The 72,089-nt window shown below is 41.5% G+C and overlaps 2 protein-coding genes across 4 annotated transcripts in view; both read right to left on the minus strand.

Annotated features, from left to right (window-relative positions):
- Positions 1 to 16,797: 16,797 nt before the first annotated feature.
- bahd1 (bromo adjacent homology domain containing 1) lies at positions 16,798 to 56,210 on the minus strand. Of its 3 annotated transcripts, none has more exons than XM_031829233.1 (7): positions 56,136 to 56,210; positions 26,953 to 28,502; positions 21,688 to 22,046; positions 21,105 to 21,264; positions 20,653 to 20,732; positions 19,264 to 19,355; positions 16,798 to 19,101 (listed from the first exon to the last, which is right to left on the minus strand). In XM_031829233.1, the coding sequence occupies exons 2-7, from the start codon at positions 28,493 to 28,495 to the stop codon at positions 18,912 to 18,914; spliced, it is 2,424 nt and encodes an 807-aa protein (XP_031685093.1). In that variant the 5' UTR covers positions 28,496 to 28,502; positions 56,136 to 56,210; the 3' UTR covers positions 16,798 to 18,911. The 3 variants fall into 3 exon arrangements, with proteins under 3 accessions (XP_031685093.1, XP_020343987.1, XP_020343988.1); XM_020488398.1 differs by having other exon boundaries at positions 21,688 to 22,049; XM_020488399.2 differs by lacking the exon at positions 56,136 to 56,210 and adding an exon at positions 36,160 to 36,604 and having other exon boundaries at positions 21,688 to 22,049.
- Positions 56,211 to 68,398: 12,188 nt separating this feature from the next.
- ivd (isovaleryl-CoA dehydrogenase) overlaps positions 68,399 to 72,089 on the minus strand; it is a 10,254-nt gene continuing 6,563 nt past the window's right edge. Inside the window, exons 8-12 of the mRNA XM_020488401.2 lie at positions 71,898 to 71,991; positions 70,343 to 70,424; positions 70,021 to 70,125; positions 69,776 to 69,848; positions 68,399 to 69,589 (exon numbers count right to left, since the gene is read on the minus strand). Of these exons, the coding sequence (XP_020343990.1) occupies positions 69,456 to 69,589; positions 69,776 to 69,848; positions 70,021 to 70,125; positions 70,343 to 70,424; positions 71,898 to 71,991 (488 nt within the window). The 3' untranslated portion in view covers positions 68,399 to 69,455. The remainder of the gene's footprint in view (positions 69,590 to 69,775; positions 69,849 to 70,020; positions 70,126 to 70,342; positions 70,425 to 71,897; positions 71,992 to 72,089) is intronic.

Here is a 72,089-nt window from a genome sequence, read left to right on the forward strand (position 1 = left end):
ACTCTATTCCACAGTACTACATAGAGCCATGACTACAAGGAACTCTATTCCACAGTACTACATAGAGCCATGACAACATGGAACTCTATTCCACAGTACTACATAGAGCCATGACAACATGGAACTCTATTCCACAGTACTACATAGAGCCGTGACAACAAGGAACTCTATTCCACAGTACTACATAGAGCCATGACAACAAGGAACTCTATTCCACAGTACTACATAGAGCCATGACAACAAGGAACTCTATTCCACAGTACTACATAGAGCCATGACAACATGGAACTCTATTCCACAGTACTACATAGAGCCATGACAACAAGGAACTCTATTCCACAGTACTACATAGAGCCATGACTACATGGAACTCTATTCCACAGTACTACATAGAGCCATGACAACATGGAACTCTATTCCACAGTACTACATAGAGCCATGACAACATGGAACTCTATTCCACAGTACTACATAGAGCCATGACTACATGGAACTCTATTCCACAGTACTACATAGAGCCGTGACAACAAGGAACTCTATTCCACAGTACTACATAGAGCCATGACTACATGGAACTCTATTCCACAGTACTACATAGAGCCATGACAACAAGGAACTCTATTCCACAGTACTACATAGAGCCATGACAACATGGAACTCTATTCCACAGTACTACATAGAGCCATGACAACAAGGAACTCTATTCCACAGTACTACATAGAGCCATGACAACAAGGAACTCTATTCCACAGTACTACATAGAGCCATGACAACAAGGAACTCTATTCCACAGTACTACATAGAGCCATGACAACATGGAACTCTATTCCACAGTACTACATAGAGCCATGACAACAAGGAACTCTATTCCACAGTACTACATAGAGCCGTGACAACAAGGAACTCTATTCCACAGTACTACATAGAGCCGTGACAACAAGGAACTCTATTCCACAGTACTACATAGAGCCATGACAACATGGAACTCTATTCCACAGTACTACATAGAGCCATGACAACATGGAACTCTATTCCACAGTACTACATAGAGCCATGACAACATGGAACTCTATTCCACAGTACTACATAGAGCCATGACAACAAGGAACTCTATTCCACAGTACTACATAGAGCCATGACAACAAGGAACTCTATTCCACTGTACTACATAGAGCCATGACAACATGGAACTCTATTCCACAGTACTACATAGAGCCATGACAACAAGGAACTCTATTCCACAGTACTACATAGAGCCATGACAACATGGAACTCTATTCCACAGTACTACATAGAGCCATGACAACATGGAACTCTATTCCACAGTACTACATAGAGCCATGACAACATGGAACTCTATTCCACAGTACTACATAGAGCCATGACAACATGGAACTCTATTCCACAGTACTACATGTAGCCATGACAACAAGGAACTCTATTCCACAGTACTACATAGAGCCATGACAACATGGAACTCTATTCCACAGTACTACATAGAGCCATGACTACATGGAACTCTATTCCACAGTACTACATAGAGCCATGACTACATGGAACTCTATTCCACAGTACTACATAGAGCCATGATAACATGGAACTCTATTCCACAGTACTACATAGAGCCATGACAACAAGGAACTCTATTCCACAGTACTACATAGAGCCATGACAACAAGGAACTCTATTCCACAGTACTACATAGAGCCATGACAACAAGGATCTCTATTCCACAGTACTACATAGAGCCATGACAACAAGGAACTCTATTCCACAGTACTACATAGAGCCATGACTACATGGAACTCTATTCCACAGTACTACATAGAGCCATGACAACAAGGAACTCTATTCCACAGTACTACATAGAGCCATGACAACAAGCAGTAAAATTTGATTTAATAAACAGATAAAAAACACCTTATGGAACAGAGGGGACTGTGAAGCAACACAAACATTGGCACACACACACACACGATAGCATACGCACTATACATACGCATGGATTTAGTACTGTAGGTATGTGGAGTAGGGGCCCGAGGGCACACAGTTTGTTTTGGAAATCTGTGAATGTATTGGATTGTATAAACTGCCTTCATTTTGCTGGACCCCAGGAAGAGTAATGGGGATCCATAAAAATGACAAATACAAATACAAAACATATCGAATACTTTCTTACACGTAATACAGTACAATTGTAAATGACCTCCGTTGTCATTGAGTTTCAACTCTTCAAATGAATTCAAACATCAGTACATACTTCATCACCACTGTCCGTATTGCCACAGGGTCACCGTGACGATAGGCCCTTAACTCTACCTTGGGAGCACCATTCACATAACTCCCGCCGTGAGCATGGCCTATGGACATGCTGCACCATTAACTTTATGTTTTAACCTTGGTGCTATGGATTATCATAGTCCTTATCAGACATGTAATCAGACATAGGAAATAAATCAGGTAAATAGGGCTCTGAGGCGTCTCCTTCAGGGGTCAGTAATGGCATGGCAAGGATAGTCTCAACGGCTTTGCTGCACAATTTCTTAACAGCATTATTAATCAGCATTATTGTAAAAAAATATATAACTAAGCCAGTAAATCAACCAATGAAATATTACAGCTCCCATAACACCAAATAATGACTGAACCCATCCAAACAGATTCCAATCACCACTGAGCTCTTTCAGATGTTCCACTACAATAGTAAAGTTACCCTCACCCAGGGGTATGAATGTACAGCAATGGTCACCTATCATTTGGCACACTCTTATGCAAAATATTCTGTCCCCGTATCTACTTAGCCTCTGGCTACAAATACATGTTGCACAATAAATCAATCTATCTAATCCATAGCACGTTACTCGCTACTGCTAGTCCACTTACATAGTTATAAACATAGTTAAAACATGCTCAAGTCAATTGTACTGTATCATCCAGAAAGCCATGTGTATTGATGCTCTTTAACATTAGAATTATGATAACATAGTCAACTTAGCACACACTAATATAGTTAGATTGTACATTTACAAACGGGATCATATATAGATAGTTTGTACTACTTATTACCAGTATTAACTTTGTTTTACATTACAGACCCCCTGTATCCCTGTCTTTCACTGCCGTGAGCGGCATGTTAATGACAGATCGGTATCTCAATCCATTCTTAGTCTAAAATAATTATACATTTTGCAGGGTGCAGACCCCCACAATCAACCTGACACCCCAAATAAATAATTACAGGCACGGTTGACCTCCCCCCTCCTCCTCCCGGTGTCTTCATTGGTTCTTCTTCAGATAGCTTCATAGTTCAAAGTGGATGGCCAATGATAATGTCTCACCTGGGCCGCCACCACCTTCACCACCCATTATGTCTGGTCCATATGTCAACCAGTATACCAGCAACATAAGATATGTTTTGGAACAGATCTCTCTCCATGCTTACACTCCTGAGTGAAAAAGCATGAGAGAAAAATCAGTTGATTGCTTCGATTGGATGCTGTACACCGGTTTCTGGCTCGGACTCACGTCTCTTTCGGTAGCAGTGGGGGGGACAGGGCTGTATTGAACACCTTTGTCACTCTTCTTCAGCCGTTTAGAGGGGGTTTTGAGGTTCACACACGTTCTCGGGCAAATTATCCCTGCTATGCGTCAAGACACCATCTGACGTCACTTTTCACGATAACAGAACAACAGTTTAGCTCAGATCATTTCTGATTCAGGAAATCCAGACAAACATTGACTATACTACAAATGTGTACTTCTACAAATGATTCTAAATAGCAATGCCTAAACATATGTGAAAGAGAATAACACATTCTATTGAAACAATTTTTTCAAATTGGCTTATACTCCCCATCACACTGTCAACCTCATCGCAGAGTCTCAAGGTCAGGAAGTCAGAGGACTAATCCTTAGGGAGTAATCTCGATCATCCAGCAGACCCAATCTGGTGAGATTAGTATTGAAACAAAAACAAACGCAACAATACACTCCTTCATATATCACTTGATACACTCCTACATATCACTCAATACACTCCTACATATCACTCAATACACTCCTACATATCACTCAATACACTCCTACATATCACTCAATACACTCCTACATATCACTCAAGGTGTGAAAACATACATTCTAAACCTCAGAGGACCTTCAAATCAGTATTACAAGTTACCTTAACCCTTCTATTCTGTTCGTTTCATGTTAATTCATTCTGTGTTCCCGGTCCAAAATGACCGCCCCATTATAGCTGATTATAAATCCATAATAATACAAATATTATCACCTAATGTTGTGTTACATCTTTTTATCAACTTAAGTTGAAAATGACATGTTTTTAACTTTTATTTGCTGTTTATGGCCTTTAGGCCTCATTGACCTGAGCTCAAACAACTCGTTGAGTAATAAAAGCATAACGTATGGATTATTTTGACTATAACAAATACTCAGATAAAACATTATTGTGCTATTTATCACAGACTACTTTGTGTCAAAGTTTAACAACATCTCTCTCCTCCTCACCGGTGTTATGATCAAAGATATGATCAAGAGCCTCACATACAGTATATTCTTTGGTCATTGTGCTGCCACAGAATGAATTGTGAGAAAAGCCTCAAAGAAGCTTTATATACCAGAGCTGTGAGAAAAGTTCTATATATTATTGAAACAATGTTGTGATTGTTTGTGAGAATGCCAACAGGTGTGGTTCCCGTAGGGGAAAGGTTCCCGTGGGGATGCCAACAGGTGTGGTTCCCGTGGGGGAAAGGTTTTATTTGGGAAAGGTTCCTGTGGGGATTCCATGGAAGCCAAGAAGGGGAGTGAGGTGTGTGTGTGTGTGTGTGTGTGTGTGTGTGTGTGTGTGTGTGTGTGCGCGCAAAATGGCTAACACTCATTTAAGTTTACATCAACCCTCCTTATCAATGTCTTTGTCACTTTCACCCATCGTAAGGTTAAGAAAATGAAAGAATCCAAACCATGATTGTTCTCTCCTTACTAGAAGACAATGTTTTCATTGTAGTCTAACATAACAATATTACTCTATATTTTTAATACCAACCTCTGTTGGATATTTCCTTTCTGCTTCACACTCATTAAACGTCTATTATTATAAGATTAACATATAATGCACCAAATCCACAAAATATATCAGCCAATTCCTGAGGGAAAATATGCATTTCGATGTGAGTTAAAATAGTTCACAATACCTGAGCCTCTTTCTGCCCACAACTTAAATTCAGTCAGCAGTAACATGGACCCAATGCTATTGAAATTACTAGTAAATCCCGCAAACAACACAATTATAATGGTTTGTTGTCTTAACATCTGGCACATAATAACGACACAATTACCAGAAAATAGCCTAAAAGTTCATCCAAGTGTTTCAAATATTTCACATGCGCAAAGGGGATTTAGCAGTCAACAAGTTGAATCGACATTCATTGATCTGGAAACAGATCTGGCAACAGATTATATTTTTCGTTGCGACATAAACTATCAAAATAAAGAGAGTCGCACACTCCATATATAAACTCCCAGTAATTTATTGGGTATTTACCAACGTTTCGGCATCACTGTGCCTTCTTCAGGGTAATGTCATGAATACTTTAACCAGGTTATGTAGACAAACAGTGCAATTAGTGCAACCAATGACAATAGTGAGGGGTGTGTCATAATGATTAAGGCAATTAGAATAGATTAGTGAAACTGTTAAAAAAACAATAGTTTATGGCATATTAAATACACTGCTCAAAAAAAATAAAGGGAACACTTAAACAACACAATGTAACTCCAAGTCAATCACACTTCTGTGAAATCAAACTGTCCACTTAGGAAGCAACACTGATTGACAATAAATGTCACATGCTGTTGTGCAAATGGAATAGACAACAGGTGGATATTATAGGCAATTAGCAAGACACCCCCAATAAAGGAGTGGTTCTGCAGGGGGTGACCACAGACCATTTCTCAGTTCCTATGCTTCCTGGCTGATGTTTTGGTCACTTTTGAATGCTGCTTTCACTCTAGTGGTAGCATGAGACGGAGTCTACAACCCACACAAGTGGCTCAGGTAGTGCAGCTCATCCAGGATGGTACATCAATGCGAGCTGTGGCAAGAAGGTTTGCTGTGTCTGTCAGTGTAGTGTCCAGAGCATGGAGGCACTATCAGGAGACAGGCCAGTACATCAGGAGGAGCAGGAGGAGCACTGCCAGAGCCCTGCAAAATGACCTCCAGCAGGCCACAAGTGTGCATGTGTCTGCTCAAATAGTCAGAAACAGACTCCATGAGGGTGGTATGAGGGCCCGACGTCCACAGGTGGGGGTTGTGCTTACAGCCCAACACCGTGCAGGACGTTTGGCATTTGCCAGAGAACACCAAGATTGGCAAATTCACCACTGGCGCCCTGTGCTCTTCACAGATAAGATCCTCAGACCCCTTGTGAGATCATATGCTGGTGCGGTTGGCCCTGGGTTCCTCCTAATGCAAGACAATGCTAGACCTCATGTGGCTGGAGTGTGTCAGCAGTTCCTGCAAGAGGAAGGCATTGATGCTATGGACTGGCCCGCCCGTTCCCCAGACCTGAATCCAATTGAGCACATCTGGGACATCATGTCTCGCTCCATCCACCAACGCCACGTTGCACCACAGACTGTCCAGGAGTTGGCGGATGCTTTAGTCCAGGTCTGGGAGGAGATCCCTCAGGAGACCATCCGCCACCTCATCAGGAGCATGCCCAGGCGTTGTAGGAAGGTCATACAGGCACGTGGAGGCCACACACACTACTGAGCCTCATTTTGACTTGTTTTAAGGACATTACATCAAAGTTGGATAAGCCTGTAGTGTGGTTTTCCACTTTAATTTTGAGTGACTCCAAATCCAGACCTCCATGGGTTGATAAATTTGATTTCCATTGATAATTTTTGTGTGATTTTGTTGTCCACACATTCAACTACGTAAAGAAAAAATCTTTTAATAAGAATATTTCATTCATTCAGATCTAGGATGTATTATTTTAGTGTTCCCTTTATTTTTGGAAGCAGTGTATAATAGGCTATTGTTGTCATATAGAAACATAATTGAATATTGTGCATAATATTAGCATCCACATACATAATTGTTTAATTCAATTTCACATATTTCATTGTTTCGTATTTAATTTCACATTTTCACATTTGTTACATGTAATATTTTGGTTCAACCTTAATGCATCATCAACAGGAGGAACATTTTAGGTTTACGCTAATAATCTGTAGAAAGAATATATCAATGTATAAGACTTGTTCGTGAATGAAAGAATTGTTCATAAGAGGTCTGAGATCAAAGTCAATATTCAGACCACTAGGGGTCAATGTTTTTAGACAGGATATCCAGTAAGCCTCCCTTTGTAGTAGTAGGATCTCAATGTTACCTCCTCTCCTTGGTTGAGAAACATACTTAATGCCTGTGTATTTTGAGGGAGGAGATTCCTTCATTACGTCACATTTACTCTGCAATGATTTTTTTATTTGATGGAAACCCTAAATTATGGAACCCTAACACTAAGTTGTTACTAGTTATGTCTACATTCCGTGTTAATTCTCCCTAACTCACACTGCGGAAAAAATAAATGTTTCAAGCTGTTTAATGTATTAACCAGACCGAGAAAATCCCATTGTTTATAGTTTAATTGGTTAGGATAAGTGAATTCCCCATACTTTCCTATCACAAAGTGACAAAGTAACAAATATTGCCCCTACACTCACTTTTTATTTCACCTTTATTTAAGCAGGTAGGCCAGTTGAGTACAAGTTCTCATTTACAACTGGGACATGGCCAAGAGAAAGCAAAGCAGTGCGACAAAAGCAACAACACAGAGTTACACATGGGATTAACAAACGTACAGTCAATAACACAATATAAAAATATATGTGCAGTGAGTGCAAATGTAGTAAGATTAGGGAGGTAAAGGAAGGTGAGGGATCAGCCCAGAACTACACGGCAGGACCTGGTCAATGACCTGAAGAGAGCTGGGACAACAGTCTAAAAAAAAACCACAAGTAACACACTACGCCGTCATGGATTAAAATCCTGCAGCGCACGCAAGGTCCCCCTGCTCAAGCTAGCGCATGTCCAGGCCCATCTGAAGTTAGCCAATGACCATCTGGATGATCCAGAGGAGGAATGGGAGAAGGTCATGTGGTCTGATGAGACAAAAATAGAGCTTTTTGGTCTAAACTCCACTCGCCGTGTTTGGAGGAAGAAGAAGGATGAGTACAACCCCAAGAATACCATCCCAACCGTGAAGCATGGAGGTGGATGTATCTCTATAGTACCTCAGGATCTTATTCTGGGATTGCTTACATCAGGACTCTGTCCTTGTATCTCTATAGTACATCAGGATCTTATTCTGGAATTGCTTTCATCAGGACTCTGTCCTTGTATCTCTATAGCACCTCAGGATCTTATTCTGGAATTGCTTTCATCAGGACTCTGTCCTTGTATCTCTATACTACCTCAGGATCTTATTCTGGAATTGCTTTCATCAGGACTCTGTCCTGGTATCTATAACACGCATGACAGGAAAGGTACTGTTTGGTGTAGCACAGAATTTTTAACCAACCTTAGATTGGCAATGCTGTCTTTGTCCTCAACTCGTGGAAACAGGAGTCTCAAAATGTTTGTGTCCAGTTGCAGTGGGTCAGCATCGCCAAGCTAAGGTTGGTCTAAAATTCTGTGCTACACCAAACAGTACCTATCCTGTAACTCCCAGTAATGGTTGGTTGAATCACATTATCTGGTGTAACAGTCTGTAGCTAAGAGAACTAGTGATCAGCAGATGATGGGAGAGGTGGTCATGATGAAATTGCCAATCCAAAGAAACATACATTAAGTTCAGGGAACACTTGTTCAGCTGTGTGAGAAGTGTTATCATGCCAGTCAACTTCTCTTGGGTCATCTTCTGCTTGAAATCCAGCACAATGTCCAATCCATCGAGAGGGATACAGTTCACAGGATACAGTTCTGCTACAATGACACACGCAGGCAAAGGAATTATGTTTCTCTCCAAGAATCCACTCCAGGAAGAAGCACAGGCACCACATGGTATTGTCTGTAAAACATAAAAAGATAATACATTAAACTCCATTGCATAGTTTGAACAACAGTTTAACTGTGCTAGTATAACTAACAGATTAGTTGAACATGCATACATGTGCATAGACACAGAGATTACATTTATAAAACTATCTATCCCAATAGAAATAAATATGGCATAACCCTCAATCTTTGCACAGTGACCAGACTGTACAAATGTACCTAGGTAGGTAGGCAGACAGTATCTAGCTACAGCCATGTCTACAAGTACGCTTAGGCACATCTTTTTAAAATATATTTTATATAGTAAAGCCAGATGATCAGTTTTAGAGTTTTACAATAGTTAAATTATTGTATTATTGTTTCTCCTCACTGTTAGCTAGTAAATTTAGCTAGCTAGCTAGCTTGCTGGATGTGTCCTCTGCCCTCTTGGTGATGGTGTCACGACTTCCTCCGAAGTTGGCTCCCCTGCCTGTTCGGGTGGTGCTTGGTGGTCGTTGTTACCGTCCTACTTGCTGCCACCGATCCCTTTTTCATTTGTCTGTTTGTTTTGTCTTATTCGTTTCACCTGTGTTCTGTTGTATGGCTTAATGAGCTTCCCTATTTTAAGTACGTGTACCCGCCCTTGTTTTGTGCGGGATTGTCTTTATGTTACGTGTGTGTTTTTTAGGTAGAGGTGGTTATATTTTCTGGACTTGGCACCCTGTGTTTTTGGGTAGTCACTTTGTTGTCCTCGCCCTGTGTTGTTGGGCTTGTCATTTTTGTGTGCCGTATTAAAGAGCACTTTTCCCAGTGGAACTCTCTGCGCCTGATTCCTTCACCCACCTAGTCCCGTGTGACCGATGGCATCGGTTCTAGTTAAATCCAACTCTTTGTTTCTATATTCCAGTTGAAACATTTATGGTTGAATGATGCCAAGTAGTAAAAATAATTCTCCATCATCAAATTCATGTTGATGAGAGGAATCACTTAAAGCCATTGTGGTGTGGTCAGTTCTTTCAGTTTTGCCCAAAGGATTGTGTTGTTAGCTCCCTTTAAAAAAAGTCTGCCTTTTCGGGGAGATGGAACCAGAGCGCAAAGCACCACCCCACACCATTTGTAGTCTTTCAGAGACTGGAAAAAATGTGTCAGCTTGTATATTTAGCAATGCATCCGCTGATAGGAACATTGCGGAAAGACGTTCAATGGCTCTATCATACAAAGACAACCAGATCTACACACACAGAAAAGTATAGTGCGATCAGTATCACATAGAGCCTTCATGAAATGCCACAAAGCAGGACAACATTTATTTTCAGATCTCGCCCCCCGCCTTCTATACACTGGAAGCCATCATAGGGTGTATCATTCAGAGCGCGAAGCCCAAACCTGCCTTCCTCCTGGGCAGTTAGGTGTGAAACACATCTCTGACCTATGAATGCATCAGACATAATGAAAACAAGCCCAGATTCCCCCAGGGTGAAATTGCCCTTTAAGCTCGGACTTCGGTACACAGTCGGGCACTCCAATATTCTAGGTTGTGGTAATGCACCATAACAACCGCCAATAAATCCTGTTTTACTGCAGTTCTGTTTACTAAGGCGAGGGCAGGTGTTCGGCAGGCGGGAGCGAATGACACAGTGTAGCAGGGGAGACACCGGTAGCTAACTAGCTAGCTAGCTAGGTCCCCCAAAAACGGAGATAATACTTTTAATTCCCTTTTGACCAACATTTTAGTTGCATAGACAATCAGGGGAAATCAAGAACATCAGAAGTGTCACACAAGCATGTAATGTGAACTAACTCACTTTTGTCCACTTCGCCGGTCCGTACAATTGACCTTATGACCAAAAAAGGTCATACTTCCAGGTCAACTGTAATATCAATACCATTGTAAAACACAATTTCTCCCCTTTCAATCAAAATCAATGACGAGAACTTCATGATGCCCATCTCTGCATGATTCAAGAAGGCAATGAGTTCCATCGGGTCTTTTTAAAAATGGCGGGTGGGGAAGTGAAGCCTATTGAGTGATAGTGAGAAGGAGCGATGTCATGTGGGGAAGCAAAACCTATTGAGTGATAGTGAGAAGGAGCGATGTCGTGTGGGGAAGCGAAACCTATTGAGTGATAGTGAGAAGGAGCGATGTCGTGTGGGGAAGCGAAACCTATTGAGTGATAGTGAGAAGGAGCGATGTCGTGTGGGGAAGCGAAACCTATTGAGTGATAGTGAGAAGGAGCGATGTCGTGTGGGGAAACTGCTTTTTTCACTCGATCTGTCCAACTTTTCACCTTATCGCCTCTAAAATGTAAATAAAACGCTATAAAGAGTTTATATAATGTGTCATTACAGACCTATTAAAGAGTTTATATAATGTGTCATTACAGACCTATTGGAAGGTTTGTGTCGAATTTGAATCGGGTTTTTAGGGCGGTGCTAAAGTGATCTTCAGAAGTAAACAGCGGCTTTGAGAGTCATGATAGCTTGCAGTGATGACGCAAAAATTTACTAGGTACCCCCCCTTACCCTGTCACTGTCCCTTTCTTGTTTTTAAACGATGAGAAAAGTGCTACACCTGGTGGAGAGAGGCTGTAAGACAGAATTAGTTGCTTTATGTGTGCTGTACGTTACATCATGACACGTCACGATATAACGTACAGCTTCGGAGGGGTCCGTTTTTTCAATTTTTCTCCAATACTATAGAACCATTACCATGTCAATCAACGCTTGAATAGAAACGTAGTTCACACCCCAAATGTTGATGTCAACACAGTCACTACAGTCCCATTAGTTTTCTTTGCAGCCTCGTTTGAATGTCGCGGTTGTCCACATTTGGGCGTTCATGCGGTGGTGGAAAAAGTACCCAATTTTCATACTTAAAAGTAAAGATAAATTAATCAAAATGACTCAAGTAAAAGTGAAAGTCACCCGGTAAAATATTACTTGAGTAAACGTGTAAAAGAATTGGTTTGAAATATACTTAAGTATCAAAAGTTTTATGCAAAAATATGCTTAAATATCAAAAGTAAAAGTATAAATAATTTCAAATTGCTTATATTATATATTTAAATGTTTATTGTTATTTTTGGACAGCCAAGAGCACACTCACACATCATTTACAAAACAAGCATTTGTGTTTAGTAGGTCTGCCAGATCAGAGGCAGTAGGGATGACCGGGAATGTTCTCTTGATAAGTACGTGAATTGGACAATTTTTCTGTCCTGTGAAGCATTCTTTTGGGTGTCAGGATACATGTATGGAGTAAATTGTGACATTATTATATTTTTAAATGTACCCCCTTTTTCTCCCCAATTTCATGGTATCTAATTGGTCAGTCTTGTCTTACCACTGCAACTCCCATACGGACTAAAGAGAGGCAAAGGTCAAGAGCCATGCATCCTCCGAAACACAACCCAACCTAGCCGCACTGCTTCTTGACACAATGCACATCCAACCCGGAAGCCAGCTGCACCAATGCGTCAGAGGAAACACCGTACACGTGGCAACCTGGTCAGTGTGCACTGCGCCCGGCCCGCCACAGGAGTCACGAGTGAGCGATGAGACAAGGATATCCCTGCCGGCCAAACCCTCCCTAACCCAGATGACTCTGGGCCAATGGTTTCGTCATCCCATGGGCCTCCCGGGCGCGGACGGCTGCGACAGAGCCTAGGCTCGAACCCAGAATCTCTGGTGGGTTTGACCACTGTGCCACCCGGGAGGTCAATTATTACATTATTTTCTTCAGGAATGTAGTGAAGCAAAAGTAAAAGTTGTCAAAAATATAAATAGTAAAGTACATATATCCCAAAAAACTACTTAAGAAATACTTTAATGTATTTACTTAAGACCTTTACACCGCTACGCTCATGCAGGGACCAATAGGATGCTCGAGAGGAAGCAATGCCCACATTCATGGCCGAGGGAAGGGGGGGGTCTTGTAAACAGAAGTAAATAGAATGGCTCTCTAGGCGCAGCTGGCCACACGTTTAAAGGTAGATTTAGTAGGTACCAGTTTATGCTAACTACATTGTTTGTTTAAGTAGTATTTATACAAGGCAGAAACATTGTTTCCTTACTGAAAAAATATTTAGAATGCCAATTTCAGCGAGAAGCATAGCTACATCGAGGTAACATTGTAATGGGTCACCCCACTTTTCCAAAGTCAAACCTGCCCATTAGTCGCTGAGTCTGCTTTTAAGATGTCAAAATATAAAATATTTTAAGTAATTGTTTTCAGTATGTTGTTTTGTTTTGTGTTTTCTGATTGTTTCAGTGCATGCATTCAACGCGCTTTGGACAAAGAACTCGCACAGGGCCGGCATTTCCAATGTTCACTCAAAAAGGCAATAGTTCTGAACTGGGATTGATTAAGTTTTTGTTGTTTTAATTATTTATCTGTTTTTCATTCTCTTTTAAACTTCTATTGGTTGAAAGCTCATTGCTTAGTTATCACATGGCTCATGTAAATTCTGTGGTTGCCCCGTTAAACATAGTAAGGTTAAGATCCCTATAGTGTTCACATTTGTCTCATGTAAATGTTGTAGGAAGATAAAAATATATAATAAACAATTTATTTGGGAAATATCCAGTCTTTTCTCTTTTCTTCATTAGCATGCTGATGATTTTAAGGTGTATTGTGAGACTGTATAATGTTTTCATTGTGAGATGGATCAGAACATTGTATTGGATTTATTTTGATCTGTTAAGACATTGAATACATGTTGTTTAGAATATTTAGTAAATGCAGTATGTTAAGTTTCGTTTTCTCTGTGAGAGGCAAGTGGATTTAAAGTTATATGTAATTTGGTTTAAGTAGATAAGACATTTCAATGTTGTTATACACAAAGTTTAAAAAAATATTATCATATTCATGATGAGTTTGAAGCAAATTCGCAGCAAACAGTAGAATGTTAGCTAGAATTGTTTACCTGAAGTTCACAAGTCGCCGCAACAGTTTGCCACAAAACTATTTTGCATGTGAAAATATGAGCTTGCTGGAAAATTGGCCAAGGTTTTGCCAGAGCTGTTTGCCAGAAGCAAGGGTTCTCTCTCAGGACCATATTGAAAAGTTATGACATTCTGGATTAAGGGGACCGAATGCTAGCCAGAGCTAAAATAGACTGCTGTTCAATAGTCCTGGCTCACCGGAATCTGTGCCCTCCAGCGGCTTTAGAAGAGACTAATTCTTCAATGCTTTTCTGTACTGTTTAAAGGAACTTCTATAGCAGGTGGTTCAATCACTGGTCCTCATGATGCTCATCACAGACCTGGGACAATTTCCCATCCTGCTCTTATCACTTCCCGCCAAGACTGTATGGTTTGTGAAAAGAGACTCATGGAGACAGTTAATCTAGTCTGAAATGTTATGAAGGATCTCACACCAACCCTTTTATTATAGAGAGCTGTCATTATGAGACACATTCAAAGACTGGTAGCCTATACCACCTGCCCTAGGGTGGACAAATACATTTCTACAGGTCACATCATTTGACTTACTTTCCGATGCCTCTGTTTACACAGGCAGTCCAATTCTGATCTTTTTCACCAAATATTGGCAATACTGATTGGTCAAAAGACCAATTAGTGGAAAAAAGATGAGAATTGGGCTGGTTATGGTTATGTCAATATCCACATTTACTCCCGCCACATCTTAGAAGGAATGCCAATGACTTTCAAGCCAAAAACAAACATTATAAAGCTTAATAATTGCTTCCTCTGCGGTTACCATTCATAAATGATTGCTCAGAACATAATGTGCTGCCCTTTTGACTCCGCCAGCAACAAGAACTGAGCAATCTGCTCTGGTACCTTTGAGGTCAAGAGGAAATGGGAAATGGATGCCATCAGCCTTTGTTTACAGACCAAATTGACATAACAAGCGAGGTGGTAGAAAATTACATGTCTCAAAATACAGAAAAACAATACTACACCGAGACCTTGAATTAGAAGGAAGAACATCTTTAAACAACATGAGCTTGAAGTCACAAACAGATTCAATTGATGCACTAATGTTTTTTGTTAAGAAAAGCGAAGAACTCCAAATTGAAAATCTTATGGACAGCTGAAAATGGGATGAGTGACTTTGCAGGTGCAGTCCATTTAGGTGTATTCATCTACTGTTTTGCGTGTGTGTGTGTGTGTGTGTGTGTGTGTGTGTGTGTATTTGTGCATGTTCTTTTGATAAAAGCTTATGAAGGGTAACCTTCTTACAGTTCCTTCCCTTATTCATCTATTGCTTTGGGTGTAGTTGTATGCATGTGTTCTCTCACGTGTGTCAACGTGTATGTGTGTCCACGTGTGTGTGTGTGTGTGTCAACGTGTATGTGTGTCCACGTGTGTGTGTGTATGTGTGTCCACATGTGTGTGTGTCAACGTGTATGTGTCCACGTGTGTGTGTGTGTCAACGTGTATGTGTGTCCACGTGTGTGTGTCCACGTGTGTGTGTGTGTGTGTGTGTCAACGTGTGTGTGTCCACGTTTGTGTGTGTGTCAACTTGTATGTGTGTCCACGTGTGTGTGTGTGTGTGTCCACGTGTGTGTGTGTGTGTGTGTGTGTGTGTGTGTGTGTGTGTGTGTGTGTGTGTGTGTGTGTGTGTGTGTGTGTGTGTGTGTGTGTGTGTGTGTATTTCCACTCATACCTCCGCAAGCTGCTGTAGAGATACACTTGTACAAGTTCCCTAGTGCAAATGGACTTCTGTCCTCCGCATGTTTCAGTGTACAGATGTTGTACAGTTTGGGTCAATCACAGTTACAAGGGGATACAAGTAAGAAGTTTACCCTTCATAAGCTTTTATCAAACATCAAACACACATGCTGTTAGACATGCAAATGTACCATGGTATTCAAAACCCAGAAGCTGATTGAGTGGTAAGAGAGCCTCATGCATATGCATGACACCCCTAATTACTGTATTGGATGAAAGATGCCACACGTCTCTATCTCCTGGACACCCCCATCTCCTGATCCACTCAACAAGAAGACATGAATGGCCTCCATTAATTCACAAGGAGAGGTAGATCCATGTTTTCTAGTTAAGGATGGGTTTGGCGCAGACTTGGGAGTAGTGGGCCAAAAAACAGATGTCTTTGTTTGCTCTTCACACTCCTCATGGCGTCTCTACATCACGTCTGTATTTCCGGTACATTATCATGCCTTACTAAAGGGGCAATCCCACAGTTGAAACGATTACCGATTGCCTCCCTGCCACTGTTTCGGTAAAAAGCGGAGTAATGTGAGGAAACTGTGAAAGGTCAACAATTAAATATCTTTTCTCATATTGTTCCAATATTTATTGGATTGGAGGATCCATATGAAAGAACTTCTGGGTCTGTGGGTATCAAGTGTCTCCGGGTAGGAGTGCTGATCTAGGATCAGGTCTCACGGTCCATGTAATCAAAATGAATTGTGTTCTAAAAAAGACACAACTGATCCTACTCTGATATGCTTGATGCATACGGCCCATGGAGACATCAATATTGTATTTGTCACAAGACAGAGAGATGTTAAATAAAACACTGAGAGATGAACTAGTATGACACCTTGTGGTGAGTTGTTCTTAGTACACTTCTCAGCCTGTTCCTAGCAACAGCTCACCCACCTTACAGAACCAGAAGGAAATTACACACAAACGTATATATATATATATATATATTTTATTTTTAAGTGGGGGTGAGAAAAAGAGAAAGAAAAACATATGCAAAGATTTGCCCTATTGACTTTGCAACATCATCATATGAGACTCTTGGGTTAAAACAAATTATTTATTCCATTCAAATATTTGTATATTACATGTTAAATAATATAAACACTGTGCTATGAATATTCTTTCCCAGAATTCCCAGAACCTCTAAAACTCGGAATATAATGCACACAAGAACAAAGAAACATGGAATTGAGAGTTTTCTACACCGGGGAATGAGTTGAATGGGACATTTTATACCCATTCTATACCCTTGTTGGTACAAACATTTCTTAGCAATTAACAGAATTTCATTAAAAAAAGGCATTGAAAAAAAGACGTAAAAAATAACAATAATCTTGGCCTACTTTTCATGGATAGTTCTTGGACACTGAGTCCACTGAGACAGGCAGGCACAACAGTCAAGTAAGAAAAATCAATCACATCTTGATTGGAAATAAAAAGGACTTGAGCGTAAGGAAGGAAGGTACTCCTATGGCTTGTGCCCTATACATCGAGATACATCTTAGAAGCAGGTGTGTGTGTGTGTGTGTGTGTGTATCAGACAGGAAGCTTTTCCAGGAACTGTGATACCAAACTTTGATTCCCTCTGATCTAAGCAAACACACATGTACATAAATCCACAGTGTGACTTCCATGTTAACGAATCAGTAGCATGTTCAGTTTAAGGACACAGTCGATGATCTCATAATGGAACATGGATTAGTGCACAGTAACATGGGGAGGGGCTTGTACTGAACTGTAGCTCCACCCACTGGCAACCTTGGTTTAGATGGAAGGCAGGTTTTTTGGTGAGGTGTGAACTGAACGTATTGTAGCTTGCATCCTAGATGTCGACCAGCGGGATGTAAGGCAAGTTATTATGGCTAATGGCAGTGCGCGTGTGGTGTTCAAACCCCCGTTCATTGGTCAATTCAAGGCAGGGTAGTAGGGACAAACAATTATCGTGGGGGTTGGCCCGGTTGAGTCACTGGTCATTCTCATGCTGAATCCCAAACCAGTCCCTTCCCCTCTCCCCTCCATTTGTACTTTCACACTCACCTCCTTCATATGAACAAGTGTCCCAAAGCTGAGGGTGTGACAATGACCAAACCCTTCGATAGCCACTTCGACCAAGCCAGCAAAGCTGCCGGTTCCAAAGCGAAGAGCTATTACAACATGTAAACACAATATATTTTGTACAATTTCATACAAGAGAATGGAGCACTTGTTGTGTCCGATTTTATATCTTGTAAAATGACCAGGGGAATTTGTTCATTTGAATTTCATGCTCTTATTATTTAAATGTCATACATGAATTGCATAATTCAAGTCAAGAGTGTGTCTCGGTTTATTTAATCCCCTCGCCACTCTGGGAGTTTTGTCAGCAACACGTGACTACGTAGGGTCATGAATTGGTAGGGGTGAGGTATAGTTGGTAGGGGTGAGGTATAGTTGGTAGAGGTGAGGTATAGTTGGTAGGGGTGAAGTATAGGCGAGAGGCTGGTTTGGGATTCACTGGTACTTTACCTCTAAGACAATGCAGACAGAGAGTTAGTGTTTGGCGAACGCCTGGATCATTTCTACTTAGGAATGATAATTATCTCGTAGTCGCCTTCCTTGCTTTGAAAATACTAAATAATGCACTCTTAAATTACTTTTAAAAAATTAAATAAAAAAATTCTCCATATAGAAATAAACATTTCTCTGCACTTAAGCCAATTAAACCGTAAACTCAAGACTAAATCAATACAGATAAATATGTTAAGCCACCATCTAATTCATGAGTCATCCCATTAAATACAAAACAAGTCTTAACTGATACCATCTGCCAACACAACGTAACTAATAACCCACATAGATACAGGCAAAGTCATGGGACGATGCAAAAATAAAATAATAATTTGGCAAATCAGTTTTATTGAAGGGGATTTGTGCTTGGGATGATAAAACACAATTCCTCTTTGACCAAGTGTGACCCTTCGCAAATCCCTCAAGAGTGAGAGATAGAGACATTGGGCAAAAGCACTTCCAGACTTCGAGACTTCCTCTGCCTAAAACTGTCAACATCTTCCATTCCTATCAAAACAGAGTGGCTTTTGGTCGGTCTCCAATTCCTGTCTTTTCAGCTCTCTCTTTCACTGTTTAAGATTCCTCCGTTCCACCACCATCCACACAAGTGCTACTGCAGACTCTTCAGGATGCGTCCATAGCGGAAGTCGTAGACGTGGCGACACATGAACACCAGGTCGGGGTCGATGTCCGTTGGCACGCAGCAGTGGGCAGGGACGGCGTATTCGGCAGAAGGCGGCACCATTCTGGTGGCACTTTCAGGGAGATCCTCCCCCCGACGAGTCACCAAAGCACAATATCTGAAACACCAAGCCAAAGGACATGTCAAAAAGACTGCGCAAATAAGTGAACAAATGCAATGCAACAAATAAAATGTAATAGAATCCCACTCAACATCTTGTGTCTCCCACATACTATTCATTCTCACACCCCATCTCCCATCAGAGATGAACAGACCTTACCTACAGTACTGTGCTAACGTCAACACGTAGCACTTGTCTTCGATGCAGGCCACACTGTTTTCATCCTGATGCCGAGATGCAAAAATTTCATTCTGGAAATGAAGTTGGGTGACAAGAGGAGAGAAAACTGAATATCATAAACCAAAACAAATCAAATGTTGTTTGTCTCATGCGCCGAATACAACTGGTATAGACCTTACAGTGAAATACTGAATACAACAGTGAAATTCTTACTTATACAAGCCCTTAAAAACCAACAATGCAGTTTTAAGAAAAAAACAAGTGTTAAGTAAAAAATAGATAAAAGTAACAAATAATTAAAGAATAGCAGTAAAATAACAGTAGCGAGGCTATATACAGGGGATACCGGTACAGTCAATGTGCGGGGGCACTGGTTAGTCGAGGTAATTGAGGTAATATGTACACGTAGGTAGAGTTAAAGTGACTATGCACAGATAATCAACAGAGAGAAGCAGCAGCGTAAAGAGATAGTTCAGCATATTGAACATACTGTATTTAAATATATCAAAATACGTCATTTCTGAACGATCCCTTAACTACGTGTCTGACATCATTGTCATAAAGACCCACTTGGGAAGATCTATACAGACTTTTCTGATGTGCAAACTGACTAGCCAAACCCTCAACAAACCCTTAACCAATTCTAAAATATCAGTTTGCACACAGAAAACTCTGCATAGCCCTTTTCAACCAACGTCTTCATCAGGAAATCACCCTTGCATTGGGAATTCAAAAATGGTGCAGTCTAAGTTTTGATTTAATCCTAGCTGGTTATCATTTCAGAGACTTCCGTAAAGCAGAGCAGTAGCTTTGGTCTTCTCAAAGCCCAGGGTATTCAGCAGAGCACACTGTAGTAAAACATTCTACAACCCTAAATGAAAATCTTTTTTTTCATTGGACGAGTTCAGCTAGTGCCGCCCGGTTTCAAAACGTTTTCTCCCTAATGAACACGCCCCAACTCTCTCTCGCAGAGCATGGTGAATAAGGCTGCTGTTTAGTATTCATAGCCTGGGTGAACAAAGTGTGTTTGTTCCTGGGGGATATTGACACTGGGAAGCCTGTGCAGCCTATTTCTCCAGGAAATACATCATTAAATGGAAACAATGTGTTTGCCATCTCTTTCCCCAGGCTGAGTCTGCACAAACATTGTAGATGGCATCCACAGTGTGAACTGGGCTTTCTGGAGAACTCACCTTACAATGTGAACTGGGCTTTCAGGAGAACTCACCTCACAGTGTGAACTGGGCTTTCCAGAGAACGCACCTTACAGTGTGAACTGGGCTTTCCAGAGAACGCACCTTACAGTGTGAACTGGGCTTTCTGGAGAACTCCCCTCACAGTGTTAACTGTGCTTTCCGGAGAACTCACCTCACAGTGTGTGTTGGGATTTCGTCCTCCCTGTGTGTGTTCTGGGCGGTAGAACCAAAACAGGCTCATCATCATCTCTCCTGAGGACACACAAACAGTGCCATTTTCAGAGTGAGAAGAGGATTACCAAATTCGAATTAAACATTTGATGTGATGTGTAGGGAGCCCATTCATAATCATTTAAACTTTTTTTGTCACATTCTACAAAAGTTTGCGGCAGACAGAGCATTTGATTGCTGACTGGAATGCCAGATGGAGTAGTATGAAAAAGTACAAAACCTGGCCATCAGTTGCCTGGCACACTGTCTGTGCCAGGCAAGCTCACTTGAGTGCCGACCAAGTATTTAAAACAAAACCAACACTAATTGAAGCGTTTAAAAAAAAACAAGCCTATAGTTTTGTATCATCCATTTGTATCAGTTTAGCTACGTGTGAAAGAGGCAGAACTTCACCTGATTCGGGGTCCTTCCACAGGGCTGAGATTTTGGCTACGTAGGGCAGAGACTTCTTCCTGGTACCAGAGCGCAGCAGGACTGTGTCTCGAACCCGAATGACCTCCCCGTCCCGCTGTACTCCTTCGAAACATTTGCGCAACACTGTCGTCTCTTCCCCCTGGAAACATAGTCAATATGTCATTGTTGATGGCACATACTATTAGCATTGTTGTTAGCACATGGTAACCACCTGGTTATTAACAGTACTGTTAGCACATGCTAATCACCCGGTTATTAACAGTATTGTTAGCACATGGTAACCACCTGCTTATTAACAGTATTGTTAGCACATGCTAATCACCCGGTTATTAACAGTATTGTTAGCACATGCTAATCACCCGGTTATTGGAACTGTTATTAGCACATGCTAATCACCCGGTTATTAGCAATGTTTTTAGCACAGAAGTAAGAGTGGATGGTAATAATACCATACATGCATACAGACTAAGTTTTCCTTTAGAGGAAATTCTAATATTCTGTAGCCTCAGCTAGCTATCTTACAAGGCACAACCAGTATCTCTTAACACAGAGCGACACATACCACAGTGAAAACCTCCTTCTCGAAGGCCACGCCCACGGGCAGCCAGCCATTGGTTGCCCGGCGACGGGTGATCCTCTGCTGCTTGGCAGCTCCGCTGGCGGCAGGTCCCAGCTGATGTTCGTCTCGAATATGGGAGTCACCACATACCCCAGACCGAGAGCTGCTGGGTGGCTTTACACGCTGAGGACACTCCCGGGTCACTTGCAGCGTAATCCTCGGTTGGCTGGGGTCCGATAGAGGGTTCTGGAGGTGGGGCACTGATTGGCCAGCTGGGGGAGTGCTGGCGGTGGCAAGGCAGCCTTGTGTGGGGGAAACTGGGACAGAGGGGGGGCTGTGGTACTCCAAAGGCGGGGAGTAGTCTTCTGTGAGGAAAAGTGGAACAGTCAGACACTGGAGTAATCAGTCTCTTAAACTCACATCTTACTTCACATTCATCCTCTCCTTTCCTGCCATGGGGACACTCCGTTTCAGTGACACTGACGCTGTGTGCAGTAGAGATAAGAACACGATCTGTATCCTCTGTCTTAATTGTAGCTTTGAGCCACAGGGCTGGCCACAGGGCTGGCCACAGGGCTGGCCACGGGGCTGGCCACATCAGAGTAGCAGAGATGGCCATTTGTTGTGGCCTGATGGTCCCCCAGACAGGCAGTGTGGAATCAGATAGCTGGCTAAAGATATTGAGAGTGATCAGAGGGAGGGAACATACATCTATCTGTACAAGCAAAAAGCTCTCTGAGACATTTACAAAGAGCGCACAAGTAAAAAGGGGTAATAAAATAATCTTGGATGTTACACATCCACTGAACAGCCAATATGCAGCACTGCATTCAGGGCGCGAACCAACAGAGCTGCTACAAGTTTTGTACAAGCATCAGTACGGCTTTGAAATGAAAACGGATGGCTGTGACTTCCATTTTATCTTGTATATACCTTGTCAGCATTTGTATCCATTATGTGTTAATGTTGCTGTCTATATGTTCAAATGTTTCTGTTATCAGACTTGACACAACTGAACCTTCTGGAATAATGGAATAATTATGATACTGTAATAGTGATGCAGTGGAGAGATGTTTTTAGTGAATAGTGTTTAGCCACCTATTATGCAAATATTCTACTTATATATACAGTGCCTTGCGAAAGTATTCGGCCCCCTTGAACTTTGCGACCTTTTGCCACATTTCAGGCTTCAAACATAAAGATATAAAACTGTATTTTTTTGTGAAGAATCAACAACAAGTGGGACACAATCATGAAGTGGAACGACATTTATTGGATATTTCAAACTTTTTTAACAAATCAAAAACAGAAAATTGGGCGTGCAAAATTATTCAGCCCCTTTACTTTCAGTGCAGCAAACTCTCTCCAGAAGTTCAGTGAGGATCTCTGAATGATCCAATGTTGACCTAAATGACTAATGATGATAAATACAATCCACCTGTGTGTAATCAAGTCTCCGTATAAATGCACCTGCACTGTGATAGTCTCAGAGGTCCGTTAAAAGTGCAGAGAGCATCATGAAGAACAAGGAACACACCAGGCAGGTCAGAGATACTGTTGTGAAGAAGTTTAAAGCCGGATTTGGATACAAAAAGATTTCCCAAGATTTAAACATCCCAAGGAGCACTGTGCAAGCGATAATATTGAAATGGAAGGAGTATCAGACCACTGCAAATCTACCAAGACCTGGCCGTCCCTCTAAACTTTCAGCTCATACAAGGAGAAGACTGATCAGAGATGCAGCCAAGAGGCCCATGATCACTCTGGATGAACTGCAGAGAGCTACAGCTGAGGTGGGAGACTCTGTCCATAGGACAACAATCAGTCGTATATTGCACAAATCTGGCCTTTATGGAAGAGTGGCAAGAAGAAAGCCATTTCTTAAAGATATCCATAAAAAGTGTCGTTTAAAGTTTGCCACAAGCCACCTGGGAGACACACCAAACATGTAGAAGAAGGTGCTCTGGTCAGATGAAACCAAAATTGAACTTTTTGGCAACAATGCAAAACGTTATGTTTGGCGTAAAAGCAACACAGCTCATCACCCTGAACACACCATCCCCACTGTCAAACATGGTGGTGGCAGCATCATGGTTTGGGCCTGCTTTTCTTCAGCAGGGACAGGGAAGATGGTTAAAATTGATGGGAAGATGGATGGAGCCAAATACAGGACCATTCCGGAAGAAAACCTGATGGAGTCTGCAAAAGACCTGAGACTGGGATGGAGATTTGTCTTCCAACAAGACAATGATCCAAAACATAAAGCAAAATCTACAATGGAATGGTTCAAAAATAAACATATCCAGGTGTTAGAATGGCCAAGTCAAAGTCCAGACCTGAATCCAATCGAGGATCTGTGGAAAGAACTGAAAACTGCTGTTCACAAATGCTCTCCATCCAACCTCACTGAGCTCAAGCTGTTTTGCAAGGAGGAATGGGAAAACATTTCAGTCTATCGATGTGCAAAACTGATAGAGACATACCCCAAGCGACTTACAGCTGTAATCGCAGCAAAAGGTGGCGCTACAAAGTATTAACTTAAGGGGGCTGAATAATTTTGCACGCCCAATTTTTCAGTTATTGATTTGTTAAAAAAGTAAATGTCGTTCCACTTCATGATTGTGTCCCACTTGTTGTTGATTCTTCACAAAAAAATACAGTTTTATATATTTATGTTTGAAGCCTGAAATGTGGCAAAAGGTCGCAAAGTTCAAGGGGGCCGAATACTTTCGCAAGGCACTGTATATATATATATATATATATTATTATAGCATTTATGTTACTTGCCTCCCATCATCTCAGTCAGCACTCATTTACCACTACTGTTTGTTCCTGGGAATCTAGGATTCCATCAGCTGAGGCATGATTGGCTCTGTACACAATGGTAGTGGAGACGCTGTAATGTAATGTAGGAGTGTGTGTGGAGTCTTTGAAAACCCCAAAGGAATCAACCCACCACGCTAGTGTAGTGCAGGTTCACCTGAACATTAAGGCCAGCTAGGATGATACGGATAGCTTGTGGTAGTAGGAAATTAAAACAGAAGTCTCTGTCACTTCTCTGGGGAAAAGGGTCAATTTCTGTGTCACATCAAAGCAGGCAGCTCAACAGAGGCAACAAGACATTGTCAAATACCAATTTACCTCAGCTAATAGCGCCTCTGAGCGGGCTAGCCAACGACACGCCATATTGATCTGTAATCAGCATACTTAAATGAAGTCGTGCTGCTGTGGTCCCCGACAAATACGATCTGACCACAGACCAGCTGAGAACAAATTCCCTCAGTAAGAGTGGCCCTGTTCTGGTTGTCATCCACTGCTCCGGAGGCAGTGACTCAAGTACTGTAAAGGGGCTATGGGACTCCTGGCTGAAATGACATGTGGAATCATTTCAGTCTGTCTTGTGTGTGTGTGTATATATATATATATATATATATACACACAAGACAGGCTGAAATGATTCCACATGTACCCGCAAAACACCAGTCAACGCCAGCAGTGAAGAGCCGACTCCGGGATGCTGGCCTTCTAGGCAGAGTTGCAAAGAAAAAGCCATATCTCAGACTGGCCAATAAAAATAAAAGATTAAGATGGGCAAAAGAACACAGACACTGGACAGAGGAACTCTGCCTAGAAGGCCAGCATCCCAGAGTTGCCTCTTCACTGTTGACGTTGAGACTGGTGCTTTGCGAGTACTGTTTAATGAAGCTGCCAGTTGAGGATTTGTGAGGCGTCTGTTTCTCAAACTAGACACTCTAATGTACTTGTCCTCTTGCTCAGTAGTACACTGGGGCCTCCCACTTTCCTTTCTATTCTGGTTAGAGCCAGATTGCGCTGTTCTGTGAAGGGAGCCGTACACAGCGTTGTACGAGATCTTCAGTTTCTTGGCAATTTCTCGCATGGAATAGCCTTCATTTCTCAGAACAAGAATAGACTGACGAGTTTCAGAAGACAGTTAATTGGCCATTTTGAGCCTGTAATCGAACCCACAAATGCTGAAGCTCCAGATACTCAACTAGTCTAAAGAAGGCCAGTTGTATTGCTTCTTTAATCAGAACAACAGTTTTCAGCTCTGCAAATATAATTGCAAAAGGGTTTTCTAATGATCAATTAGCCATTTTAAAATGATAAACTTGGATTAGCTAACACAATGTGCCATTGGAACACAGGAGTGATGGTTGCTGATAATGGGCCTCTGTACACCTATGTAGATATTCCATTAAAACATATCTGCCGTTTCCAGCTACAATAGTCATTTACAACATTAACGATGTCTACACTGTATTTCTGATCAATTTTATGTTATTTTAATGGACAAAAAATGTGCTTCTCTTTCAAAAACAAGGACATTTCTAAGTGACCACAAACTTTTGAACGGTAGTGTATTTAAAAAATATATATATATTTTTACCTTTATTTAACCAGGCAAGTCAGTTAAGAACAAATTCATATTTTCAATGACGGCCTAGGAACAGTGGGTTAACTGCCTGTTCAGGGGCAGAACGACAGATTTGTACCTTGTCAGCTCGTGGGTTTGAACATGCAACCTTCTGGTTACTAGTCCAACGCTCTAACCACTAGGCTACCCTGCCACCCTGTATATATGAACACTGGGAGTAAATGCTGTTTGGTTGATCAGAGAGCACAGTTTGGCATCTCCAGACGAATAGGCCACAGCTTCAATAGTAAATACAGTACATTCTATTTACACAATCTGTGGTGATTACTCATTGGACCTACTCACGCAACTAATGGCTAGAGTGGCGAGCAGGGATAAGAAACATAGTTCAGCTCAGGACTGGGATTTAAACCCCACTGGGCTTTTAGATCCCACTGAATGAATCCCTAGAACACCTAATCCTAACCCTAGAACACCTAATCCTAACCCTAGAACACCTAATCCTAACCCTAGAACACCTAATCCTAACCCTAGAACTCATAATCCTAACCCTAGAACACCTAATCCTAACCCTAGAACACCTAATCCTAACCCTAGAACACCTAATCCTAACCCTAGAACACCTAATCCTAGAACACAACTGAACAACTTTCTTGAAAACTTTAGATTCTTGCCTCACCTGTAACATTTCTGATTCTCTGTATTCTAAAATAGGTAAAAACATGAGAATTTTCTCGGCAGATTGTAGCTGATTTGACTGACTAAAAAAGGTCACTGAGCCATCTCAAATATGCAGTTAACACTCTGCAATCATCATGACCCATTCACATCATTATTACTACATATCTATAGGCATTTCTGCCTTCTCTTACCCAACTTGGTGTTATGGCTGCAGCTGGAGCAACCTGCATTATAGCAGCACCCCCTGCTGGCGAGGGTTGTTACTGCTCTGTAGGGGTAGCGACTGATTCTGCAGGCTTCTCCATAGCAGTAGACCGGGTGGGAGATTCCTGAGGGGTGGGAGCCGGTCGGGGACAGCAGCTTGGGACTCTGGACCCCACCAGGGCACAACGTGATGGAGGCCACAGAAGAGGGCGGGTAGGGCATGGGGCTGGAGCTCATGGAGGTCATGAGGGTAGAGGAGGTCTTGTGGTGGGCAAAGTGGACATAATAGCCTGAGAAACATGGGTAAGGGTGGGGGCCTATGGTCAGGGCATGTGGGTGGGCAAGGGAACGGGGAGAGAGGAGGCGGCCCTTGGAGAGCGAATGCTCCTCAAGTTCGTCGTCACCGAAGCTCTTTTGGCCAAGGAACAGGGCCAGTCGGTGGCAGTACTCCCCCAAACTTTCCTGGGAGCAGCAGCAGAAAGAAGGAGTCACCTGGGTCTCGACTGGCACCTCCACAGACTTCATTGGGTAGCCAAGGAAGGATCCACACTGGAAGTCAGATCTGATGGAGCCATTCCCCCCTGTAGTCCCCTCCCACTGTGGTTCTGGGTGGAAGTATTCCCTTTTACAGAGATTACAGCATTTCTGAACCAGCTGTGGCTGGACCTGGGATTGCCTGTGATGGATTTCATGATGATGCCGTTTCTTTAACTTGATCCTCACTACCCCACTCAGCTGGTTGCAGTTGGCCTTGGCCCCCCGGTGTTTGGCTTTGAAGGAGGTGCTGGTGATCTTGAGCAAAGCAGCAGCATTGAGGCTGGCCTGACGCCGAGGGGTGGGACCGTACAGACTCAGCAGACTCACATCCTCCATCTTCATAGTCTTTTGGTATGTTTTGGAACTTCCAATTCCACAAATGTCTGATTTTGCCACCTTAGGACCACTTGGGGTGTTATGGCCCAAAATGATTGTATCCTTTGCCAGATTCCCATTGGAATGTAGCTTATTTACGAGTCTGGACCCTTGCGGATGTTCTCTGTATAAGAGCAGACTATTCACAGCCTCCGCGTTGAGAGAGGCCAGCCTCCGTTTGCGAGGTTCCACGACAGGTAATGTGCATAACACTTTTGATTGATTGTTTGGTTCCGGCGCTAGCCGACAGGCTTTGCAGGTCTTTTGTCTAGACTTGCAGGGCTTGGTCCTTCCACGCACTAGGCTATGGCTCCCTTCTTCTTTGGTCTCTATTGGAGCTTCCAAGCAGCTCTCCTTGTCCTCATCACTGCTCGACTCCAGACGAGTGAGAAGGACTCGACAGTCGAGGCTGTCCCCCTCGCACAGATCCCGCTTCCTGCCTTCCTCCTCTTCCCACAGTTCATTGCTCTCCTTCACACTGCCTCTCTTTACCTCCTTGGGCCTCCCTCTTTTTAGTTTTGGCCGGGCTCCCCCCACCATGGCCTCTGCATGTGGAAGACCTACCTGCTCCCAGGAGTCACTGGGGCGGTATCTGCATGGGTCATCACATCCCTTCATACAGACCCTGGGGAAGGAGACCAAGAAATCAATATATGGGGAGAGTTTTTTTGTTGCAAAAACCGACATGACAGTGGATGAATGCCCAAAAAGAAAGTTTGGCTCAATACAGTTTTTATTACACCCATTAAAAAACCGCTATATTTTATCTGCTGAAACACTGATGTGGTTGACCACATATTTTGCAACTGGTAACTGGCTTAAAGAGTAAGCCTGTAGTAGAAACAGTTAGTACAGAGGGGATATGGGTTTCAAAAAGTGACAAGGTCAGAAAGATACCACTGCTGACTGACATAGGATCATATCGATGTAGGAATTACCCAACACACACACACACACACACACACACACACACACACACACACACACACACACACACACACACACACACACACACACACACACACACACACACACAATCATATTTCCAGGAAAGCAAAATCTTGCCCTTATCCTATTGTGCAGATCCAAGTGACTCATCAAACAAGCTTCAGATTCTACTTTATCTACATCCTCACAGAATAAATTGCAATAAACGTTTAGCTCTCAGGAAATACAATCACACTCTAGTCATAATGTCTAAGAGTGGATTGTCATTCACAAATAGGAAAATCGCCACTTTCCACAGTGGCCATTCATATCAAAGACTCCCGGATAGAAGTCGTTTTTCCAATACAAAACCTAAAACCTGAAATGACCCAGTCTTCTGAAGCCTTATGATGACTTGCTTTCTCTTACGGCACTTAATCTTCTATCATACTATGAACTGGAGGTCGACCGATTAATCGGAATGGCCGATTAATTAGGGCCGATTTCAAGTTCACAACAATCGGAAATCGGTATTTAAATATATATTTTTTTACACCTTTATTTAACTAGGCAAGTCAGTTAAGAACACATTCTTATTTTCAATGATGGCCTAGGAACAGTGGGTTAACTGCCTTATTCAGGGCAGAACGACAGATCTTTACCTTGTCAGCTCCGGGATTCAATCTTGCAACCTTACAATTAACTAGTCCAACGTGCTAACCACTTGCCTCTCATTGCATTCCACAAGGAGCCTGCCTGTTATGCGAATGCAGTAAGAAGCCAAGGTAAGTTGCTAACTAGCATTAAACTTATCTTATAAAAAAAACTAATCAATCATAATCACTAGTTAACTACACATGGTCGATGATATTACTAGTTTATCTAGCATGTCCTGGGTTGCATATAATCGATGCAACGCAAGGGGAGGATTTAACAAAAGCGCTTTTGCGAAAAAAAGAACAATCGTTGCACGACTGTACCTAACCATAAACACCAATGCCTTTCTTAAAATCAATACACAGAAGTATATATTTTTAAACCTGCATATTTAGCTAAAAGAAATCCAGGTTAGCAGGCAATATTAACCAGGTGAAATTGTGTCACTTCTCTTGCGTTCATTGCACGCAGAGTCAGGGTATATGCAACAGCATGGGAAGCCTGGCTCTTTGTGAACTAATTTGCCAGAATTTTACGTAATTATGACATAACATTGAAGGTTGTGCAATGTAACAGGAATATTTAGACTTAGGGATGCCACCCGTTAGATAAAATACGGAAGGGTTTCGTATTTCACTGAAATAATAAACGTTTTGTTTTCGAGATGATAGTTTCCAGATTCGACCATATTAATGAACAAAGGCTCCTATTTCTGTGTGTTATTAATAATATAATTAAGTCTTTGATTTGATATTTGATAGAGCAGTCTGATTGAGCGATGGTAGGCACCAGCATGCTCGTAAGCATTCATTCAAACAGCACTTTAGTGCATTTTGCCAGCAGCTCTTCCTTGTGCTTCAAGCATTGCGCTGTTTATGACTTCAAGCCTATCAACTCCCGAGATTAGGCTGGTCGAACCGATGGGAAATGGCTAGCTAGTTAGCGGGGTGCGCGCTAATAGCATTTCAATTGTCATTCGCTCTGAGACTTGGAGTGGTTGTTCCCCTTGCTTTGCATGAACATCCAATAGTCAAAAGGTATATGAAATACAAATGGTATAAAAGAGAAATAGTCCTATAAATACTATATTAACTACAACCTAAAACCTCTTACCTTGGAATATTGAAGTCTCATGTTAAAAGGAACCATCATATGTTCTCATGTTCTGAACAAGGAACTTAAACGTTAGCTTTTTTACATTGCACATATTGCACTTTTACTTTATTCTCCAACACTTTGTTTTTGCATTATTTAAACCAAATTGAACATGTTTCATTATGTTTCATTATCTATGAGGCTAAATAGATTTTTATTGATGTATTAAGTTAAAATAAGTGTTCAATCAGTATTGTTGAAATTGTCATTATTACAAATAAATAAAAAATTAAATACAAAAGTCGTCCGATTAATCGTTATCGGCTTTTTGGGTCCTCCAATTATCAGTATCGGCGTTGAACATGTCATAAAATCAATCTGCAACCATTCAAATGTTGGTGTGACTACTACCCCCTGAAATCAATGCAGGAAAACACCCATAACTGTTGTCACCCCCCAATTCATTTGTTTGATAACATGAGGCAGTGGGAAATTCTTATGACATGAATGGAGGAGGTTTTATTCACACATCCAAGACCTAAACATCCCTACCTTACAGGAACCCAGTCTGCCTTCCTATTGATGTAGTTCTGTTATTCCCACAGATCAGTTAGAACAGAAGTACAGGAGAGACCTGTCTCTATGCCTCATTTTTATTTTTTTGTCATTTTATTTCATCTTTATCGGTCAAGAACACATTCTTCCACCTAACTGAGGATCTCAATTTAACCTTGCGCAATACCCTAGATGCAGTTGCACCCCTAAAAACTAAAAAAAAATCTCCCAAGAAACTAGCTCCCTGGTACACAGAAAATACCCGAGCTCTGAAGCAAGCTTCCAGAAAATTGGAACGGAAATGGCGCCACACCAAACTGGAAGTCTTCCGACTAGCTTGGAAGGATGGTACCGTGCAGTACCGTAGAGCCCTTACTGCTGCTCGATCATCCTATTTTTCTAACTTAATTGAGGAAAATAAGAACAATCCGAAATTCCTTTTTGATACTGTCGCAAAGCTAACTAAAAAGCAGCATTCCCCAAGAGAGGATGATTATTAGAAAGCAAATTACGGACTCCTCTTTAAACCTGCGTATTCCTCCAAACCTCAGTTGTCCTGAGTCTGCACAACTCTGCCAGGACCTAGGATCAAGAGAGACGCTCAAGTGTTTTAGTACTATATCTCTTGACACAATGATGAAAATAATCATGGCCTCTAAACCTTCAAGCTGCATACTGGACCCTATTCCAACTAAACTACTGAAAGAGCTGCTTCCTGTGCTTGGCCCTCCTATGTTGAACATAATAAACGGCTCTCTATCCACTGGATGTGTACCAAACTCACTAAAAGTGGCAGTAATAAAGCCTCTCTTGAAAAAGCCAAACCTTGACCCAGAAAATATAAAAAACTATCGGCCTATATCGAATCTTCCATTCCTCTCAAAAATTTTAGAGAAGGCTGTTGCGCAGCAACTCACTGCCTTCCTGAAGACAAACAATGTATACGAAATGCTTCAGTCTGGTTTTAGACCCCATCATAGCACTGAGACGGCACTTGTGAAGGTGGTAAATGACATTTTAATGGCATCGGACCGAGGCTCTGCATCTGTCCTCGTGCTCCTAGACCTTAGTGCTGCTTTTGATACCATCGATCACCACATTCTTTTGGAGAGATTGGAAACCCAAATTGGTCTACACGGACATGTTCTGGCCTGGTTTAGATCTTATCTGTCGGAAAGATATCAGTTTGTCTCTGTGAATGGTTTGTCCTCTGACAAATCAACTGTAAATTTCGGTGTTCCTCAAGGTTCCGTTTTAGGACCACTATTGTTTTCACTATATATTTTACCTCTTGGGGATGTTATTCGAAAACATAATGTAAACTTTCACTGCTATGCGGATGACACACAGCTGTACATTTCAATGAAACATGGTGAAGCCCCAAAATTGCCCTCGCTAGAAGCATGTGTTTCAGACATAAGGAAGTGGATGGCTGCAAACTTTCTACAATTAAACTCGGACAAAACAGAGATGCTTGTTCTAGGTCCCAAGAAACAAAGAGATCTTCTGTTGAATCTGACAATTAATCTTAATGGTTGTACAGTCGTCTCAAATAAAACTGTGAAGGACCTCGGCGTTACTCTGGACCCTGATCTCTCTTTTGAAGAACATATCAAGACCATTTCGAGGACAGCTTTTTTCCATCTACGTAACATTGCAAAAATCAGAAACTTTCTGTCCAAAAATGATGCAGAAAAATTAATCCATGCTTTTGTCACTTCTAGGTTAGACTACTGCAATGCTCTATTTTCCGGCTACCCGGATAAAGCACTAAATAAACTTCAGTTAGTGCTAAATACGGCTGCTAGAATCCTGACTAGAACCAAAAAATGTGATCATATTACTCCAGTGCTAGCCTCTCTACACTGGCTTCCTGTCAAAGCAAGGGCTGATTTCAAGGTTTTACTGCTAACCTACAAAGCATTACATGGGCTTGCTCCTACCTATCTCTCTGATTTGGTCCTGCCGTACATACCTACACGTACGCTACGGTCACAAGACGCAGGCCTCCTAATTGTCCCTAGAATTTCTAAGCAAACAGCTGGAGGCAGGGCTTTCTCCTATAGAGCTCCATTTTTATGGAACGGTCTGCCTACCCATGTCAGAGATGCAAACTCGGTCTCAACCTTTAAGTCTTTACTGAAGACTCATCTCTTCAGTGGGTCATATGATTGAGTTTAGTCTGGCCCAGGAGTGGGAAGGTGAACGGAAAGGCTCTGGAGCAACGAACCGCCCTTGCTGTCTCTGCCTGGCCGGTTCCCCTCTTTCCACTGGGATTCTCTGCCTCTAACCCTATTACAGGGGCTGAGTCACTGGCTTGCTGGGGCTCTCTCATGCCGTCCCTGGAGGGGGTGCGTCACCTGAGTGGGTTGATTCACTGTTGTGGTCATCCTGTCTGGGTTGGCGCCCCCCCTTGGGTTGTGCCGTGGCGGAGATCTTTGTGGGCTATACTCAGCCTTGTCTCAGGATGGTAAGTTGGTGGTTGAAGATATCCCTCTAGTGGTGTGGGGGCTGTGCTTTGGCAAAGTGGGTGGGGTTATATCCTTCCTGTTTGGCCCTGTCCGGGGGTGTCCTCGGATGGGGCCACAGTGTCTCCTGACCCCTCCTGTCTCAGCCTCCAGTATTTATGCTGCAGTAGTTTATGTGTCGGGGGGCTGGGGTCAGTTTGTTATATCTGGAGTACTTCTCCTGTCCTATTCGGTGTCCTGTGTGAATCTAAGTGTGCGTTCTCTAATTCTCTCCTTCTCTCTTTCTTTCTCTCTCTCGGAGGACCTGAGCCCTAGGACCATGCCCGAGGACTACCTGACATGATGACTCCTTGCTGTCCCCAGTCCACCTGGCCATGCTGCTGTTCCAGTTTCAACTGACCTGAGCCCTAGGACCATGCCCCAGGACTACCTGACATGATGACTCCTTGCTGTCCCCAGTCCACCTGGCCATGCTGATGCTCCAGTTTCAACTTCCACCTGACTGTGCTGCTGCTCCAGTTTCAACTGTTCTGCCTTATTATTATTCGACCATGCTGGTCATTTATGAACATTTGAACATCTTGGCCATGTTCTGTTATAATCTCCACCCGGCACAGCCAGAAGAGGCCTGGCCACCCCACATAGCCTGGTTCCTCTCTAGGTTTCTTCCTAGGTATTGGCCTTTCTAGGGAGTTTTTCCTAGCCACCGTGCTTCTACACCTGCATTGCTTGCTGTTTGGGGTTTTAGGCTGGGTTTCTGTACAGCACTTTGAGATATCAGCTGATGTACGAAGGGCTATATAAATAAATTTGATTTGATTTGATTCTTACCAGGGAACAGTGGGTTAACTACCTTGTTCAGGGGCAGAACGACAGATTTGTACCTTGTCAGCTCGGGGATTCGATCCAGCAACCTTTCGATTACCGGCCCAACGCTCTAGGCTACCTGCCACCCCATATGCATGATTACTACCCAACACAAGTGGCTTACAGATCTGGGTTCTCTCAAGTACGAGCTTTGGAGTGCCAGATAAGTGGGGTTTGCACTTTTGGAATTATTCCATTGAGTTGTGCCAAGCAAGCTCAATCAAGTACAGTATTTGAAAGAAACTGAACTGAACACAGGTCTGGTCCTTTTTATCTTCACAATATCCTTTCACTGGTTTCCTCCAATCTTTCAAAAACAAATAGCGACCTTTTCAAACCCACTACTGAGTCAAGATTAGAATTAGATAAGACATAAGACTAGAAGAAGAAGAAAAACTTAAAAACAGATGCCTGTACTTTTGGTAATATTGTTTTTTAAAGTTTATGATCATTTAATTTACAAATCAATACTAAGATGTGTTTAAGAGAATAATCCCCCACAAGTATTAAGAGCATAACCAAATCAAAATGTGATTGTTCTTCTAAAAAACAAACCAACTCTATACAAGATTGGTTGTTCTTTCTTCCGTATTTTCCTATTCTATAGCAGACATACGTTTTAAATGAGAACCACAATAACGGTAAGTCGACTTGATTCTAAAAAACATTTTTAGCCTTGCACTTCCAAACATCCCACAATTTGGTTGGACATTATTTCCTGTGGACCATGAAATCTAATACATGAGAAAGACTCATTTAATTTACAGATAACGAGAGAACAGAAGGAGACACACATTGAGTTTCTGTCTATGGATATCAAATCAAGTTGCTTCATTGGGATACGACAGAAGGCTATGCAACGGATCAAGTGTAACTGAAGCACATTGTTTTCTACAGACACGCTATATTGAGAAAGGGTCAAACTCTGAATAAGAAACATATTTCTATGCTAGGCCTATAGCATCTAAATAATATTTAATCTTTCTTTTTTTATTATTTTACTTTCGATCACACCAAAAGTTGGTGTTGGGGAAATATTTGCAGTTTGGCCACAATGAGTGACCAACACATTGCAAGTAGATTGTGACAAATAGCCTACTGCTGGATATGGAATAGCCTAATAATCTAAAGGTATCATCGTGTAACCCACAAAACCTGCCCTAAACTCAAATAATACTGAGAGAGAGAGAGGCAAAATACCATGGATATGTTGAGGGAAGCGACCTTGCGCTACAGTGCAGTTCCCATAGGGCGTTATATCAATGGAATCCATATCATCACGTTCCGTATTATCACCGTCCGGGTTTATCAGATGTATTTATCACCATGATGAGCACGAGGCTATACAACCACTAGATCGGAAACACACATTATGATTAACTAATAACTAATATGGGTGTTCATTACTACTATTCGAATATTTCATATTATAGGCGGTCATTATGGTCTGCCCAGAAAGCCAAATTATGAGATTGATAATGCTTTGCCAGAATCTGTTCTGAATGATTGAGTTCGGCCATCGACATGGGATATTCTAACATGATGACAGGCTGTGGTATAATATCAGAAGTAGGGGTTCAGGTGAATGCAGGCCAGGAATGACTATGGTCACTGACTAAGCGTAATAAAGCGGTTATAAGCATGTTATTACATCGTCACTCACTCAATTAGCATTTACATTAAATATGACGTATATGCGCTATGCAATTTTACCTTCGGTCCCGATGGAAGATCGGTTTGAGTCCACTCTTAATTCAGATTACACCTTTTATAAATTATGACCAGAGTCGAGGTGTAATTTAGAAAAAAAACGAGCGCCCAATAGAGACGTGGTAAAACGGTGACCTACTTCCGAAGTAGCATGTTGGAGATAATATCCATGCGCTGCATTAAGAGACTGCTGTTGCGCTGGGACATCGAGTAAAATATCGTTAATAAGAGCTACGATTTTCTCAAAAGATTCCTATTATCGAAGTTTACCGAGGTCAAAATGAACTGCCAGTAATTGCAATATCGCTCTGTTCTACCTTCAACGATCAAGTTTTCTCCGACAATTAAAACTTGCTGAATGAATCAAACCTGCTTCACGACACTGCGGCGTCCTGACCTATGAGAAAATCAATATCAAGCGGAAACTTTGTTACAAAGTCTTCATTGAATCAACCCCAATCGGAAAATCTCCAAACTAAATGTAAACCAATGACAACGACGGTATTGCGAGTCTTTGAAATCTAGGTTGTCCAATCAAAGTCTATTTCCTCCATGGGATGTAACAAATTCAGTTCAGGCTATCCAATGTCCACCTATCAAAACAATAAAACAGTGAAATACATTTCAAATCAATATCCAGGAATGAAAGTATAGGCCTAATTAAACCTATATGAAATTCATGCCTCTTTTGCTCCTATTGCTTTGAATAACATTTTGAACATCCACTAGGTTATTATAGCTTACTTCTCAACCATAGCCATTCTAAACATAAAAGGCTCTCTGATGTTTGCCTGAGGACTCGGAAGTGAATTATTTCACTGCTCCATCTTCGCTGCATGCTTCAGTCTGAGACTGCCATCATTGAAGTCGTTTGTGGTGAAGTCGTTTGTGGTGAAGTCAAAATGAAGGGGTGTTGTACAATACAAAGTAAATCAGCGATTGGATCATCTCTAACCAATCAGAGTATCAAAGACAATGATGACTTGTTCTGGATCTAGCCAAAACCATAGGTTTCTGGGATCAATCAGAACGGTTAGAATGCGTTTGCATTCTAGAAATAGTCGGGGAGGTACTCAGTTTCTTTCCCACATTAAATCGGGATCTGACGTCCGTGGGCGTGGCTGAGCGTTTGCCCGGAGTTAGGTGTTTGGGTTGCCACGCAACTCTGATATATTTTCGCACTTCAAGTAAATTGTATAATGTTGAGCTAATAATTAATCTGAGACAACTTTATGGTAATTTTAGTATAATGTTGGCATCATGTCAAAAATCACACTTATTGGGGTAAATCATAATTGGTCTCATCAATATTAAAGTTGTAGTGTATGATAAACAGCTGTAAAAAGGTCTCATGTCTGATTTAATAGAGTATGAAAACTGCTCAATACGAGTCAGAAACATTTATTCTAGTGTCAAAATTGACTACAAAGTGTAAATAGGATCATTTTGTTCATAAATTCAGCGAGTTCGTCAGGACTTACTTGAGGGTTAAAAGAGTCTAAAATAATTTGGTTTGAAATATACTTAATTATCAAAAGTAAAAGTCTAAATAATTTCACATTCCTTATATTACGCAAACCAGATGGCAGAATTTATTTTAATTTTACAGATAGCCAGGGGCACACTCCAACACTCAGACATAATTTACAAATGAAGCATTTGTGTTTAGTGAGTCCACCAGATCAGATGCAGTAGGGATGGTCTCTTTAAAAGTGTGAGAATTTGACAATTTTCCTGCTAAGCATTCGAAATGTAATGAGTACTTTTGGTTGTCAGGGGAAATTTATGGAGTAAAAAGTACATTATTTTCTTTTGGAATGCTGCGGACAAGTAAAAGATGTATAAAAAAAATATGAATAGTAAAGTAAAGTACATTTACACCCCAAAAACTATTTACTCTAAGTAGTATTTTAAAGTATTTTTTACTTAAGTACTTTACACCATTGAAAACCTCCTCGGCAAAAAATGTCCGAATGATTTTCAGATTTCTTGAGTTAACTTCGATTCATTCTGACTATTTTGAGGAAGTGATACTGGCTTTGTTACTATGGTGTCTAATGGGGGACAAACATCAGTAACTGCCACATCGAACCGCATCCCCAAGACTGAAATTAAGTTTTTCTTAATGAGCAACAGAGAAACACATGCGGAATAGGTACATTCAGTTGCTCTTTAAGCTCCACACGGAAGAAAATGGACTGAAACCACGAGGGACTACAATTCAACATGGATCTTTCCAATAATAATTTTCTGTTGAAAAACCTTTTCCATTGCGTGCATTAATGAATGCAAACCAGGTGCCACAGGATTTTTTTTTTAAATTTAGCATCCCTTTGAAACAGTGGTGTAAAGTACTTAAGTAAAAATACTTTAATGATGTCCTACTTAAGTAGTTTTTTGGGTTATCTGTACTTTCCTATTAATATGTTTGACTACTTTTACTTTTACTTCACTACATTCCTAAAGTGAATATTGTACTTTTTATTCCATACATTTTCCCCGACAACCAAAAGTACATTTTGAATGCTTAGCAGGACAGGAAAATGAACCAATTCACACACTTATCAGGAGAACATCACTTATCATCCCTACTGCCTTTGATCTGGCGGACTCACTAAATACAAATGCTTTTGTTTGTAAACGAAGTCTGAATTTTGGAGTGTAACCCTGGCTATCTGTAAAAAAACATGTTTTTAAATGTACCGGTAAAAAAAAAAATTGTGCCGTCTGGTTTGCTTTGATAGAAGGAATTTTTAATTATTCATTAGTTTTACTTTTGATACTTAAGTATATTTAAAACCAAATACTTTTACTCAAGTAGTATTTTACTGGGTGACTTTCACTTTCACTTGAGTCATTTTCTATTATGGTATCTTTACTTTTACTCAAGTATAACAATTTAGTACTTTTTCCACCACTGCTTTGAAACAACTTTCATGATCACTATAAAGCAGGATAGAGAGAGAGATACACATCACACCAATTTGAGAAGATTACAAAAACAGTAGTGTAGTTACTACATCCAAAGTTATTTACCATTAATATTGGCGCAGCATGTCAGGTGTTGAATGCTTGAATGTACAGAAGACGTACACAAACTTCAAACTGTTTGATGCTTGCCATGAACTCAACAGGCAGCAAATGTGAACATTCATTTGTACACATTCGTGTGCACAGATTTGTAGATGATTTGTAGATGACAGTTCACAAACTCTGTTCAGATAGGAGATGACACAGGAAGTCTAGTTAGCTTCAGCTCATCTTCAAAGAGCAGGGCAAGATGCCAGGGACGGTGACAGATGGAGCTGAGAGAGTGAGCAAGTGAGAAGAGACTTGAAACTAACCCGTGTGAGTAAGTGATTGACTGAGTGGAGACTTGAAACTAACCAGTGTGTGTGTGTTTGTGAGAGTGAGTGAGAGGAGGTCTTGAAACTAACCACTGTGTGTGTGAGTGAGAGTAAGAGTGTGAGAGAGAGCGTGAGTGTGAGAGTGAGTGAGTGAGTGAGAGAAAGAGAGTGAGTGAGAGAAAGAGAGTGAGTGAGAGAAAGAGAGTGAGTGAGAGAAAGAGAGTGAGTGAGAGAAAGAGAGTGAGTGAGTGAAAGAGAGTGAGTGAGAGAAAGAGAGTGAGTGAGAGAAAGAGAGTGAGTGAGTGAGTGAGTGAGTGAGAGAGAGTGATTGGGAGTCTACTTGCGGTCAGCATTTTAGATCTCATCACATCAACTCACATGGACATTTTTCAGTTCCAACCTGGCCCTTAGTTGACAGCTTTTCTACACCAGTATATAAAAGTTTGCCATGCCTCTCAAAAACCATCAGGAACAATGGACCTCTGACTAGTAGGGTCTGTCTTTCTGAAGATCTGAAGTGGGGAGATGCCCAATTTAATTCATCTGTCACTTTGAAGGACACTTTATGCCATTATGCCTTTTCAGTGAAAGATAAGAGACATACAAAACCCCTCGGGGTGACAGCGGCTGACTCCTAAAACAGGAGTTACTGTCCCTCACCCTGTAAATACTCAAGTGTGATAAGAGAGAAGCCAGGGAGCCCTTCAAATCTATTGCAGCTGTGGATCCACCAACAGCTGACGTTGGTTGGTTTCTGTGGCCGTTTTCCCTCGAAACAGACCAGTACATTTCACAGCTGTGGCATCTGGCTTGATTCCAGGTAGTGGCTGATGTGTTTGAGGATTGTAGCGTGGCCATATGAATCAACTTATCCTCAACATTAGAGCAAGTTTAAGAACTGACAGCTTTGCATGTGACTTGAATGTAAATTGAATGTACAATTGTGCAAGCTCGCCTTGCAATGCAGCTGAAGTAACATTGTACTCTTCCTTGGCAAATAAAGGTGCGGTTCAGGTATGAATCTCTGAGACATTATTTTTCAGTCCATTATTTTAATGATGCTGTGTCTGTTTTGACTGGAGTGATGCTTAGAATTCCATAAAAAATGTATCCCTTTTATTTTACCACTACAATCTGTTCATCGGGCGAAACTGGGAAAAAACAACTTGTGTAGAAACTAAACATCCACACCTCGATGGTGTCCACTGTGCTTATGTCTGCGTAATGAAAAAATAAAAGCTTCCGACGTTTTCTAGTCTAGTGATCGATGACAAACGAGCTCGCTGCCCAGACTTACATAATTACAAAGAGGAGATTCTCCTGATTAAAATGGTTTTGCTTCTGTCCCTCTCCTCTCCCTTACCTGGGCTCAAACCAGGGACCCTCTGCAGACATAGACAACAGCCACCCTCAAAGCATCGTTACCCATCTCTCCACAAAAGCCGTGGCCCTTGCAGAGTAAGGGGAACAACTACTTCAAGGTCTTAGAGCGAGTGACGTCACCGATTGAAACGCTATTGGCTCGCACCCCGCTAACTACCTAGCCATTTCACACCAGCTACACCCGATTTGAAAAAAATCTAAATATACACATCGCAAGATATTTGGAGAAAGACAGACATGCCTACATTTTCCTGATTGGAAACAATGGGAAGACCACAGAGCTCCAATATTATTTCATTTGTTTACATTTTAACTACAAAACAACGTGAGCAGGTCTCATTGCCAACAATAGCGAAGCAGGAATTGTGACGTTGAACAAAAAGTTGGGAATAGAACGTTCGGAAGGTGAGTTGGTGCCACGGTGCTCAATAGAGCTAATAGGAGATGGCAGGGTGAAAAATACACTAAAATAAGGTATTTCGCGATTACTTCAAAACGACGGCAAGCAGCTGAAAATATGATCATATTATGAAACTGGGCTCCGCGGCGGATGCAATGAAGTAGTTTTTAATCAGAAAATAACGTTGTTAAAAATTTCATGTGTCCAGCCTACCTACACGGATTTCAGAGCATTCTCGTCTGAGTGTACCAGAGCGCAGAATAAATTACTTTACGAGCACTCAACACCCGTTGAATATGGCCGGTGTCAGTAAAAGTCAGGAAAATATATAATTCAATTGTTTCCAGCAGCACATTTACAGTCACCAATGCTCTGGTCTGCTAGGGCAAGTAAAATGGTCAGAGTTCTCATTTGTGTCTGGAAGTAGCTAGCCAACGTTAGCTTGGGTACTTGACTGCCGTTGTAAGGACAGAACCCTCAAAGGAACCTTAGTCCTTGGCCCGAAAGTCCAGTGTGCGCTCCGAGAGCGAAATGGTCTGAATTTACAAACGGACAATTTTTCTCTGAATGGAAACACCATAATATTAATCAAATTAATTAAGTCAAATTTCTTAAAATCAATCCCATATACTATGTAATTACAAAAAAGGTCTTCAATTTTCTGGTAATGTCAATACGGAATACCATCAAATGCTTCTCAAACTAGCAATAACTTGCAGTAACAGAAGAAATGGCTGAGAATTAAATGACGTGCCACAGAATGCTGCAGCAGCATGCAGGGTGTGCCGCAGTCTGCTGCAACTTTTAAAGGAGGAACCACTGTACATGCTTGTCGTCCTCACCAGGGTCTTGACCTGACTGCAATTCGGCATGGTAACTAACTTCCGTGGGCAAATGCTCACCTTCCATGGCCACTGGCATGCTGGAGAAGTGTGCTCTTCACAGATGAAACCCCGGTTTCAACTGTACCGGCCAGACAGGGTGTATGTTGTCGTGTGGGCAAACTGTAAAATCTTTCAAATTGTTGCATGTTGTGTTTATATATATATTTTCAGTGCAACACAATAAATAGGAACGAGCTGCCAGTGCTTTACTACTGTATGGCTTGGAACTAAGAGGAACAGTAAAGGTCTTGACAAGCTATTTCAGATATTGATAAAAGTGAATGAGAATCATCAAGATTGAAATAGATTAAAATAAAAAAATTAAAACACATTCCCCTAAACTGATGGCGTGATCGAAGAAAAAGGGATGAGAATAAATAAGCAAAAAAATTAATTAACGATGGCTTTAGACAGTTTTTTTAGTGCCACTACCAGTGAGAACAATAGTATATTCAGTGAAACGCTCAGAACTTCATAGATTACTCAGTCATATCATTGCCAGTCAGTCATGTCATTGCCAGTTAGTCACATCGGTTCTACACAAGATTTGATTTGATTTGAATACATTTCTCTCTGGACGTTCTGTAATGCTGCACCCTTTGGAACAGACCCCGATGCTGAGAATCCATGTGACCCATCTGCATCCAGCTCTGGCTGTGTTACACAGGCAGCCCAATTCTGATATTTTGTCAATTATTGGAAAAAGAGCTGACCTGATTGCTCAAAAGACCATTTAGTGGAATTCAGACAGAAAACATCACGTATTCATTTAACCACTTACTGGAAAGTAAATGACAATAGGTTGGCAATACATTGGCATTAGGCTCTGCAGCTTCAGGGAAGCTCACTGCCATAGCAAAGCTCAACCATTACAAAAGCATAGCCCAAACAGGTGGAGGTGTGACAGGTTAAAGCGTAAAGTAAAGCGCACATACATGTCAGTGCCCAGGCCACTGTATCAGGAGATGAAGGGTTACATTTATGACCTCATAGTCCAGGGCTGGGTTAGGAAGTCAAACTCTTCATATTCTTCACCTCTCGTGTGCGTTCGTAAGAAGGACGGGACCCTACGGTTGTGTATAGATTACAGAGACCTGAACAGAAAGACACATCCCGACCGCCAGCCCATCCCTCGGGTCCAAGACATCATGGACAGTTTAGGTGGTAATTCCTGGTTCTCCCTCTTAGATCAGGGGAAAGCGTATCACCAGGGGTTCATCTCTGAAGAGAGCAGACCACTGACAGCATTTGTGACCCCATGGGGACTCTATGAGTGGATACGTATGCCATTCGGCCTCATGAACGCTCCTGCAGCTTTTCAGCAGTGTATGGAGGAGTGTTTGGAAGGGCTCCGGGATAACATCTGCATTCCTTATCTGGACGACACGCTAGTTTTCAGTAAAACATTCGACAGCCATGTGAATGATGTGCGAAAAGTTTTGCAGCGTCTCAGAGAGTATGGCATTAAACTCAAGCCAAGTAAGTGTGATCTCTTTAAACCCCAGGTCCGTTATTTGGGCAGAATAGTGTCTGCAGAGGGCAGCCGAGTTGACCCAGCCGATTTTGAAGCAGTAAGAGCATTGAAAGAAATCAGACCAGAGACTGTGGGCCAGCTCAGAAAAATGCTTGGTTTACTCACTTACTACAGACAGTACATCAAAGACTTTTCTAGGAGTGCCTGCTGCCTGTATGACCTCCTGAAAGCAGATTCAGAGAAATTACCTGACCACCCACGGAAAACAAAAACAAAGAAAGTAAGTCATGTGGTGCCCTCAAACAAGCCAATCCTGTGGACTGACCAGCATCAACAGGCACTTGAACAGCTGATTGAGTGTTTGCTTCACCCACCAGTTTTAGGTTTCCCTGATTTCACTCAGCCATTTGTTGTACACACTGATGCGTCACACCAAGGCTTGGGAGCAGTTCTTTATCAAAAGCAAGAGGGGAAGCTTAGGGTCATTGCTTATGGCTCTCGAACCTTAACAGCAGCTGAGAAGAACTATCACTACCACTCGAGCAAGCTAGAATTTCTAGCTCTAAAATGGGCAATCACTGATAAGTTCCATGACTATTTGTACTATGCTCCGACCTTCACTGTATACAGCGATAACAACCCGCTCTGCTACATTCTGTCTACTGCAAAACTGAACGCAACCACTTCCAGGTGGGTTGCAGACTTGGCTGATTTCCACTTTACAATAAAGTACAGGCCAGGCAGAGAGAACGGTGATGCAGATGCTTTGTCAAGGATGCCACTGGATGTAGAGTCACTGATGAGAGAATGTTCTGAGGAGCTTCCACCAGACACCATCGCCGCCACGATACAAGCAGTTGAGGTACAGAAAGAGGCTGTGGTACCTTGGTCATTTTCAGCTGCATCTATGGCAGTATCAGCTGAAGGTGAGACAACCACTGCAACAACCAGCTCGATCCCAAAAGATGGGATAAGAGAAGCACAAGAATCTGATCCGGTCATCCGTCCTGTGCTCAATTTCAAACTGTCTGGTTCCAAACCGCCAGTTAAAGAGCAAAAGAAATTCAGTCCAAAGACAAAATGCCTATTCAGAGAATGGGACAAATTGACAATAGACAGTGATGGCATTCTGTACAGAATCACTACAGCCCGCAAGCAGCTAGTTCTACCAGAGCAGTACAAAGGTAAAGTGATGGAAGAGTTGCACAATAACATGGGACACCAAGGTACTGACCGCACTGTATCACTAGTACGTGACCGCTTCTTCTGGCCATATATGCAATCTGACATCGAGCACTATGTGACTAAAACTTGTAGCTGTGTCAAGCAGAAAAAGCCAGCCCATGCAACAAGAGCTCCTCTGACAAACATTGTGACAACACAGCCATTTGAACTGGTATGTATTGACTTCCTTCATCTCGACAGATGCAAAGGGGGATATGAGCACATCCTCGTGATTGTTGATAATTTTACACGGTTCACTCAAGCCTACGCCACCACATCAAAGTCAGGTAAAACTGCTGCAAATCTTAATCTTCAATGACTTTGCCCTGAAGTTTGGGTTCCCGTCCCGCATCCACCATGACCAAGGGGGAGAATTTGAAAATCAGTTGTTCCATCAGTTAAAGAAACTCAGTGGCATGGCGGGGTCCAGGACAACACCCTATCACCCGATGGGAAACGGTCAAGCGGAACGCATGAACAGAACAATGTTGCAAATGTTAAAGACACTAACTGAGACACAAAAGTCAAATTGGAAGGAGTCTCTGAACAAACTGGTTTATGCCTATAACTGCACCCGTTGCGAAGTGACTGGCTATTCACCATTTTATCTTCTGTTTGGGAGATCACCCAGGCTTCCAGTTGATATGCTCTTTGGATTGTGCACAGAGGCAGGTTCCAGTAACCAGCGAGAATACGTGGAGAACTGGAAATGAGGGATGGAAGAAGCATACGCCATTGCAAATGAAAATGCTCAGAAAGCCGCTGAAAGAAGTAAGAAGTACTATGACACTAAAGTTAGGAGTTCAGTGCTACAGCCTGGCGAGCGAGTTCTGATTAAAAACCTGACACCAAGAGGAGGACCAGGAAAACTCTGTAACTATTGGGAAGATACAATTCACACAGTGGTGAGACAAATGGGTTCAGACCTGCCGATTTATGAATTGAGACCAGAAAAGGGTAGGGGACGCTCCAGGGTCCTGCACAGAAATCTGCTCATGTCCTGTGACCACTTACCTTTTGAGACACAACCAGAAATGACCAAAGTGGACAGAAGTCAGAAAACGAGGAGACACCAGCCTGCATCACAGACTCTAGATTCTGATGAAGATAGTGGGGATGAATATGACCTTCATCATGAGCCGCTACAGGTTCCCACATCTCCTACAGTACCTGAGGAGAGGAATGCTGAACCAGCGAGAGAGTGGGAACACAGGCCCCCAACAGTGAAACAGACAGTTGCAGTGCCAGTCCCTGATACGCTACCAGCACAGCTTCTTGTTGAAAAGCGGCTGGAGGAGACAACAACAGTTAAAGACCTGCCTGCTGAGGAGAGTAACTTGCCTGCTGAAAATTTGCCTGATGATCGTCCACCAAGTGCCTTTCCTTCATATACTGATGCTGCTGAACCTGAGGAACCAGCCTACCCACTGCCACAAAGAGAGAGACACCCTCCAAGACGTATCACCTATGATCAGCTTGGTATCCCTTCCTGCTACAGTATACAGCCACAGTTGTTCCCTGTCTACTCTGCACCAGGACTGGTTCCATGGCTGCCATCACTACAGCAATGTTACTTTCAGCCACCTTACATGTATGGGCTTCAGCAAACATGAGGCTACAGAGTTGACATGTTTGACCATGGACTACTGTCTGATTTCACAGACTGTCAAAAGAGACAATTTACATACTATGCATATAGATCATTAAAAGTGATGGACTGTTGATCAATAGTATGAGAAAATACTGCTTATGTTATATAGCTGGTCAACAGATATGGACTGTGAATATAACTTGTTAGTTATATTTGAACTGTGACCCTTGACCTCTGCTCAAGTACTACCTTACAGAAGAGGATTTTCTAGGTCCAGTGCATACGGACTGTTGAAGAAGACAATGTTGGTAATGTTGGGACAACATTTATTGTGTCGGGGAGAGTGTGACAGGTTAAAGGAAATAGTCATAGCCTGTTATACATTAAAAAGTATTAGTAAGTTCATAGTATGTGAGGATCTTAAAACATCTAAGGTTAAAAAGATGCATTCAGTATCAGTTGATAAAGATTGATAACATTCATATAATTGTGTTAAAGTTCAAATCTGTCAAAGGGTACGAATTGTGAGAGTAATGTGTAAACGTTATATTGATTACTTGATTTTGTAGTGCCTAAAAGTGTTAATCTGTGATCTACGAAATGCTCTTAATCTATGAGCCGGAGATCGATTGCTCTGGTCTCCACCCATATTCCTGGGGAAAATCCCGGTCTTTTTCTCATTCAACTAAACGTTAAATTGAGAATACAACACCGTATCACTCTCGTGATTATTTCTCCCCTGTTTTCAGGTACTTTATTGATGATAAAAATAGTAATTTAAATGTTTTAACTCACTAACATGTCAAGAGTGTTTAAGGTGTGTCTTAGTAACGTTTTGAGGAAGTTAGAGTTAAGTTTGAAGAGAGTAATATTAGCCCTGCTCGGTTGAAGTGAAGAATAGCATCGTACTGAGAGTAGCTGCCATTTTATGTCGATTGTGAATGAACATGTACGTTGTTAATAAGATATTTTGCTGTGTTTATTTGTATAATGGTTTTTCTGTTGTTTTGTAATGTGTTACTTTTGTGAAATTGATTCAACTAAACGTTAAATTGAGAATACAACACCGTATCACTCTCCTGATTATTTCTCCCCTGTTTTCAGGGGCGTAACAGAGGATGGGGTGGGAATTCAGAAAAACAGACACGCACGGCGATGGCGAGTAAACGCATGTTACAGCAACAGCATGTCACCAAGAACCACCAGCGCATTGTGGCCATCAGAGGATGTGCAGAAACCATGTTAAGCTAGTGTGATGAATCTAACTACATAGACCTCCATGTTATTAAGGTAGGGTGATGAATATAACTACATAGACCTCCATGTTATTAAGGTAGGGTGATGAATATAACTAAATAGACCACCATGTTAAGGTAGGGTGATGAATATAACTAAATAGACCACCATGTTAAGGTAGGGTGACGAATATAACTAAATAGACAACTATGTTAAGGTAGGGTGATGAATAGAACTAAATAGACCACCATGTTAAGGTAGGGTGATGAATAGAACTAAATAGACAACTATGTTAAGGTAGGGTGATGAATAGAACTAAATAGACCTCCACGTTAAGGTAGGGTGATGAATATAACTAAATAGACCACCATGTTAAGGTAGGGTGATGAATCTAACTAAATAGACCTCCACGTTAAGGTAGGATGATAAATCTAACTAAATAGACCTCCATGTTAAGGTAGGGTGATGAATCTAATTGGTGCAACATCAGCTGATGAAACTGGGGTTTCCTGTCTGACCTGGCTTTGCTTCAAAGATCAGAACTGGGCTGCCTGTGTAAACGCAGGCTCTGCTACCTCGGCTATTAAGTTAGGGGCCAACGATCGTCCACAAAACAATCACTTAGGGTAAGGTCAGAGTCTTATGGCTTCCATCTGCTCAGTAATCAAAACAAAACCATCTCAGATATTCTTGTTGCTCCAGTGTACAACTGTACAATATTGCATCTGATGTCCAAAGACCAAAGAGCACTTTTCCACACGAACTCTTATTACTATCCAAGTGCACAGATTCTTCTGCTTTTTCATGAATTGCATATTTAAAAGAGGATTATTAATTCAGAATAAAGAGAGTGTCAAAGCAGGCAATGCAAGTAACCAGCGGGGCACTTTGTGGAAGAGGACTTCCTGTATGGCTTTATGCTTCCATTCATGGTTCATTACACATAGGCTCTGACATTTCTGGAGGCTACCGCAAAGTGACATCGTGTCACAGCCTTCACATAACCGAGTCGCAACATTTCATTAAAAGGGGCAATCAAACAATAGAGGCCACCCTGCCACCTTTTTGGTTAAACTTCTTATGGATGGAGCTGGAGAAATGTAACCACTCGCAAATTCATAGACGGGGGCTATGGATGAAAGGACAGACCATCCGTGAGATCAGAATTAAGTTACTTTTTTCCTCAATGTGCACACACACACACACACACACACCACATAATGACAAAGCAAAAACAGGTTCTGAAATGTTTGCTAATTTATTAAAAAATAAAAAACGGAAATATGACATTTACAGTTAAAGTTGGAAGTTTACATACACCTTAGCCAACTACATTTAAACTCGGTTATTCACCATTCCTGACATTTAATCAGAGTAAAAAGTCCCTGTCTTAGGTCAGTTAGGATCACCCCTTTATTTTAAGAATGTGATTCAGAATAATAGTAGAGAGAATGATTTATTTCAGATTTTATTTCTTTCATCACATTCCCAGTGGGTCAGAAGTTGACATACACTCAATTAGTATTTGGTAGCATTGCCTTGAACATTTTTAACTTGGTCAAATGTTTTGGGTAGCCTTCCACAAGCTTCCCACAATACGTTGGGTGAATTTTGACCCATTCCTCCTGACAGAGCTGGTGTAACTGAGTCAGGTTTGTTGGATCCTTGCTCACACACGCCTTTTCAGTTCTGCCCACAAATTTTCTATAGGATTGAGGTCAGGGTTTTGTGATGGCCACTCCAATACCTTGACTTTGTTGTCCTTAAGCCATTTTGCCACAACTTTGGAAGTATGCTTGGGGTCATTGTCCATTTGGAAGACCTATTGGCGACCAAGCTTAAACTTCCTGACTGATGTCTGGAAATGTTGCTTCAATAAATCCACATAATTTTCCTGCTTCATGATGCTATCTATTTTCTGAAGTGCACCAGTCCATCCTGCAGCAAAGCACCCCCACAACATGATGCTGCCACCCCCGTGCTTCACGGTTGGGATGGTGTTCTTTGGCTTGCAAGCCTCCCCCTTTTTCCTCCAAACATAACGATGGTCATTATGGCCAAACAGTTCTAATTTCGTTTCATCAGACCAGAGGACATTTCTCCAAAAAGTACGATCTTTGTCCCCATGTGCAGTTGCAAACAGTATTCTGGCTTTTTTATGGCGGTTTTGGAGCAGTGGCTTCTTCCTTGCTGAGCGGCCTTTCAGGTTATGTCAATATAGGACTTGTTTTACTGTGGATATAGATACTTTTGTACCTGTTTCCTCCAGCATCTTTACAAGGTCCTTTGCTGTTATTCTGGGATTGATTTGCACTTTCTACACCAAAGTACATTCATCTCTAGGAGTCAGAACGCGCCTGCTTCCTGAGTGGTATGACGGCTGCGTGGTCCCATGGTGTTTATACTTGCGTACGATTGTGTGTACAGATGAACGTGGTACCTTCAGGCGTTTGGAAATTGCTCCCAAGGATGAACCAGATTTGTGGAGGTCTTTTCTGAGGTCTTTGCTGATTTCTTTCGATTTTCCCATGATGTCAAGCAAAGTGGCACTGAGTTTGAAGGTAGGCCTTGAAATACATCCACAGGTACACCTCTAATTGACTCAAATTATGTCAATTAGCCTATCAGAAGCTTCTAAAGCCATGACATCATTTTCGGGAATTTTCCAAGCTGTTTAAAAGGCACAGTCAACTTATTGTATGTAAACTCCTGACCCACTGCAATTGTGATACAGTTAATCATAAGTGACAATCTGCCTGTAAACAATTGTTGGAGAAATTGTGTGTCGTGCACACAGTAGATGTCCTAAACGACTTGCCAAAACTATAGTTTGTAAACAAGAAATTTGTGGAGTGGTTGAAAAACAAGTTTTAATGACTCCAACCTAAGTCTACGTAAATTTCCAACTTCAACTGTACATAAATATTCAGACCCTTTCCTCAGTACTTTTTGAATCACCTTTGGCAGCGATTACAGCCTCAAGTCTTCTTGGGTACGACGCTACAATTTGGGCACACCTGTATTTGGAGAGTTTCTCCTATTACTCTCTACAGATCCTCTCAAGCTCTGTCAGGTTAGATGGGGAGCATCGCTGCACAGCTATTTTCAGGTCTCTCTGGAGATGTTCGATCAGGTTCAAGTCCGGGCACTGGCTGGGCCACTCAAGGACATTCAGAGACTTGTCCCGAAGGCACTCCTACATTGTCTTGTGCTTAGGGTCATTGTCCTGTTTGAAGGTGAACCTTCTCCCCAGTCTGACATCCTGAGTGCTCTGGAGGAGGTTTTCATCAAGGATCTCTCTGTATTTTGCTATGTTCATCTTTCCCTCGATACTGACTAGTCTCCCAGTCCCTGCCGCTGAAAAACATCCCCACAGCATGCTGCCGCCACCATGCTACACCCGTAGGGACCACCCTGATCAATCCCATTCTCCACTGACTGCTTAGTTTGGCCAGGCAGCCAGCTCTAGGAAGAGTCGTGTTGGTTCCAAACTACTTCCATTTAAGAATGATGGAGTCCACTGTGTTCTTTGGGGACCTTCAATGCTGCAGACATTTTTTGGTACCCTCCCCCAGATCTGTGCCTCGGCACAATCTTGTCTCAAGGCTCTACAGACAATTCCTTCAACCTCATGGCTTGGTTTTTGCTTTGACATGCACTGTCAACTGTGGGATCTTATATAGACAGGTGTGTGTCTTTCCAAATCATGTCCAATCAATTGAATTTACCACAGGTGGACTCCAATCAAGTTGTAGAAACATCTCAAGGATGATCAAAGGAAACAAGATGCACCTGCAAGCGGTCTGAATACTTTCCGAAGGCACTGTACAGTGTAGCCTACCAGCTCTATAAAATCTGTGATACAACATTCTTCTCCAAAAACGTTCCCAATTAAATTACTGCAAAGTAGGCCTAACTGGCAGAATGATATCATAATGATTTGTATCAATAGGGTGCACATTTGTTTTGCATACTCTGCCAACACATGTGCAATACACTGCTAGCCTAACACAAATGTACGGTGACATCCTTTCAATGTTGCTGTCCAACACCTGACACCAATACAATGGATTAGGGGGGTACCCTGAATGGGACTCAAATCCTGGTCCCTGTGACTGTCATTATAAAACCATTATACTGTCACAATCCTCGCTATATGAGTGATGATGAGGGTGGCAGGTAGCATAGTGGTTAAGAGTGTTGGGCCAATAACCGAAAGGTCGCTGGTTAGAATTCCCGAGTTGACGTGTCTTCAAGTACGTAGGGAACAGTGTAGCAAACCTTGCTATATGAGCCACGTTACAATTCCCTTTCACGCCAGAGACCAGAGTTGTATTCCACACCCCACCGTTCGCTACAATACCAAAAGGCTAACATCTCTTGGTGAGTTTGCTAGGTGTTGTACAAAGGTTGTTTAGTATCATTACAAGGGTTACATTTTTGGGGGGGGGGGTATTATTTATTTTTTCCAGCTGGCTCACCTCACTAAATTACATTTGTATGGCGTCAGGGCCAATAAATGATCCTACCTAGACTAGCTTACAACACCACAATGCAATCAATATATGCATTATTGTTTTCAAGTGAGTACAATTGTACTCTAGGCTGTAAACTGGGGTGAAAATGCCATTTGAATAATGGCACAAAAAGCCTTGTTATTTGGATCAGTTGTGGGTCTACGATCAATAGATAAGGTCTAGAAATGGCACAGTCTAGTAGTCTGGCTGCATTTTTACTTCTGATACAGATGCCGATCATCATTATCCCAAATCATCTACACTGAACAAAAATAAATGCAACCTGCAACAATTTCAAATAGTTTACTGAGTTACAGTTCAGGAAAATCTATTTAAATGAATTCATTAAGCCCTAATCTATGGATTTCACATGACTGGACAAGGTGGCAGCCACGGGTGGGCCTGGGAGGACATGGGCCCACACAATGGGGAGCCAGGCCCAGCCAATCAGAATGAGGGGGTGTTTTATTTCAGCTCATGAAAAATGGAACCAACACTTTACATGTTGCGTTTATATTTTTGTTCCGTGTATATCGATGTGTGCCCGATGCCACACCTCATCTCTGATTCTTCGCTGTGCGCGCAATATCAAGTGTGCCTATCAGCTATTTAGTGTAGTCTCAATCTAAAGCTGTGGTCTGTCCAGGAAGTGAGGGTAAACGGTACGCATGTTCTCTGCTATCCACTTTATGTTGAATTATTATTTTGGGTTAAAGGAGGGTCTTTTTTTTTTTTTTTTTTTTACATTCAGGGATTGTTTAGGTAAAATATATTTTGCTGAAGGGAGGGCCATCCATTTTCATTTCAGAGAAGTACGATTTTCTCCATAAAACCCTTATTATAAATAGTGTTCACTCCCTTAAAACAATGTACAGCAGTGAAGGATCCTCAGGGGAGGAAAGGGATGACCATCCTACTCGGTGAATTTCATAAAAATTGTGAAACATTAAAAAGTTCTCCTTTTTAGATAAAACTACACTAAACATCACCAAATAACTTATTAAAACACACTGTTTTGCAATGAATGTCTACAGTAGCCTCAACAGTACTCTCTGGGGTAGAATCATGGTGTAGCCAGAGGACAGCTATTTTCCATCCTAACCCATCCTCTGGGTACATTAACTTCAATACAAAACCTAGGAGGCTCATGGTTCTCACCCACTTCCATTGACTTACACAGTAATTATGACGAATTCCGGAGGACGCCCTCCAACCCAGCAGCATGAACTGACATATTGTCAACCCAATTAAAAGATCAGAGAATGAATCTAGTACCGAAAGCATAAGCTACAGGTAGCTAACAATGCATAAAATGTGGTGAATAGCTGACTCAAAGAGAGAGAAATAAAATAGTTGAACAACTTAATTTCTTCAAGTTAAGGAGATGAGAGAGAGAGATATATTTTGTTGTATCTCATTCACTTTAGCTAATTTATCCTACTCAAAGATCCAGCTCAAACAGAGAGGCATGCTATTAGTGTTAGCTAGGCTATCCAACACTGGAACTCTTCCAAGTCAAGCTTCCTGTTTTATGAATTTACTGCCACGGGGGCCCGCCGGTGTAACTGCTAAACTGCTTGCTGTACACTGTACTGCGTGATTGTAGCGGGTTTACAAAGGCGTTAGTTCTAGTAGCTATGTTGACTATGACATTTGCTAACATGGTGACAACGATGTATGCTGTGTGTAGCGGTTTGCGGTTATGGTATGAAGGTTTGACTTAGAAACGTTTTTTTTTTGCCTGGTCACAGACAGCTGTTGTGTTGTGCAGAACAGCGAAGGGAAAAGGTGAGAGGAGGAGAGTGCGTAGATGCAAGAAGGAATTATACAACAAGAAAAGTGATGATGCTGTTTGTATGTGTCTGCTGTGAAAGTGAACGGTTTGTGCAGGTGATCAGGGATGTATTCAATCCGCCGATTCTGTAGAAAAAAAAATCTTAAACGGAACGAAATGGGGGATAAACCTACCTGAATTATTCTAATAGAAACTCTCGTTTGCAACTGTTTGGACAAATGATTACACCCGAGATCAACTAGATGCAGGCAAGAGTGTGCCTACATTATAAATCTCATGACAGGTATATGGAAAATTTGAGTATCATGTAGTAAGTAGCCTATAACCTATTGATGTTACATTGAGCTGGGTGAATGGAATATGAATGACTCATCCAATATGCTGTAATAAAAATAAGGCAATGATCATTAAAAAAATATATTAGTATTCCTAAATCTTAAACAGCACTGACCGCCACACAGTAACTGTGTATTTTGCATTTGTGAAATTATTTTGATGTGATATATCAGTAAAAGGATTTGTTTCTAGAACCGTACCACAGTTGAGAATCGATTCAAATTTACTGTAGATGAGGTATTTAGCTGTTTTGGCTTCCAGAGCCAATTCGCCTTTAAACAGAACATTTAAATTCCCTGGACTATAAAGAGTAACGTTATACTTGCATACACCTGAAGGTACCACGTTCATCTGTACACACAATAGTATGCAAGTATAAACACCATGGGACCACGCAGCCATCATACCGCTCAGGAAGGAGACGCGTTCCATCTCCTAGAGATGAATGTACTTTGGTGCAAAAAGTGCAAATCAATCCCAGAACAACAGCAAAGGACCTTGTGAAGATGCTGGAGGAAACAGGTATGAAAGTATATATCCACAGTAAAACGAGTCCTATATTGACATAACCTGAAAGGCCGCTCAGCAAGGAAGAAGCCACTGCTCCAAAACCACCATAAAAAAGCCAGACTACGGTTTGCAACTGCACATGGGGACAAAGATCGTACTTTTTGGAGAAATGTCCTCTGGTCTGATGAAACGAAAATAGAATTGTTTGGCCATAATTACCATCATTATGTTTGGAGGAAAAAGTGGGAGGTTTGCAAGCCGAAGAACACCCTCCCAACTGTGAAGCACGGGGGTGGCAGCATCATGTTGTGTGAGTGCTTTGCTGCAGGATGGACTGGTGCACTTCACAAAATAGATGGGATCATGAAGCAGGAAAATTGGGTAAATATTGAAGCAACATCAAGACATCAGTCAGGAAGTTAAAGCTTGGATGCAAATGGTTCTTCCAAATGGACAATGACCCAAAGCATACTTCCAAAGTTGTGGCAAAACGGCTTAAGGACAACAAAGTCAAGGTATTAGAGTGGCCATCACAAAGCGTCAATCTGATAGAAACTTTGTGGGCAGAACTGAAAAAGCTCTGTCAGCTCTGTCAGGAGGAATGGGCCAAAATTCACCCAACTTATTGTGGGAAGGTGGTGGAAGACTACCGAAAACGTTTGACCAAGTTAAACAATTTAAAGGAAATGCTACCAAATACTAATTGAGTGTATGTCAACTTCTGACCCAGTTGGAATGTGATGAAAGAAATAAAAGCTGAAATAAATCAATAATATTATTCTGACATTTCACATTCTTAAAATAAACTGGTGATCCTAACTGATCCCTGATATGACAGGGAATTTTTACTAGGATTAAATGTCAGGAATTGTGAAGAACGGAGTTTAAATGTATTTGGCTAAGGTGTATGTAAACTTCCGATTTCAACTGTGTGCCCATCCTCTAGCCTACTCCGAAGGGCTTGATGTCACTGGACTTTCTGTTCTCGCCAGCCACTCAAACTCGAGTCGTGGTAACTCCGCCCGAACACTGCGCATGAAGCGTCAAAAACAGCTGATTGCAGGAAAATCCCCCCAAAAAGTGCGATATTTATTAAGACATGTCAGGTGTATGAGACTCCGCATGTAGATATGAAACACGTATTGTACAGTTGCAAATGGATCTAGTTTCATTCAGTTACAGACCCTCAAACTGCGAGGCGGCTACGGATATCGACCTCAATAACACTAGTCACTGCCGTAACCATCGCCGGAGAAAGAAGATATGAAAGGAGAGCACTTACCTGCGGACGGTAGGCTACATGGACCTCGATTCACTTCGGAGTTTTTCTTTTCCTTTTTTGTCTTTTTTTTTTTACATAACAACGTCATCATCGTTTTTTTAATGTTGACGTATCACATGTTGCGAAAACATGGAGTTTCTTAAAGGGCCATGGACATACAGTATGGTGAATTCAGAAAAACTGGGACGTCATGAAAAGTGGGACAATTTAATCCTGACGTGTTTTATTTCTTAGTCTGACAATTGAAAATCACAACTGTTGTTGTTGTTCCCTTGCAGAGGAACCACATTATCAAAATCACATCATGTAACTGTTGCGACATAAAGGGGGTGACACAAGCTTCTAACAGAGCGCTCACCCTGCGTAGCCCATGGTAAGATCAGTAACATAGCTTTTTCTTCTGTTTTGATGTTACATTTATAAAAAGGTCAGAAATATTGCACTGGGAAAAAATTGTGATGTAAATATGAATACTATGTACTGGTGCATCAAAATACAAAAGTTGCCAATATTATGTTTCAATTTTGTAATCCCGCATTACCAACCATAGTTTTAATGTAGGACAGCAAGGAGTAGCTAAAGTGGGACAGTCTTATAGGCTTTTCCAATGTAGGAAAGAGTTCCAGTTTACATTAGGGACCCTGTAATTAGATTAGACAGGGCTCTGGTTCTAGGAGTACTGCTATCTTGCACCAAGCAGAACTATACTAGGGGGAATTCAGAAAAAGTGGGACACATTGCATTTCCTGTCTTCTGTAACCTCTTTTGACATCTATGCAGTATATTAGCCTAACACGGGATGCATTTCTCAAATCTTCAATATGTTTCCTAATCACACAAAATTGAATTATCATTACTATGAAGACCATCAGTACAATTAAGGCCATCCCAGTTTATCTAACCTGCTGTCCAAGTTTATCAAAATTCGAACTGAAAATATGGCTTTGTCTCAGTGTACACAAATTAGTGGCATGCCTGTTGTGAATATGATAAACATGTGTCCTTGTTGTGTGATTAGGAAACATTTCAGAAATGTATGAGGTTGGAAAGATGATAAGAGGTTACCGAAAACAGATCTGCAAAAACTACTTGTCACTCACATCACACCTATCTGAGGCTGTGATTGACAAAAATGTGGGTGCATGGAAAATGTACATGTTTATATGGATACTAAATGTATTATACTGAATTACATTTATATAAGTAAAACGTTTTTTTTTAAATCCTCAATCAATCTACACACAATACCCCATAATGTCGAAGCAAAAACAGTTTTTTTTTTTTGAAATACCTGCAAATAAAAAATAAACAAACAAATACCTTATTTACATAAGTATTCAGACCCTTTGCCATGAGATGGGTCAAAGTAGGGTAAGTGGCTTGGTTGAATTGTCTTGGAAGTCTTTCAAAACATTACAGTAAAAAGTAACGGTTGCTATGTGGCCTATCTGGGGGAGTTGGACTGTTCATTAACGGTTGATAGGGTAGCACTTTTCCAGAGCAAAGAGCAGGGTGATTCATTTTGAGACTGTTGAGATTCAAACCGCCTTCAGCCATCTGGATCAGGCAGGGCTGAGTCATTTCATGAGAGCAGAGAGGTCAGAAATAGGAGTTGAAGGAGTAGTGGAAACAAGCTGACAATCCATGATTTGAGCACTTGCAAGTGGAACTTGAGTAATGGTAGCCAGTGTGCTTTCTCTGTTGCAGACTGCTGAGAGATGCACTTGGAGAAGGAGCTGGTCAAAGGCTTTTGTAATATGAGAGGAGAAGATAAAGGCTCAAAGGCGCCAAAGTGTAAGAGGGAGATAACATGGAGGAGGGAGAGACAACCATATGTAAAATGTGAAGGTAACTAGTAATTGCTGTTTCTCCTTGCCACAAACACGATTTATATATTTTTTTCTATCCTCTGCCTTTATTTTATTTATAAAGTACATAAAATAAGTGTTTCACAAAATAATGTTTCATTGAGCTATTGCCCCCCTCCTCCCCAAATCATGAACTGAATTGTTATCATTTTTAGGATAGCTGCTGACATGGCAAAAGCCCTTATTACATTGCATACACGACTAAAGTAACCGAATGTTAAGCTACAAATCACCACATGGTGGCAAAAGTACACCAAATCCAGACTTCATTTTTTACACCCATGTCATAAAATAGGCTATATTGTTAGTTCATTGTGTAGATGCAAGGTTTTTTGCTTACAGTGTGGTTCTTGCTCAGAGGGAAGTAGGTAGCTTAGACCAAAGGTCTCCCAAACTCGGTCCTGCACATTTTGATTTTTGACATAGCACTACACATCTGATTAAAATAACCAACTCATCAAGCTTTGGTTATTTGAATCAGCTGTTTATTGCTAGGGCAAAAACTAAAATGTGTATCCAGGGGTGGCCCCAGGACCGAGTTTGGGATATTTGGTATTTTATTAGGATCCCCATTAGCTGTTGCAAAAGCAGCAGCTACTCTTCCTGGGGTCAACACAAAACATGGAACCATAATAGACAAGAAAAGCTCAAGGACAGAACTACATCAATAAAAAAAATAAGCCTAGAGAACTAGAGGTTAGAGAGTTGAATAATAGCTGGAAGATTGGATCAACTCAAAGGTTCATTTCGTTCGCAAAATGGACAATCTAGACGGAACTCAAATATAAACTCAACATGTAAATTGTTGGTCCCATGTTTCATGAGCTGAAATAAAAGATCCTACAATTTTTCCATACGCACAAAAAGCTAATTTCTCTCAAATGATGTGCACAAATCAAATCAATTTTATTTATATAGCCCTTCTTACATCAACTGATATCTCAAAGTGCTGTACAGAAACCCAGCCTAAAACCCCAAACAGCAAGCAATGCAGGTGTAGGAAAGGCCAAAACCTAGGAAGAAACCTAGAGAGGAACCAGGCTATGAGGGGTGGCCAGTCCTCTTCTGGCTGTACCGGGTGGAGATTATAACAGAACATGGCCAAGATGTTCAAATGTTCATAAATGACCAGCATGGTCGAATAATAATAATCACAGTAGTTGTCGAGGGTGCAACAAGTCAGCACCTCAGGAGTAAATGTCAGTTGGCTTTTCATAGCCGATCATTAAGAGTATCTCTACCGCTCCTGCAGTCTCTAGAGCAGGTCTGGGACAGGTAGCACGTCCGGTGAACAGGTCAGGGTTCCATAGCCACAGGCAGAACAGTTGAAACTGGAGCAGCAGCACAGCCAGGTGGACTGGGGACAGCAAGGAGTCATCATGCCAGGTAGTCCTGAGGCATGGTCCCAGGGCTCAGGTCCTCCGAGAGAGAAAGAAAGAAAGAGAGAGAGAGAGAGAGAATTAGAGAGAGCATACTTAAATCCACACAGGACACCGGATAAGACAGGAGAAGTACTCCAGATATAACAAACTGACCCTAGCTCCCCGACGCAAACTACTGCAGCATAAATACTGGCGGCTGAGACAGGAGGGGTCAGGAGACACTGTGGTCCCATCTGATGATACCCCCGGATAGGGCCAAACAGGCAGGATATAACCCCACCCACTTTGCCAAAGCACAGCCCCCACAACACTAGAGGGATATCTTCAACCACCAACTTACCATCCTGAGACAAGGCAGAGTATAGCCCACAAAGATCTCCGCCACGGCACAACAAATTTGTTTGCATTCCTGTTAGTGAACATTTCTCATTTGCCAAGATAATCTATCCACCTGACAGGTGTGGCATATCAAGAAGATGATTGAATAGCATAATCATTTCACAGGTGCACCTTGTGCAGGGGACAATAACAGACCACTCTATAATGTGCAGTTTTGTCACACAACACAATGCCACAGAGGTCTCAAGTTGAGGTAGTGTGCAATTGGCATGCTGACTGCAGGACTGCAGGACCAGAGCTGTTGCCAGATAATTTCTCTACCGTAAACTGTCATTTTAGAGAATTTGACATTTTGTTGCACGTTGTGTTGAAAAGAAATCTGTATATATTACCGTAAGACACTAACTGGTGGTAGATTTGCGTCCTACAATTTTTGACCTATTTTCTTTATTTGGGCTTTAAAGAGGCACAGCCTATTGAATCATTGAATTTCGAAGAGAAAGTAACAAGTGCCATGATCAATTGGACCAAATGGACAGAGATTTTTTTTAAATGCTCCGAAGTTGAGAATATTAGCAGCAGATCGAGAGATAAAACATTTGAACAGAATAATCCCATTTTTGAGAATGTAATTTCTGTACAGACAAAGTGCTACACTGAAAATAAATGTGGATTGTCAGTGGAGTATGAGACCTGACACATTTAGAATTAGAAGTGAAGAGAAATTCTATTTCTGATTATACATTTACTGTGAAGCTACATTGTGATGCATAGGCCAGTTTTTGCTGTTAAATTTTGCCTATGTAACCTTGCCTTTTTTCAAGGGCCAGAGTTATGTTGTTAGATGAGGATTAAAGTTTAAGTTATTTAGTAAAGTCTATCTATTGTAAATAAATAACTCAATGAAAGATTTGTTGAAGGCCATCATCCTTAATTTTCCTACCCATCTAATTTTTATTATTATCAGTAATAATCAGTATACTGTAATTAATCTTTTAGCTGCCAATATATAGCCTACAAGATCAGATCAAATAAACCTTACTCAAAACCCATGTTTAAAACTATACTTTTGGAATAACTACATGACCCATAATGCTCTTTGACTGAACATTCTAAATTACCATGGCAATTAATAGTAAACCATGGAAATTATGCATCACAATAGTTATTCTATGGTATGTGGTCAGACAGAGACTTTAATTGCCATACAAGGTGCCACTGGAGGTAGAGAGGGGAGAAAGTTGGAAGGGTCGGCTGAAGGTTTGAACCTCGGTCTCTGGTGAGGAGTCGCATGGGTATTGAGGGCGGGGAGTGTTACCACTCCGCCACGGGTCTGCACACCCAGTTATATTTGTAACCAAAGTATTTTTCAATATTGCACCTATTTGGTGACGTTTTGCATAAGCAATTGGCAGTGAGAAAAATATGCACAAAACGTAATATAGAAGAGAAGTTCTTAATGGCTTATATTACCAGCAGGAATTTGTTTTGTGCAGGGTAGAAGATGCATTAAATGGAAGATTCTGTGATGGAATGGCATTGAATCAAATGAATCAGATCCATTGATTTACGCTAGTTGCTTATACTTCACCATATTCCAGTTTAATTACTTACAAAAATACAGGAAATCAAATCAAATTTTATTTGTCACTTGCGACGAATACAACAGGTGTAGTAGACCTTAACGTGAAATGCTTACTTACAAGCCCTTTAACCAACAATGCAATTCAAGAAATGTATATAACAATAAGGAGGCTATATACAGGGGGTACAGGTACCGAGTCAATAGGCGGGGGTACAGGTTAGTCGAGGTAATTTGTAAAGTGACTATGCATAAATAACAAACATTGAGTAGCATCCGTGTAAAAACTACATGTAAATAGTCCGGGAGGCCATTTGATTAGTTGTTCAGAAGTCTTATGGCTTGGGGGTAGAAGCTGTTCAGGAGCCTTTGGGTCCTAGTCTATGACTTGGGTGACTGGAGTCTTTGACAATTATTTGGGCCTTCCTCTGACACTTCCTAGTACACACACTACTGTTCAAAAGTTTGGGGTTACTTAGAAATGTCCTTGTTTTTGAAAGAAAAGCACATTTTTTGTTGTCCATTAAAATAACATCAAATTGTTCAGAAATACAGTATAGACACAATGTTAAAACTTCTTAGGGATCAAATCCCGTTAACAGGATCAATATGACAACAGCCAGTGAAATTGCAGGGCGCCAAATTCAAACAACAGAAATCTCATAATTAACATTCCTCAAACATACAAGTATTATACACCATTTTAAAAATAAACGTCTTGTTAATCCAACCACAGTGTCCGATTTCAAAAAGGCTTTACAGCGAAAGCATACCATGCGATTATGTTAGGTCAGCGCCTAGTCACAAAAAACATACAGCCATTTTTCAGCCAAAGAGAGGAGTCACAAAAAGCAGAAATAAAGATATAATTAATCACTAACCTTTGATCTTCATCAGATGACACTCATAGGACTTTGTTACACAATACATGTATGTTTTGTTCGATAAAGTTCATATTTATATCCAAAAATCTCAGTTTACATTGGCACGTTATGTTCAGTAATGTTTTGAGAGCCACATCAATTTACAAAAATAGTCATCATAAACTTTGATGAAAGATACAAGTGTTATACATAGGATTAAAGATAAACTTCTCCTTAATGCAACTGCTGTGTCAGATTTAAAGCTTTACGGCAAAAGCACACCATGCAACAATCTGAGTACAGCGCTCAGCCACCAAAACAATCCATACAGTTACCCACCAAGTTGTGGAGTCAACAAAAGTCAGAAATAGCATTATAAATACTCACTTACCTTTGATGATCTTCATTGGAATGCACTCCCAGGAATCCCAGTTCCACAATAAATGTTTGTTTTGTTCGATAAAGTCCATCTTTATGTCCAAATAACTCCTTTTTGTTCGCGCATTTAGTTCACTAATCCAAATGCACACAGCGCGGGCACTAAGTCCAGACGAAAAGTCTATAAAGTTCCATTAAAGTTCGTAGAAACATGTCAAACAATATGTATAATCAATCTTTAGGATGTTTTTATCATAAATCTTCAATAATATTCTAACTGGACAATTCCGTTGTCATTAGAAAGGAAAGTGAACGACCGTCGCGCTCACGGCCACAACTAATGGCTTTCAGGCTGACCCCTTTCACAATAGAAACCTGAAACAACTTTCTAAAGACTGTTGACATCTACTGGAAGCCGTAGGAAGTGCAATCTAACCCCATTTACACTGGATATTGGATAGACAATCACTTGAAAAACTACAAACCTCAGATTTCCCACTTCCTGGTTGGATTTTTCTCAGGTTTTCGCCTGCCATATGAGTTCTGTTATACTCACAGACATCATTCAAACAGGTTTAGAAACTTCAGAGTGTTTTCTATGCAACTATACTAATAATATATATATCCTAGCTTCTGGGCCTGAGTAGCAGGCAGTTTACTTTGGGCACACTTTTCATCCGGACATGAAAATACTGCCCCCTATCCCAAAGAAGTGTTGATGTTGTAAATTTCTGTTGTAGCTGGAATCGGCTGATCTTTTTATGAAATATCTTCATAGATGTACAGAGGCCCATTATCAGCAACCATCCCTCCTGTGTTCCAATGGGACGTTGTGTTAGCGAATCAAAGTTTATAATTTTAAACCCTTTTGCAATTATGTTAGCACAGCTGAAAACTGTTGTCCTGGTTAAAAAAGCAATAAAACTAGCCTTCTTTAGACTAGTTGAGTATCTGGAGAATCATCATTTGTGGGTTAGATTACAGGCTCAAAATGTCCAGACACAAATAACTCTTGGCCCGCGGCTTTGTGGCTGTTTGACCTGTTTAAAGGTCTTGCTCACATCGGAGCATGATCACACAGTCATCCGGAACAGCTGGTGCTCTCATGCATGTTTCAGTGTTGCTTGCCTCAAAGAGAGCATAAAAGGCATTTAGCTCATTTGGTAGGCTCGCCCCACTGGGCAGCTTGCGGCAGGGTTTCCCTTTGTGGTCTGTAATAGTTTTCAAGCCCTGCCACATCTGACGAGCATCAGAGCCGGTGTAGTAAGATTCCATCCTTGTCCTGTATTGACTCTTTGCCTGTTTGATGGTTCATCGGAGGGCATAGCGGGTTTTCTTATAAGAGTCCGGATTAGTGTCCCGCTCCTTGAAAGTGGCAGCTCTATCTCAGTGGGGATGTTGCCTGTAATCCATGGCTTCTGGTTGGGAAATGTACGTATGGTCACTGTGGGGACGATGTCGTCGATGCACTTATTCAATCGCCTAGCAGGGAGTGAAAGCGAATAGACACATAGAGCATATGCTCCTAAATTCTTCTGCAAAAATATAGAAATGGAGTTGGATAAATGTAGATAAACCTGAATTGTTTTTGCAAGGACTTATACAGGACACTAACCTCAACATCAAAACCTTCATTCCAGTTCACAATTGCATACCTAAAACCTTTGATTGTGGACAAAATTACCTGAATGGACTTTTAATATCAAGGACTATCCATAAAAAAATACTTCTAAACAAGCCAAACCCTGCAGAAGAAACACAGCGGAACTTGGAAATACCATCCAACATAAAATTGAGTGAGTAATGTTCGGTCTGAACCTACTTTCTGAAGCCAAAAAGTAAAAGGCAAACTAATCTCTAGGTTATTTTTGCTATATGAAGCTTAATAAATAAGTCTAACAAGCTGCTAGGAAAGAATCTGACTGAAACTTGCACTGAAGTGTGAAAACTCTTGATCCTAACAATGGCAGGAGAGTTTCACAGCCCCTCCCCAGCCAAATGCAGAGGCCTTTGAAGCCCCCTCCATCTGTGCAGAGAAGATATCCTCCTCCGAATCCCCAAAATACAACAGCCACAGGACAACTTTGTTTGGACGTTGTCAAGGACCATTCGCTGACACTGAAAAGATATAGCTAGCTAACGATCTTCTCAACACGGAAAAGAAGGACAGAGACTTGCTAGCTACATTAGTGAGCTAGCTGGGATTTTCTACAAGGAATCTGCCTCCCGAAAAAAGCTTCTCCAAGTGGGTGTGACACCTACTCCCGTTGCCTGCTGCTCTGCTGCTTGGATTCCAACTGACGATCTGTTCACCGTCTGCCCTGGCCTGTCTCTCCCTGTCTGGTACAGGTACCCCAGCCACACTCCCCCCTCTCCCCGAGCTTTCTCTCACCTCCAGCACACATGCACTGTTGAGGCGAGTGACTCTGAACTTACAATGGCTAGCCCCAAGTAGTTACATTTTTCACTTGTGCTTTATAGATCTTTCTATTTTTATTTTATTTTGTGTTATTGACTATATGTTTGTTGATGTGTAACTCTGTGTTGTTGTTTGTGTCACACTGCTTTGCTTTATTTTGGCCAGGTCGCAGTTGTAAATGAGAACTTGTTCTCAGCTGGCCTACCTTAAACACAGGTAAATACAGGTGAAATATATATATTTTTAAATAAAAATGCAATTTGCCTCATGACTCCTGCGTGCTTTGTCGACTTTGAACTTGCTTGTTTACCCAACCGTGACACAGTCTGTTTGTTCCCACACTCGGGACTCTGACTCTATTGGTTACACGGACTCTTGGCCTCCCATCCTATTGTAACCACCTCTCACTGGCTTTGTATTCATGTTACCTAATGAAATTGCTGTACAATATGATCTTGTTGCCATCTAATGCACATTCAAATGTTATAAAACAACACTGCAGAGCTTTACCTGTCCTCTGCCGTGCCCTGGTTGTATTATTGCTGATTATATATAGAAATGTGCATGTACACCCTGGCCCATCTACTGTTGCTTGCCCCAATTCTGTTTTGTGCTCTTAATATCTGCTTCACTGATTTCTGCTCTCGTAAAAGCCTGGGTTTTCTGCATGTTAACACTAGAAGCTTATTACCTAAAATTGATCAATTGAAAGTGTGGGTTGACAGCTCCAATCCAGATGTGTTGGTCATTACTGAGACGTGGTTAAGAAAGAGTGTTTTGAACACTGATGTTGACCTTTCTGGTTAGAACCTCTTTCAGCAAGACAGATCTCCCAAAAGTGGTGGAGTGGCAATCTTAACCAAGGAACATCTTCAGGGCTTGGTTGTCTCCACCAAGTCTGTCCCCAAACAATTTGATTTTCTAGATTTGCAATTTAAACTTTCAAATAACTCCTTGTTGACTGTTTCCAGTTGTTATTGGCCACTATCAGCACTGACCTGTACCCTAAATGCCCTGAACTCTCTCCTGGCCCCTTACACTAAGTCTGAATATATCCTGTTAGGTGACCTAAATTGGGACATGCTTAAATCTACAGCAATGGGACTCCCTAAATCTTTCTCAGATTATTACCAATCCCACAAAGTATGACTTCAAACAACCAGAAAAGGCTACTCTCCTTGATGTTATCCTTAAAAATAATCCTGATAGAAACACCAGACTGATACCTTAGTATCCTTAGTGATCACTGTTTTACAGCCTGTGTTCGTAATGGCTGCTCAGTGAAACAACCGGTCCTGACTTGTCATAAGACGCTTGCTATAAAACTTTAATGAGCAAACCTTCCTTCGTGACCTGGCCTCTGTAAATTGGTATAGAATCAGCTTATTCCCCTCTGTCGAAGACGCTTGGACCTTCTTTTTTGATATTTTCAGTGGTATCGTTCACAAATACACGCTCATAAAGAAAATGAGAATTAAAAACAGATTCAGCCCCTGGTTCGACCGTGATCTGGCAAAGTTACTCCACCCCAAGAATTCCATTTGGCAAATCGCTCGGCACACGCACACTCAGGCTGATCGGCTCTCATTTAGGCATATTAGAAATAAGTGCACTCAGGATATATGAGCCAAAGTTAGTTACTTTAAGGAGCAGTTCCCTCTCTGTGGGTCTAACCCCAAGAAGTTCTGGAAAACGGTTAAAGACCTGGAGAATAAACCCTCCTCACAACTGCCTGTGTCCCTTAATGTTGATGTGGCTGTTACTTTTTAAAATTTGACCTTTAACTAGGCAAGTCAGTTAAGAACAAATTCTTATTTTCAATGATGGCCTAGGAATGGTGGGTTAACTGCCTTGTTCAGGGGCAGAACAGATTTTTACCTTGTCAGCTCGGGGATTCGATCTTGCAACCTTTCGGTCTAATCAACGCTCTAACCACAAGGCTACCTGCCGCCTCCTTACTGACAAGGAGCACATGGGATGAGCTCTTTAATCACCACTCAGCAATGCCTCCTTGCCCGTCCAACATTTCCTCATCTCCCACCCCTTCTAATGTGACTATCCCCAATGTTCCTCCCTAGTTTTTCCCCTGCCCCGCTAAAAAGTTTCTCCCTGCAGGCAATCACTGAGTCCAAGGTGCTAAAGGAGCTCCTTAAACTTGACCCTAAAAAAACATCTGGTTCAGGTGGTTTAGACCCTTTCCTCTTAAGGTTGCTATCCCTATCATCACCAAGCTTATCTCTGACCTTTCTAACCTGTCTCTCATCTCTGGGGAGGTTCCCATTGCTTGGAAGGCAGTCACGATGCATCCTTTATTTAAAGGGGGAGATAAAGCTGATCCTAACTGTTATAGGCCAATTTCTACATAATGTTTCTGCCACCGTGTCGTGTCCGAAAAGAGCTTCCTGATATCAGGAAAGAGATTACTCACCCCGTAGTGGAGGAATTATAATTCAACGAGTCGGACGGGAAGGATTTACTCCAGACAAAGCCCTCATCCCAGTCATTCGCAGGAGGAAAAGACAGATTTTATGGACGATGGCCCGGGTGTCTTGTAAGGATCCGTCGCCGAGAGGGTAATCTACCTTTACCATCAGTCCTATTAGCCAACGTACAATCAATCGATCGATAATAAAATAGAGGAACAACGAGCACATATATCCTACCAACAGGACATTAAAAACAGATTGGGATTTCTTATAAGCTTCTGGGTTAGAGTCCTGCTCCTTGAAAGTGGCAGCTCTAGCCTTTAGCTCAGTGCGGATGTTGCCTGTAATCCATGGTTTCTGGTTGGGGTATAAAAATACATCAGAGGCACTTATTGATGAAGCCAGTGACTGATGTAGTGTACTCAATGTCTTCGGAAGAATCCCAGAACATATTCCAGTCTGTGCTAACAAAACAGTCCTGTAGCGTAGCATCCGTGTCATCTGACCACTTCTGTATTGAGCGAGTCACCGGTACTTCCTGCTTTAGTTTTTGCTTGTAAATAGGAATCATGAGGATATAATTATGGTCAGATTTGGAAAATGAAAGACGAGGGAGAGTTTTGTATATATATATATGTCTCTGTGTGTGGAGTAAAGGTGGTCTAGAGTTACATTTTTCCTCTGGTTGCACGTGACGTGCTGGTAGAAGTTAGGTAAAATGGATGTAAGTTTGCCTGCATTTAAGTCCTCGGCCACTAGGGGCGCCACTTCTGGAAGAGAATTTTGCTTATGGCCTTATACAGCTTGTGGAGTGCGGTCTTAGTGCCAGCATCGGTTTGTGGTGGTAAATAGACAGCTAAGAATAATATAGATGAGAACTCTTGGTAAATAACGTGGTCTACAGCTTATCATGAGGTATTCTACCTCCGGCGAGCAATACCTCAAGACTTCTTTAATATTAGACATGGCGCACCATTTGAATTTTAAATAAGACATTGCCCAATAGTGCAAAATCCAAGTAATTTTTTATTCTACACAAACAGGACACCAACCAATTTGGATACTTAGTTTGAAACAAAATCTTGAGGAATTAACAAATCTTGCAATTTTTTTTGTTCTTCCTATCAGACAATTTTTAGTTGATTTAACTATTTGAATATGCTCTTAAAAGTAAACAATGATATTTCCATTATAGAAAATCATTGTTTGGTACAAGTACATTGTTTTTGCTGACTATCTTCACATTCATTCATGGAGAAGATTTTCTACACAGCTCAACACCACTGAGAAATGGAAAGTTTACAAATACTTTGAAAACAAGAAAGTGTGACAACACAAAAAGATAACGATAGTTTTAAAAGTCGTTAATGGTAGCCACTTGTGTACAAAGCCATGTACCCAGGAAACATCAACGGAAGGCAACAACTAACGGAAGGGGGACATTTTAATCTGAAGTTTATCATGATTTAAAAATGCTGCTGCTTGCAAGAACTCTTTGCATAACAGAGCATATTGCATGGTTCACTGCTTCAGACACACACTACTAGATTCCTCCACTATATAGACTAAGGTCATTTCACTGCAAGGTAGAATCAATAAAACCCTATTAAAATGCCATAAATTTAATTGTTACTGAAATAATAAGAAATGTTAAAAGTATGATAAATACAGTTTAATTGGGTTGATACCAGACTACTTATTGTATCTAAAACACTGGAGGCAGAGATCTAAGTCCACACCAGATGAATCATCATCCGTTGGTGCTACTCCGGTGCTTGTTGCCCGTGACTAAAGCTGATATGGAGAATCATAAAGTGTTCCCTCGGCTGTTTCTCCTACAGGGACTGTTTTGGTCCAAGGTAGAAACTTTTCGCTAAAGGGTTCTTAAAACAGTTCTTTATTGGGTGAAAGGGTTCTACCTGGAACCAATACAGGGTTCTCCTACACATGGACAGGCAAAGAACCCTTTTAGAAACCTTTCTAAGAGTGTATAATGGTATTTCGTGTAAGGCCTTTGGGTGAGTCGTGATCCAGTGCGTGTACTTCACTTCAGCTTTCAAGGTCTACTTGTACATGGCATTGAAGGCTCGACCAATGATGAGCCTGCGCACCTCACTGGTGCCTGCTCCGATCTCGTACAGCTTGGCGTCCCTCAGGAAACGGCCCATGGGGTAATCATTAATGTAGCCGTTGCCACCTGTAGATGAAGAAACGCAACAATGACTTGTCATAAATTAAATTAAAATCAAGCCCTCCAATCCCTCCACCTCCCCAGAGAGATTAAAGTTAGGATGAACACAAGTGTAAAACAGTTGAGCATGCAATGTTAACATTAGCTACAAAGATCAACATGTTTCTATAAAGTGCATGGCTTGGTTCTTACCCAGGCACTGAATTCCATCCAGAGCAACTTGAGTGGCATTCTCAGCACAATAAAGAATGACCCCAGCACAGTCCTACAATAACACCAAGATAATACTGTGCCATCCAATATTTTTTTTCCAATCACATTATAAAAAGTAACATTACATTTGTCATCAACACTTTCAGCCAATATATTTGCTGTTACATTACATCTATGAATTTCACATTAATAAAATGGACTTTGTTGTTGTCGAGAATGCTCACCATGGAATTGGAATGTCCCTTGTCACAGGCTCGTGCCACGTTATACAAATACTGTCTACATGCACCCAGGCGTGTGTACATGTCAGCCATCTTTGCTTGCATCAACTGGTAGGAAGGAAAAAAACAAATCCCAGAAAAGGCAAAAAAAAGTGTTATACTTGAAAGCAATATTAATTCTCACATCAAATTGAGTCATTTTATAACCTTAAAGGAAGTGGTATATGCAAGAGAAATAGGTGGAGATCTGTTGTAAGTGGAATATGATTGACACAAGTGCCCTTCCTTATTTGACCGCCTGAGAATGGTTTGGTTGATTTCCCACCTGGAAGTGTCCAATTTTCTGTCCGAAAGCTTCTCTAACGTGCAGGTAGGGAACGGAAAAGTCCATCACAGCTTGCATAATGCTGAAAGAGGGGAGCATTATCTTCATTGCAAACTCAGCAAAAAAAGAAACATCCTCACTGTCAACTGCGTTTATTTTCAGCAAATGTAACATGTATAAATATTTGTATGAACATAAGATTCCACAACTGAGACAAACTAAACAAGTTCCACAGACATGTGACTAACAGAATTTGAATAATGTGTCCCTGAACAAAGGGGGGGGCTCCAAAAATCAAAAGTAACAGTCAGTATCTGGTGTGGCCACCAGCTGCATTAAGTAATACAGTGCATCTCCTCCTCAATGACGGCAACAGATTTGTCGGTTCTTGCCGTGAGATGTTACCCCAACTCTTCCATCAAGTCCCCTGCAAGTCCCCAGGCATTTCTGGCGTGCTCAATGGGATTGAGATCCGGGCTCTTTGCTGGCTGTCGCAGAAGGTTGACATTCCTGTCTTGTAGGAAAATCAGCCATACTGCTCGTTCTGTGCGTGGTGGCATTATCATGCCGGAGGGTCATGTCATGATGAGCCTGCAGGAAGGGTACCACGAGGGAGGACGTCTTCCATGTAACGCAAAGCGTTGAGAGTGCCTGTAATGACAAGCTCAGTCCGACGATGCTGTGACACACCGCCCAAGACCATGAAGGACCCTCTACCTCGATCCCGCTCCAGAGCACAGGCCTCGGTGTAACGCTCATTCCTTCGACAATAAACCCGAATCCGACCATCACCCTTGGTGAGACAAAACCTTGACTCGTCAGTGAAGAGCACTTTTTGCCAGACCTGTCTGGTCCAGCGACGGTGGGTTTGTGTCCATAGGCAACATTGTTGCCGGTGATGTCTGGTGAGGACCTGCCTTACAACAGGCTTACAAGCCCTCAGTCCAGCCTCTCTCAGCCTGAGCACTGATGGAGGGATTGTGCGTTCCTGGTTTAACTCGGGCAGTTGTTGTTGCCATCCTGTACCTGTCCCACAGGTGTGATGTTCGGATGTACCGATCCTGTACAGGTGTTGTTGCACGTGGAATGCCACTGCGAGGACAATCAGCTGCCCGTACGGTCTCCCTGTAGCGCTGTCTTAGGCGTCTCACAGTACGGACATTGCAATTCATTGCCCTAGCCACATCTGCAGTCCTCATGCCTCCTTGCAGCATGTCTAAGGCACGTTCACACAGATGAGCAGGGACCCCGGGCATCTCTCTTTGTGTTTTTCAGAGTCAGTAGAAAGGCCTCTTTAGTGTCCTAAGTTTTCATAACTGTGACCTTAATTGCATACCGTCTGTAAGCTGTTAGTGTCTTAATGACTTTTCCACAGGTGCATGTTCATTAATTGTTTATGGTTCATTGAACAAGCATGGGAAACAGTGTTTAAACCCTTTACAATGAAGATCTGGGAATGTCTTTGAACGACAGGGCCCTGAAAAAGGGACACTTTTTTGTTGCTGAGTTTAAATAGACGTAGACAGAATAGGTGTGTTAGAATATGTATATTTACCCGATAGGTCCTGCTGCGAGCACAAGTCTCTCCAGGTCGAGTCCAGTCATCATCACATAGACTCCCTTGTTGAGAGGACCCAAGACATTCTCCACTGTAATCAAAAGACACTGTTGCAATTGAAAACGTAATTCATTATGATACAAAATATTACTGAATACACTCACACAAATGTCCATACACGCTCAGGCA

The sequence above is a fragment of the Oncorhynchus kisutch genome, linkage group LG7, assembly GCF_002021735.2.
Source record: "Oncorhynchus kisutch isolate 150728-3 linkage group LG7, Okis_V2, whole genome shotgun sequence".
NCBI lineage: Eukaryota > Metazoa > Chordata > Actinopteri > Salmoniformes > Salmonidae > Oncorhynchus > Oncorhynchus kisutch.

Excerpts from the sequence above, each read along its gene's own strand:
- bahd1 (XM_020488398.1), bottom strand. The coding sequence starts at position 28,495 with ATGAAGGGATGTGATGACCCATGCAGATACCGCCCCAGTGACTCCTGG. Across the intron at positions 20,733-21,104 it reads GTGGAAGGACCCCGAATCAG|GAGAGATGATGATGAGCCTG; the intron begins GTGAAGTTCTGC and ends GTGTGTCCTCAG. Across the intron at positions 19,356-20,652 it reads ATCCCAACACACACTGTGAG|AATGAAATTTTTGCATCTCG; the intron begins GTGAGTTCTCCG and ends CTTCATTTCCAG.